This window comes from Eutrema salsugineum, unplaced genomic scaffold (genome assembly GCF_000478725.1).
Source record: "Eutrema salsugineum unplaced genomic scaffold, Eutsalg1_0 scaffold_3, whole genome shotgun sequence".
In the NCBI taxonomy this organism is placed as follows: Eukaryota; Viridiplantae; Streptophyta; class Magnoliopsida; order Brassicales; family Brassicaceae; genus Eutrema; species Eutrema salsugineum.
The window spans coordinates 2434664-2502786 of NW_006256756.1; the positions used below are offsets into that span (position 1 = coordinate 2434664).

The 68123-nt window shown below is 34.3% G+C and overlaps 13 protein-coding genes and 1 pseudogene across 17 annotated transcripts; 6 read left to right on the top strand and 8 right to left on the bottom strand.

Annotated features, from left to right (window-relative positions):
- Positions 1-7774: 7774 nt before the first annotated feature.
- LOC18014460 (putative cysteine-rich receptor-like protein kinase 39) lies at positions 7775-10271 on the bottom strand. Its single transcript, XM_024154427.1, is given in 7 exon segments — positions 7775-8071; positions 8156-8294; positions 8375-8612; positions 8691-8901; positions 8990-9181; positions 9183-9310; positions 9396-10271. Coding segments are annotated over 7 exon segments (1578 nt in total). The 5' UTR covers positions 9784-10271; the 3' UTR covers positions 7775-7789.
- A 1910-nt stretch (positions 10272-12181) lies between these two features.
- Positions 12182-14773, bottom strand: LOC18014461 (cysteine-rich receptor-like protein kinase 40). 3 transcript variants are annotated; one of them, XM_024154044.1, is made up of 8 exons: positions 13917-14773; positions 13717-13830; positions 13502-13635; positions 13349-13412; positions 13202-13264; positions 12886-13123; positions 12678-12816; positions 12182-12574 (listed from the first exon to the last, which is right to left on the bottom strand). In XM_024154044.1, the coding sequence occupies exons 1-8, from the start codon at positions 14755-14757 to the stop codon at positions 12293-12295; spliced, it is 1875 nt and encodes a 624-aa protein (XP_024009812.1). In that variant the 5' UTR covers positions 14758-14773; the 3' UTR covers positions 12182-12292. The 3 variants fall into 3 exon arrangements, with proteins under 3 accessions (XP_024009812.1, XP_006396687.1, XP_024009811.1); XM_006396624.2 differs by having other exon boundaries at positions 13202-13412; XM_024154043.1 differs by having other exon boundaries at positions 13202-13412; positions 13502-13830.
- A 3630-nt stretch (positions 14774-18403) lies between these two features.
- On the top strand, positions 18404-23260 carry LOC18014686 (cysteine-rich receptor-like protein kinase 36). 2 transcript variants are annotated; one of them, XM_024154045.1, is made up of 8 exons: positions 18404-18580; positions 20188-21373; positions 21461-21586; positions 21672-21793; positions 21876-22086; positions 22186-22423; positions 22583-22721; positions 22809-23260. In XM_024154045.1, exons 2-8 carry the CDS (start codon positions 20566-20568, stop codon positions 23130-23132), a joined length of 1968 nt encoding a protein of 655 aa, XP_024009813.1. In that variant the 5' UTR covers positions 18404-18580; positions 20188-20565; the 3' UTR covers positions 23133-23260. The 2 variants fall into 2 exon arrangements, with proteins under 2 accessions (XP_024009813.1, XP_006396688.1); XM_006396625.2 differs by lacking the exon at positions 18404-18580 and having other exon boundaries at positions 19604-20407; positions 20566-21373.
- Positions 23261-26033: 2773 nt separating this feature from the next.
- On the top strand, positions 26034-27473 carry LOC18014687 (annotated as a pseudogene).
- A 586-nt stretch (positions 27474-28059) lies between these two features.
- LOC18014609 (probable F-box protein At4g22030) lies at positions 28060-29309 on the bottom strand. The gene has a single exon (XM_006396627.2). It carries the CDS (start codon positions 29275-29277, stop codon positions 28060-28062), a length of 1218 nt encoding a protein of 405 aa, XP_006396690.1. The 5' UTR covers positions 29278-29309.
- A 440-nt stretch (positions 29310-29749) lies between these two features.
- On the top strand, positions 29750-31629 carry LOC18014610 (peroxisomal membrane protein PMP22). The gene is made up of 7 exons (XM_006396628.2): positions 29750-29887; positions 30251-30349; positions 30472-30573; positions 30664-30739; positions 30840-30910; positions 31024-31109; positions 31364-31629. Exons 1-7 carry the CDS (start codon positions 29813-29815, stop codon positions 31422-31424), a joined length of 570 nt encoding a protein of 189 aa, XP_006396691.1. The 5' UTR covers positions 29750-29812; the 3' UTR covers positions 31425-31629.
- Positions 31516-35019, bottom strand: LOC18014611 (aspartic proteinase A3). 2 transcript variants are annotated; one of them, XM_006396630.2, is made up of 13 exons: positions 34936-34988; positions 33849-34226; positions 33695-33755; positions 33450-33544; positions 33241-33353; positions 32930-33138; positions 32791-32855; positions 32582-32695; positions 32429-32493; positions 32200-32347; positions 32002-32121; positions 31816-31904; positions 31516-31738 (listed from the first exon to the last, which is right to left on the bottom strand). In XM_006396630.2, exons 2-13 carry the CDS (start codon positions 34221-34223, stop codon positions 31654-31656), a joined length of 1539 nt encoding a protein of 512 aa, XP_006396693.1. In that variant the 5' UTR covers positions 34224-34226; positions 34936-34988; the 3' UTR covers positions 31516-31653. The 2 variants fall into 2 exon arrangements, with proteins under 2 accessions (XP_006396693.1, XP_006396692.1); XM_006396629.2 differs by having other exon boundaries at positions 31654-31738; positions 33849-34216; positions 34936-35019.
- Positions 35020-37570: 2551 nt separating this feature from the next.
- Positions 37571-40643, bottom strand: LOC18014587 (WRKY transcription factor 42). The gene is made up of 6 exons (XM_006396631.2): positions 40153-40643; positions 39878-39976; positions 39154-39303; positions 38688-39056; positions 38468-38584; positions 37571-38360 (listed from the first exon to the last, which is right to left on the bottom strand). Exons 1-6 carry the CDS (start codon positions 40369-40371, stop codon positions 37776-37778), a joined length of 1539 nt encoding a protein of 512 aa, XP_006396694.1. The 5' UTR covers positions 40372-40643; the 3' UTR covers positions 37571-37775.
- Positions 40644-45291: 4648 nt separating this feature from the next.
- LOC18014606 (pentatricopeptide repeat-containing protein At4g04370) lies at positions 45292-47499 on the top strand. The gene has a single exon (XM_006396632.2). It carries the CDS (start codon positions 45319-45321, stop codon positions 47497-47499), a length of 2181 nt encoding a protein of 726 aa, XP_006396695.1. The 5' UTR covers positions 45292-45318.
- A 180-nt stretch (positions 47500-47679) lies between these two features.
- LOC112085112 lies at positions 47680-48520 on the top strand. Its single transcript, XM_024154062.1, has 3 exons — positions 47680-47936; positions 48025-48048; positions 48150-48520. Exons 1-3 carry the CDS (start codon positions 47750-47752, stop codon positions 48473-48475), a joined length of 537 nt encoding a protein of 178 aa, XP_024009830.1. The 5' UTR covers positions 47680-47749; the 3' UTR covers positions 48476-48520.
- Positions 48471-53488, bottom strand: LOC18014607 (leucine--tRNA ligase, chloroplastic/mitochondrial). The gene is made up of 20 exons (XM_006396633.2): positions 53069-53488; positions 52722-52866; positions 52574-52630; positions 52322-52441; positions 52125-52229; positions 51796-52019; positions 51639-51705; positions 51409-51563; positions 51069-51333; positions 50793-50987; positions 50630-50709; positions 50342-50404; positions 50163-50244; positions 50008-50085; positions 49821-49922; positions 49563-49735; positions 49304-49481; positions 49151-49228; positions 48927-49058; positions 48471-48839 (listed from the first exon to the last, which is right to left on the bottom strand). Exons 1-20 carry the CDS (start codon positions 53446-53448, stop codon positions 48597-48599), a joined length of 2922 nt encoding a protein of 973 aa, XP_006396696.1. The 5' UTR covers positions 53449-53488; the 3' UTR covers positions 48471-48596.
- Positions 53489-60272: 6784 nt separating this feature from the next.
- On the bottom strand, positions 60273-61400 carry LOC18014608 (protein RDM1). Its single transcript, XM_006396634.2, has 2 exons — positions 61390-61400; positions 60273-60732 (listed from the first exon to the last, which is right to left on the bottom strand). Exons 1-2 carry the CDS (start codon positions 61398-61400, stop codon positions 60273-60275), a joined length of 471 nt encoding a protein of 156 aa, XP_006396697.2.
- LOC18014632 lies at positions 61399-61984 on the top strand. Its single transcript, XM_024154186.1, has 2 exons — positions 61399-61668; positions 61814-61984. The coding sequence occupies exons 1-2, from the start codon at positions 61399-61401 to the stop codon at positions 61982-61984; spliced, it is 441 nt and encodes a 146-aa protein (XP_024009954.1).
- Positions 61985-62809: 825 nt separating this feature from the next.
- On the bottom strand, positions 62810-67515 carry LOC18014633 (protein OSCA1). The gene is made up of 12 exons (XM_006396638.2): positions 67204-67515; positions 66330-66675; positions 65848-66006; positions 65625-65760; positions 65447-65548; positions 65219-65341; positions 65055-65135; positions 64629-64969; positions 64291-64536; positions 63867-64191; positions 63392-63625; positions 62810-63274 (listed from the first exon to the last, which is right to left on the bottom strand). The coding sequence occupies exons 2-12, from the start codon at positions 66635-66637 to the stop codon at positions 63017-63019; spliced, it is 2313 nt and encodes a 770-aa protein (XP_006396701.1). The 5' UTR covers positions 66638-66675; positions 67204-67515; the 3' UTR covers positions 62810-63016.
- Positions 67516-68123: the final 608 nt, after the last annotated feature.

Here is a 68123-nt window from a genome sequence, read left to right on the forward strand (position 1 = left end):
GAACATCAAGTCAATGGACACTATGACCAATCTGAGTCACAATAGATCGTAAGCGTCAAATCTAATCAGCTTTGAGGAAAATACCCTGGCCAGGAGAACCCTTTAGAAAATAAACAACTCGAATCACAGCTTTTCAATGAGTTTGCTTAGGCTCTTGAATAAACTGAGACAAAGTGTGTACAGCATAACTTAACTCAAAACGAGTATAAGTAAGGTAAATCAAACGTCCGTCCAGTATCTGATATTGAGTCAGATCAGACAGAAGAGAACTCTCATGAGAGCCAGCTTGTGATTCTGTTCTAGAGGAGTAAGAGCTGGCTTAGAGCAAAGATTACCCGTGTCATCAATGATTTTTAAAGTGTACTTGCGCTGTGACAAGAAAATACCTTCCGATCCTTGACTGACTTCAATGCCGAGAAAATGTTTGAACTTGTCTAAGTCCTTCATCGAAAAACACTTACTCAAGTAATCTTTAAACTTGTGAAGCATGTAACCATCATTTCCACAAATAACAAGGTCATCAACATACACCAAAATACGCAAGAAAATACCTTTCGATCCTCGATTATTTCCCATGACAACTAGACGGGTCTTGTACCGCTCAATCATCCCGTCAGCTTTGTACTTTGTCTTAAAGACCCATTGACTGCCGAGTGCAACCTTGCCTGGTGGCAAATCAGTGATATCCCACATCTGATTACGTTCACAAGCAACAACTTCAGTGTTTATAGCATCGTTCCACACTTTGATTTGGACAGCCTCTTTGAAATGCTTAGGTTCATGAGATTCCGTAATCGCAGCTAAGAAAGCACGATGCCTTGGAGAAAAATTAGTATCGGAAATGTAATCTGTCAACGGGTAAAAGGCATTACTATTGCAAGTGACTGTGTTACACACAAAATCTTTGAGTAAAACGGATCGAGTCCATTGTCTGTGTCCACGACCGAGCTGCTCTTCGACTACAAGCGGCTCATTAACAACATCAGCAACAACAACAACATTTGTGTCCACTTTAGACTCAACATCCTCTGTGACAGGTGGTGCAGAGGAAAGAGAGGAGACAACAGCATCATCAACTGGTGGTGAATTATCTTCTACTCCAATATCGAAAGAAGTTGAGTCAGTACACCCCCTTGCTAAAGGATCCGAACAAACACGCCAATCCTCATTATAAGTAACAATTGGTGATGAAACAGAGTAAGAAACATGTGATTGAGCAGACAACATCTCGTGATACAATGAACTCGTTACGGTCAATGTCGAAGACCTTCTAGCCCTTCTTCCCAAAAAGATAACCAACAAATACACAAAGGCGGCTACGTTTGCCAGACTTGTCTTTGTCTCGAGTAGTACGGTGAGTATAGCACGCCGAACCAAAAACACGCATAGAGTGTAATCTGGTTTGACTCCATGAAGGATTTCATATGGAGAACGATTGTGATGAGTGGCAGTAGGTGTACGATTGATCAAGTGAAGCAGACTGCTTCACGCCAGAACTTAATTGGTAAACTAGCCTGAAACAATAAGGCTCTTGCCACATCAAGAATATGTCTGTGCTTACGTTCGACTCTACCATTCTGATGTGGAGTCCTGACGCAAGATGTCTGATGTATAATCCCATGCTCACGAAAAAATGAGGAGAGACATATGAAATCTGTTCCGTTATCACTGCGAACCACCTTGACAGACTTGCCAAATTGTTTTTCTGTGTATGCCAAAAAATTGTGTTAAGACTTGGTGCACTTCCGATTTCTCGAGTAGAAAATGTGTCCAAACAGCTCTCAAAAAATCGTCAACGATGGTTAAAAAATAAACTGCTCCACAAGAAGAAAGAGCTCGGTATGGACCCTAAACATCACAATGTATTAAAGAAAAACAATTGGTTATTTTACTAATACTGTCTGGAAAAACCTCTATAGTTTGTTTAGCTTGAAAACACACATCACAAAACTTTGGGCTAACAGAAGCAAATGAACTAGAAAACGAAGGTATAGCCGAAAGCACAGAAAAACTAGGATGCCCCAAACGCTGGTGCCATAAAGTCTGACAAAAAGCCACATCGACAGTGTGAATCTTCGCGGTAGCAACATCCGTCAAGTAATATACCCCATCTCGTTCTTCACCAGTTCCAATCAGAGTCCTCGAAAAATGGTCTTGCATGATACAAACAATATCAGTAAACATAGCAAAACAACTTGTGCCTTAATATCTTAGAGACTGAAATCAGTCTGTAATTCACCGAAGGCACATAAAGAACATTAGTCAACGAGACTTTTTTCGAAAGAGAAAACACTCCCATGCTCAACGCAAAGGTTTTACTTCCATCTGTGAAACCCACAGAATATAGTGGAATAAACACAAGATTGGTTAAGAGAGATAAATTCCCGGTCATATGGTGGGAGACTCCTATGTCAAGAATAACGTCGCCATATTTAGTTTAACTAGACAATTTATCAGAGGTACTGGTGCCTGATTTTTCTTTGATCATTTGAGAAAGCACCTGCCACTGCTCTGGAGTAAACTCTGGAAAAGGAGAAGCATGCAAACATGTAGAATGAGCAATTGTGACCTCCTCTACTCTTACCTGCACCATGGCCGCCACGATCGCCACCTTTCTCACTATGCTCTGTTAACACTCAGGAAACCCCATGATTTGCTAACAATCCTTTTTCTCATGCCCTGAATGACTACAATGAGAACAGAGCATCCAAGATTTCAAGACAAAAACCTCAGCGCTTGATCCCAAAGTTGTTTCCTGATTCATAAAGCCAGCAGCATCCTGCTGCTGTTCCCGAGCACGAACGCCACCCAAACACTGTTCTTCTCTCATGATTTTGGAGTAGACCTCTTCAATCGACATTAGTGGATCTTGTTGATAACACCATATTTTGACCACTTTTATCGATCGATTTTAAATGCTTTTCAAATGCTTTTTATTTATTTTAAGTTTTTTTTTCTATTATTTTCTAGTATTTGTAATTTCAAAACTCTTTTCAGGTAATTAAGGCAAAAGGTGTGCATTTTGGATAAATTCAGGCCGCCCGAAGTTTTACATCCGATGAAGACTTTATCACCGTCAGATCATCCCCAAAATGGGACTGATTATAACGGATACAACTAGCTTTCAAATGCAATTGGTTTGGAGGCAATCTAATGGTTAGATCTCCGGATATCCTTGATGAACTGAAGACATGTTCTGCAGTCTCGCGAAGGAAGCAAGCACAGAATGAAGATTCAACCTTAAAGACCAATCCCCGCGGGTCCAGGAGCCACGACCACGGGGAACACACTCTTGACCGCGGTTACGACTCTCTGGCCGCGGCCAAACCCCAATTCACCGCGGTCAGAAGCCTCGCGACCAGTGCCGACTAAAAAGCTGGCCCATGACCGTGTTTCAAGCCCAATTCATCTTCTCTTCATAGAAAACCCTAAGGACGACTGGAGAGAGTTGGAGACCTATAAATATGTATCTTTGGAGACCTATTTTCGTGTGCCTCATAAGAATCCCTTTTGGGAGCCACCAAATTTAGTTTTCTAGGGTTTTTATGCTTTTATGTTCTTAGTTCTTAGTTTAGGGAGATAGAGATTTCTCTTGAACCCTCTTTATGTTCTACCTTTATTTTAATTCGGTTTTTACTCTTATGCATTTTTCAATTTCGTTTTTATCTTCTTCATATTAGATTAGTTGTTTAAAGGATTTGAAGAGAAGTTCTTCTCTGAGCCCAGCTCTTAAAATCGAGATGCTTCTTCTTCTTCTCCTTGTCTGTTTTTCTTTACTTCTTTCTTCTTATTAATCTATGCACGTCTTTTCTATTTACTTTATGCACGTTTTGGAATGATGAGGTATGAGTTTAAAGGCTCGATCGAAGGGAATCGACTATGTTCGATAAGGATTCTTCGCGAGATAAACCAAAGCCGAATTCTAGAAAATTTTCTTCTAAACTATTACTTAAAGCATGGATCTAGCGTCGCGAACTAGAGACTGATCTAGGTCCTTGGTGTTGCGAAAGTATTCATCTGGGGCTGGATCTAGTTTGAGAAGAGCAGATCGACCATATGAGTGGAAACCTACCTATGGGAGAGTTGTGAATGTTGACGAGTCTTAAACATAATGCATCTTTTCCCTTCCAAGGCCAGAGTGGAAACCTACTGGTCAGGGTTGCGAGAGATAGTTGGTTATGATCACGACAGTGGCGTAGTCATACGTCCGTGACTCGAGTTCTAAGAATTTACTAGGGTCAATATTAAGAGCTTTGTTCATCCTTTAGATTTATTATCGATTTATTCACTTATGGTTTTCAAAAACCCTTTTTAAAACCCTTTTCAATCCGTTTTCAAATCCCTTTTTGAAATACATATATAGAAATCGCACAACCTATCCAAAACCCGTTTTTCGTCTTAGACTTCGTTTACTAATTCTGGTTCTAAGGTTTTGCAGGTAAAGCGTGGATTCTATGTGGATCGACACCCTAAGTACTACAACCCACTGCTGTGCACTTGCAGATATCTAGGGTTATAAATTTAAAACTTGAAGCCGCGAAGTCAACCCTAGCAGCATCACTTGTCCAATGAGTGAGGAGCACAGATATCCATACCGCGAGTCATCAAGGCCCATAAGGAACTGGTGAACTTTCTCGTTGTCTCTCTTTCTTTCACAATTGTCTTCGCTGCTCCATAAGTACACAATGACAAAGGTTGATAAACCATCAGCTCATCCCAAAGCGTGGTCAACTTGCCGTAATAATCGAACACCGACTGTCCCTGTTGATGACACCCTGCAAGCTGCGCTTTGAGCTGATGAACACGAACTTCGTTTTCCACCGAGAAATATGCTTCAAGTTTTCCCAAAGCTGACATGCTTCGGAAACAAAGATTACGGTAGTTTTCACCTTTGGTTCATTGATGCCTTTATCTAACCGACGATCATGGAATTTGCTGCAATCCACTTTCTGGTTTTTTCAAGGTTCTGTTAATGAAACCCATATTACGCTTGGCTTGAAGTGCATTAAGCATCTCGTTAGCCCACAGATTGTAATTCTCTCCTTCAACATGGCCGGAATGATCATCAAACCGGGATAATCCGATTCATACAACACATACAGAGAAGGAGACACTGTCTCCACAGTTGCAATCTCACCAGATCGTGCAGCTGCTTTCTCTCCATACATAATAACAAACTATTCGTTCAAACATTGAACAAACTGGCAAAATATTATTTTGCGGAAGATATAGACTATAAGCTCTGATACCATGTAGAATTTGGATACTGAACTAACTTGATTATATTGAATGACATTTACAAGGTATTTATACATCACATTCTCCACTCAAACTTTTTTTACAACTGATGTGGGACAAAATCCTTATTTACAAAATATAAAATAATCCTAATACTAAGGGATTCATATATATCCCAATATTTATCATTGCCAATATTGAAATATAAGCATCATCTGTTCTATACAATTATATTGTTCAATTTAATTGGTACATCGGAGTTAGTTGATTAGAATACGAGTATACAGATGATTTTAATAGTTTTTTTATTTTTTTTTGTCAGAATAGAGAATTTTGATAATGTAAGGTCGTTAATATAAGGTTTTTTTTCTTCAACATGCAATATAGTAACTAAGTTTGAAGTTGACGTGTTGTATATGTCCAAAGTTATGCATTTCAGAGGAAGCACCGTAATACTTTCATGGAAAACCAAGACCTTTCAGTTAACCAAAAAAATTATCAAAGTGTTTAATTTGGCTCATTGTGAAAAAAAAAAGTTTGGCTGAGGCTTTGAATGGTCGTAAATATTTAAGACCTTTCAGGACAACGAAGTGTTTGCCATGTCGTTTACGTCAAGCGAAATAGAGGGGGAAAATTTCCTTGCACCTTACTTACGTCAGCATAAAATGTTAGGGCTTTTTCACTGATAAACGATGTGATAATAGAAAATTCTTTTTTTTTTATATATATTATAGTATTTGTGAAGTGATTTACGATTTGGTTTAATGCAAAGATTATATTGTCGTTTTGATTAATGAAATTCTGATAATTTGATTGGTTACTAATTGTTATAATTTGATTAGTTAAATTAGCTAATTTTTAATCATTAAAATTGATATTAATTGTTTTAAAAATGGAAAACTTCTGTTATTGTTATTGAGATTAGAAAAGTCGTGAGCCATAACTTTTTCTCTCGAATAACTTGGCCCAAATCTAAATTCCAAAATCGATTAAGCTAATATATAAATTTTAATTTATTGTGTTCAATAAAAAAGGCGTGTTGGTTTGATGTTCCGTTTTGTCAATAAATGGTATATGAGTTCGAATCCCATCTTGTGACTGTGATTTTTTTTTTCTTTTTTTTTTATGAATGTGTTTTTTTTAAGAAAAAAAAGAAACTATGTAAATAAATATTGTTCTGATTTTGTTAACATCTTATAAGATAGTAATGAGATTTTAAAAATTATGTGTTCATTATTAGTTAGTAAAAATTCACGAGATGGACTTTTATTTTTCTATATATTTAAATAAACATAATAAATTATAGTAAAAATACTGAAAGATGCAGAATAGAGTTTTAAAATATATATATATATATATATGAATTAATTATTATCTAAAACAGATATTAGTTTTAATATTATAATAAATAATAAATTAAATAATAATCATCTCATAAATGAAAAACATATACTTTCTTTATTTGATTTAGGGGGTGTTATTCAATATGTATGTTGAAATCAACTCTACTAGATTAGAGTAGATCAGATTTTAAATTTTTTTAATTCATTTAGAATCTAATGTATATGAGTTGTTTAAAATTTTAAATGATTTAGCAGTGTATTTAGAAAATCACATGCTATCATTTAAAATCTAATAGAATAGAATTCTCAATAAACTTTGAAAGTAAAAAGTTCAAAGAAAAAGTTCAAAGAAAAGTTCAATCTAAAACCACATATGTATACCTAAAAAAAATCTCACTTGTTGTGAACTTTGATCTCTTAAAAGTGTGTTTCTTTTCTTTGATGACTTATGGAGAGAGAGAAGGGAGAGAAATATGTACTAGGGAAAAGAGAGAAATAGATAACTGACTGGGGGAAAAATAAGACGTGTGAGGAATAGAGAAATGGAGGGAAAAGAAAAAAAATGGAGGGATGAAAGAATATTATATTTGATTGATTAATATATAGAAGGAAGACAGAAAAAATCGAGGTGAATAATTATTTGTGTTAAATTTTATAATTATCAAAATCTGAGGGTAAAAGGTTGGATTTTGATTGCTACATTTAACACATAAAACTATGTTTAAATTCAATTAAAATCTTTCCCCTAAAATCAGTTGTAAAAATCTGTTAAACATGAATAACATAAGATTTTAATTGATTTATTCAACTTTTTAATTGAATAACAATGGATTTCAAACTCTATTAATGAAGAGATTCTAAATACATGAACCAATAACATTAAATTTTTATAGAGAAATTAAAATTAATTATTGAATAACAATGGATTGTGGATGGATTTAGACTCTATTAAAAACCATGATTGAATAACACTCCCTTAGTAATTTTAAAATATAATTATGTTTTTTCTTATTTCAGTTATCTTTTTATATTTGTAATAGCATACTATGTAATATTTTACCAAGATAATGTTCATTATTTTAAAATGCCTACTTAAATACTAGTATAGAGATTAGAATACTTTTTACTGCCTTAAAAAATGAAAACAAACATATTGATTAACAAAAATTTATAACTTAGCCTTTTCTCCAAAAAAAAAAATTTATAACTCAACGAGAACTCAACTCCGTGAAGACATTGCTCATTGACGTTGTACCATCTTCGGATTGGGATTGACTCCCAATGAAAGCAGGAGCCTTAGGTGAAGGAATGGTGATAGTCTCACTACCAAGCCAAAGTATGACAGAGCTCATGGTTGGTCTCTTTGTTGCATTTTCTTGAACACACAACAAACCAATCTGGATCAATTTAATGATCTCGTTACTCGGATCCTTTACCAAGAAAGGATCAATTATAATCTCAGGCCTTCCTTCAATCCATCTCTTCCATGCCTGAACCAAAAAAAAAAAAAATGTTCTTACTTTCCACAGAGGTTTGAAGATTCAAAAGGAAGAACCAAGAAGAAAGAAACTTACGAAAGCTGCAAGTCCTTCTCCTTTGAAACTATTGTTTCTTTCACCACTTATCATTTCTAGAAGCATAACACCGAAGCTATAAACGTCAGATTTAGCTGAGATTTGCCCGTGGTTCAGGTATTCAGGAGCCATATATCCACTGCATATATGAACCTAATAATGTTAATTGCTGGTGATAGCATATTTACTTGTCTTCAAAGTTGATTGATATATTCTTACCGGGTTCCAGCTATTCTTTTTGTTTCAGCTCGAGTCTCATCAGTGTCAAACAACCTTGCGGTCCCAAAGTCTGCAACTTTAGGGTTCATCTCTGCATCTAAAAGGATGTTGCTAGCCTTCAAGTCTCGGTGAATAATCTTCAGCTGAGAATCTTCATGGAGATAAACAAGACCTCGAGCAACGCCTTCTATAATTTTGAATCTCACCTCCCATGTAAGAAGCGAACTCTTCTCTTCATCTGCATAATTCAAATACACATTTTTACTGACAAGATTTTCTAAGACTATAAAAAAAAACAGGTCTTTCGAAGCCTCACCGAAGATAAAGTGATCAAGACTTGAGTTGGGGACAAACTCGTAGACAAGAACCTGTTCGTCTCCTTCATTACAGAACCCAAGAAGCTTAACAAGATTCCTATGTTGGAGTCTTGTCAATAGTGAAACTTCATTCTTAAACTCTGCATCTCCTTGTCCTGAACCTTTTGTTAATCTCTTCACCGCTATCTCTTGACCGGTTGGTAATGTCCCCTGAAACCGGTTCTCAATATCAAATATATTATTTATGATCAAGATTGATCAGGAACTCTTAATTAGGAAGAAAAAAGGTTATTACTACCTTATGAACCGTGCCAAATCCACCTTGGCCAAGCTTATTTTCAGTCGAGAAGTCATTGGTTGCCATCAAGATTATATCAAGATCAAACCGTAGGATAAATTGACCATCTGACTCAGAGTACTCTGCCCTACCAACTGAAAAAAGTACTATTTACACCATAAGGCTGACTGAAACAAGAAACAAGGCACATACACTTACCATTGATTCCGTTGTTTGATTTTCTCTTCCGAGCATAGAGTTTGATGAGACCAATAAACACCAAAAGATTAATGAAAGTAGGCACAGTTATCGCGATAATTCCACCATACCTAATGCTTCCTCCTGCAAATTATTAACACTTTTTGTTTCTGATCCCTCTATCATTCTACAAACTGTGATGATGCTCTTACTTATTTGTTTGTTATACCTTTCTTGTCTTTTATAGAACTTCCCGTTGCGGGTGGCTGAGCCTGAGCCTGGTTTCGAGGAGGCGCAGGGACTCTTGTTACATTTTCAAAAGCACCATCGAAAGAATATAGATCCCACCTGAAAACACAGCTCGGACGACTAACCTCGCCTCCTTGTCTTCCCCAAAACTGTTTTTGAAAATATGACACGCAGTTTTCCAAACATCTCTTGCACTCTAGGGAAGTTATGTCAGGCGTGCACTGCATCAGCATGTATACATTTGGAAATTCCGTGAACTCGGCTTCTACAACACCATAGTACTGAAGTAGCGAGGAAGTTTCAGCTTCCGTGGCAGCATGGACAGTCCGATTAACCGTTGCTTCCCACTGTTTACTGAAAAGGGCCATGTCCTTGGATGGTTCGATACTAAGTGGACTTGGGTGTATGACAACAGGTCGAAGCTCGAGGCTCTAGAAAGTTGAGTGGTTTGAGGAACGTACAAGACAAGAAACATGGTCTACATCGTCATTGTCCCACCTGAACGAATCCATGCGATTTGGACAACTCGTTTGTATCTCTTGAGTCGCGCTTTGGACGCAACTGATACAAGATTGTTGCTCGTAGCCTCTTGCGCAGAAGACAAGAGCGTGAACTCTGTTGGGAATTTCGCCGAGTGAAGCATTGTAGAATCCATTATTGGCGACGACTTTATCAGCAAGAGTAGAGAAGAGATTGTCGCGGTTCTGAACGTAGCTGCTGTTAGCGTTGAAGAAGTTTCCGGCACACCCCACGGCGTTAACGGCTTCAAGGTTTTGAAGGACAAGAAGAAGAGAAGAAGTGAGGAAGATCATCAAAGCTGGGCATTTCCCCATTTTTTTACATTAATGATAACAACTTTCTTCTTTTCTTGTACTACTTCGTTATTTTAGATCTTTGTCATATATATACTCATATTTATGTAGGTGAAATGAGACAACGAGTATTGCTTGACTTCGTTTATTGGTCCTTTTTTGTTGTTCTGGTCAAAGAAATGTGATCGTTGGTCGTTGGCTGCTTGGGTATGGATTTAATAAGTTTTGCCAGGGTCAGCTGCAATGAAATATGAATATGAATTGCAGTGTAGAATGTTACTAAAAAATAATTAATTTTAGAAAAACTTTCGTCAATAGAAGGAAAACTTTATAACATGTCCTTAATTAATTATCAGTTATGTGGTTCATAATTAGATCAAAATTTAATAAAAGTCTAGCACTCATTTTTACCACAAAAAGAAAAGTCTAGCACTCTTCGATCTGCAGTGGAATTTAAATTTCATGGAACGAAAGAAAGAGATAGAAAAATAAAACAAATCCTTATTCCTCATAATTCATCCATATTTACTACGAAAACAAACAGACACATCTTTTAGTGTAGGCTATTGTTCTTCTCTGTTAATGTGCGCGCAATCATGCAGCTCAGTTAAATAATTATAATTTGGAGGATAGTGGGAAGAAACTTTTCCCCATAATATTGTTTTTGGTAAGACATTTCAACTTAAATTTTTTTTCTACAACTGGACATTTCATTTTAGTATATGACGTGGGAAATGGGTACAAATTGGCTAAGAAAATAGTAATTTGATTTGTCATATAGTTAAATTAAAGTACTTTAATTTGCCTTTCAGTTAAAGAACACATTTTCTTAAGTTGTATGTGATTATACATCATTATCATTTACAAAAAAGTTATAATAATTATCAACTACCCAGATCTTAGTTGATTACTCATTCTCAAAAGTACCCCATATCCACTCCGTTCCAGGGCTAACTGTTATCAGTTCATATATAACATTATTTCAAAGGAAGCAGCAGATTTTAAAAGGATGTAAATATTTATGACCTTTCAGCCAGGACAACGAAGTGTTTGCCATGTCATTTACGTCAAGCGAAATAGAGGGAAGAAAAGTCTTTTCCTTGCTCATTACGTCATTATAAAAAGTGAGGGCTTTTACAATAAAACGATATGATACTAGGAAAGCCTCTTCTTTTCTATATTCTTGTTTGATTTCGAAATAATTTTTACAAATTAAAATCTTAAATATAAATGCTAAAACAAAGGTAAAAAATAATCATACGTTAATTGTTTATATAGATAGAAAAATCCAGACTTCACATTACTTTCCTCTCTGGCGATGAAAAATTCTCTCCAAAACACAACCTATGGCAAGAACCTCGAACCTCTCTTGCCTTCTCTTGCTTTAAACGTTATGAAAGAAGACGTTTCTACAACGCATTGTCAGGTAGAATTTACGCTCTTGCTCTTGTTGGAAACACTAACGAAGTTCAATCTTGTTTTCGCTGCATCGATAAAGTAAGTAGGAAGCTCTTAACAATGCCAATGCAAAACAAAATCATATCGTTTGCAATTCTTATCGTTCTTGCTTCGTATTTAGTTTGGATCAAAGGCCAAAGGCGTAAACCCGTTGCATCCAGGTTCAATTCTACTGTTTTTGTAAGCTATGCCTATGCGCGTAGACTATTTGGTCACCTCGTAAATGAATTGTGGACATGGCCGACCCTGAATATTTATCGATTACAAGCCGGAAACAAATTTGGGCCGAGTTTTTAATAGTGTCGCCCACATTTCATCGAGTGATCAATTAGCAAATTGTCTTACAAAGTCTCTCCAACGGTCACGGTTCAGCATCATGCGTACCAAGATTAGTCTACACTACGAGCGTCTATCTTGAGAGGGTGTATTAAGATTCATAGAGATTACCGTAATAAATTGTAAATAAAATATCTATCAATTATAGTTACTAGCAAATATTCTATGTAGAGGGTTTTAGAAATTATCTATTTATAGTTGTAATACTCTTTTAAAACAGATACTCTCTTAAATACTCTCTTCAATATATTGATTAACACAAATTTATAACTCAACGAGAACTCAACTCAGTGAAGATATTGCTCATTGACATTGTACCATCTTCAGATTGGGATTGATTCCATGTGAAAGCAGGAGCCGTAGGTAAAGGAATGGTGATAGTCTCACTGCCAAGCCAAACTATTACAGAGCTCATGGTTGGTCTCTTTGTTGCATTCTCTTGAACACACAACAAACCAATATGGATCAATTTATTGATCTCGTTGCTCGGATTCTCCACCAAGAAAGGATCAATTATAATCTCAGACCTTCCTTCTCTCCATCTCTTCCATGCCTAAGCCAAAAAAGGGATATGTTCTTACTTTCTAATTGTTACAAAAGGAAGGATCAGGAAGACTATATATATATATATATATATATGTGAAGAAGTAACTTACGAAAGCTGCAAGTCCTTCTCCTTCGAAGCTATTGTTTCTTTGTCCACTTATCATCTCTAGAAGCATAACACCGAAGCTATAAACGTCAGATTTAGCTGAGATTTGCCCGCGATTCAGGTATTCAGGAGCCATATATCCACTGCATGTATGCAACCAATAGATGGTGAGCATATTTATGTGTATGGTTAATTAAGTTATATATTCTTACCGGGTTCCAGCAATTCGTCTTGTTTCAGCTCGAGTCTCATCAGTGTCAAACAACCTTGCTGTCCCAAAGTCTGCAACTTTAGGGTTCATCTCAGCGTCTAAAAGGATGTTGCTAGCCTTCAAGTCTCGGTGAATAATCTTCAGCTGAGAATCTTCATGGAGATAAACAAGACCTCGAGCAACGCCTTCTATAATTTTAAACCTCACCTCCCATGTAAGAAGCGAACGCTTCTCTTCATCTGCGGATTTCAAAGAAACTTTTTATTGCTAAGAGTTTCTAAAACGATTCAAAATGCAGCGTTCTTTCGAGGTCTCACCAAAGATAAAGTGATCAAGACTTGAGTTGGGGACAAACTCGTAGACAAGAATCTCTTCATCGCCTTCATTACAGAAACCAAGCAGCTTAACCAGATTCTTATGTTGGAGTCTTGTCAAGAGTGAAACCTCATTCTTAAACTCCATACCTCCTTCTTCTGAACCTCTTGTTAATCTCTTCACCGCTATCTCTATCCCGTTTAGTAATATCCCCTGAAACCGGTTCTCAAGATCTGTTACCCATCCAAGACCAAGATTGATCAAGAACTCATAATTAAGAGAAAAACAAAAGTTATTATTACCTTATAGACCGTACCAAATCCACCTTGGCCAAGCTTATTTTCAGACGAGAAGTCATTGGTTGCCATTAAGATCATATCAAGATCAAACCGTAACATAAATTGACCATCAGGATCAGAGTACTCTGCACTTCCAACTATATAATAAAGAAAAAGTAAATAAGTCTTATTCTCTATATCATCAGGTTGATTGATGCAAGAAACAAAGGTACACTCACCATTGATTCTTTTGTTTAATTTTCTCCTCCGAGCATTGACTTTGAAGAAACCAATAAATACCAAAAGATTGATGAAAGTAAAAACCACAATTATCGTATACCATATGCTTCTTCCTGAAAATTATTAACCAGTTTTAGTCTGAGAACCTCTTTATCATATACTTACAAATATTGGCAATGCCATAACTCATTTGTCTTACCTTTCTTGTCAGTTATAGAGCTCCCCATTTCTGGTGCATGCGGTCGAGGAGGCGCAGGAACTCTTGTGACATTATCAAACGCACCATGGAAAGTATATAGATCCCACCTGAAAAAACAGCTCGGAAAACTAGCCATGCCTCCTTGTCTTCCCCGATACTGTCTTCTATAGAACGTCACGCAATCTCCCAAACATCTCTTGCATTCTTCGGAAGTTATGTCGGGTGTGCATTGCATCAGCATGTAAACATTGGGAAACTCCGTGAACCCGGCTTCTACTGCACTATAGTACTTATGTACCGAGGAAGTATCAGCTTTTGTGGCAGCCTCCAGGGTCCGATTAACCGTTGCTTCCCACTCTTGCATGAAAAGGGTCATGTTTCTAGATGGGTCGATGCGATTTTCATGTGGCGATGTAGCATGAGGTCTAAGCTCGAGGTTTCCGAAAGTTGAACGGTTTGAGGAACGTACAAGACAAGAAACACTGTCTTCATTGTTATTTCCCCAAATGAAGGAATCCGTGCGGTTTAGACAAGTACTTTGTGTGAGCTGAGCCAAAGTTTCGACACAACTCAAACAATCTTGTCGCTTGTAGCCTCTTGCGCAGAGGACAATGGCGTTAACTCTGTTTGGGTTTTGGCCGAGTGAAGCGTAGTAGAATCCGCCGTTACTAACGACTTTATTAGCAAGATTCGAGAAGAGTTTGCGGCGATTCTGAGCGTAGCTGCCGTTGCCGTTGAAGGAGCTCCCGAAACACAAGTCGGCGTTAACAACTTCGAGGGTTTGAAGGAAAAGAAGGAGAGAAGAAGCTAGGAAGATCATCATAACAGGGCATTTCCCCATTTTTCTTTATCTATGATAACTTTTTTTTTTCTTTTTCTTTTCTTGTACTATTTCGTTATTGATTTAGAGCTTTGTTATATTTATATAGGTGAGAAGAGAAAACGAGCATGCTTGACTTCCAAAGACTCAGAAAATGTGCATTATTAGTTGTTATTATATTCTAGATGTGCTTAAAACCATCTCATACGGCGGTGATATAGTAGAAAATCTATAAATTAATATTCGATAAATTAATATTCAATAAATTAATAAATATTATAAATTAAAAAAATTTCATAGTTTTGAGTTGAGACAGTTCAAAATATAACACAATTCGATAAGATAATAAAATAATAACTTTAACAAAACTTTTATGTAAATATATGGTCTCATTAATATCATAAATTATAATTATTATAAACAAAATCTGATTTAAACATATACATGAGATAATCTACTAAAACACAAGTATAGTGATGCTTTTTATTCATTTTAAATTAAATTTTTTATAAATTCATATTAAATTTTAGAAAGAACTTTTTAAAAATTATACAATCTATTTAAAAATTAATAAAAAATAAGAAATATTTTTTTTTGAAATCTATAAATTAATAGCTCTATAAATTAATAAAATATCAAAATCCCAACATTATTAATTTATAGAGTTTTTACTTTATATTTCATGGTAGGGTCGTTGTTGCTTGACTTCCAAGAATGAGAGAATGGATGGTTGATACTTGATATCCAAAGATGGAAACCCAAAATTTCCAGAAATTTGGAAAACAAAAATCTAATTTGTACATGCTTCAAATTTCGAGAAGAAAAAAGTAACGAGAAAAAATCTGGTTTAATTTGATGTATTAATAACTACTACAATTTAATTAACAGCGCCAATAAAATTGTATTAAAATATTTTAGACACAAGGTTTTAGTAAAAAACAAACTTGATGGCCCTAAAATATAAATATTATCACAATTTGTTAGCCCTGAAAATTTGTAAAACTTTTGGTCTAATGGTGTAAGACACAGTGGTTTGATTAAATAATAAACAGATGTTTTTGTATTTTATCCAGTATTTAACGTCTAAAATCTGAAAGGTTTTGTGTATCGTTTAAATATTTAAAAGTTAATAAAACGTTGATTTTAGTCAAATATTTTTATGCCAGACTACAAATAGTCAACGTAGTCTTCCCCCTTGATTGATGAATGTTCAAAAAAAAAGTGTTTGGATTTCTTTTGTATCCAACGTTAAAAAAATCAAACTGCTGGATTCTGATTTCTTGGTTGAACCGTACCAAGTAAACGAGATACGTACGTGTTGAACTTAAAACCTTGAGGTAGCATATTTTTTAGATTTCATATGATGGTTATAAAATAGAGAAATTTATAAATATTTGTAAATCAATTTTTTAATATTAATTTATTATTTTATGAAAAATTATGAACATCCACGCCCATCAGTTCTACATGCAATATGTTGAATTTTTTTTATAAATTTATCTTCATTAATCTGAATAAATAATAATAAATCATACTTTTTAGGATGCAAACCCCAAATCTCTTAGTATTGAAATATTATAATATCATTGATCAACCATTGGGTAAAGAAAGATTCCACGTTCGTAAACTAATTTATAAAAGTTAAAAATTCTACAAGAGATTATATAAATGATATTTTTTAAAAATAATTCCTTAATGGTATTTTAAAAGTGGTATCATAGTAAAAATTATATGTTTAATATTTTTCCAATAATGAACACGATATTCATAAACAACATATTACATTGAAATGGTTTTTTAATAAGAATGAATTTGTTATAATTATTAATTTATGGAATCAACAAAAAAAAATATATTTACAAAATAGGTATTCTTTTGTTGAAATGTTAAAACGATATTATACTTAAATTTATATAATATCCTAAATTTGGAATTAATTTATTTTATATATATTTATAAATTTTAAAACAAACTGGATTAACAATAGAACAGTTTCCAAACAGATTTTTTTTAAAGTATGAGTGTTTGTATGCAATGATTGAAATATTGTATGCAGAGTTTCATTATGTATTTCTTTTAATACATAATTAATTTAATTTATATATCTCTATTTCTTAAAACATATTGGATTAACAGTAAAACAGTTTTCAAACAATTTTTTTTTTAAGTTGGAGTGTTTAAATGCAATGATAAAAATATTTTCTGCAGAGTTCAAATGTGTATCTCTTTTAATAGCATAAACTAGATTTTATCCTATGCATTCCCACATAAATTTTTTAAAATCAAAATTTATAATGTAATATATGTTTTCTTTATAGATATAATTTTTCTAATAAGTGACAAAAATTTATTTTTGTGTTTAGATATAATTTTTTAAAATTTTTTTCTAGTATTATTATGACCATGATCATAAAAACATAATTCTAACTCAGTTATTCTATTAATCAGAAAAATATTTTGGTTATAAAAATAATTATAACCCGTTCGTTCATATTACTATTATATATAATATAATATATATATATGTATAATATATATATATATAATTTTGAAATAATTTTTATCTTAATATCTTGCATATTTTGATAACTTAACCTGTATAAGATCACAAATATAAAACAAAAACCAACATAACCCACCTCATCAAAATACCATATAATACTAATATTTATCAGTTTTCAATATATAAAATTTTAGTCTGATTAAATATGACTTAAAAAATATATTAAAGTATTCGTTAATCATTTGTTATTCTAAAAATATTATTTAAATTTAAATGTTAAATTAAATCTGATATATATTTAAGAAAGTCTAAAGTAGTTTTAGTTAATATTTATTTTTCAGAATTAAATTAGTTAAAAATATTTAAATTTTAAATTAAATATAACCTATATTTAAAAAAATCTTTAGTTATCTAAATTATTATATATTTCGAAATTAAATTTCTATATAAAAGAAAATATATTTTTTTAAATAATATTGTAATAAATTAAGATATTAATTTTTAAAAAATATATATATTTACTTTAGGAGTGTTTGGAAGGAAGCACTAAAAAGTGCTTCTGTTTTAATAGAATAGATGTATTGAAAATATAACTTAGAAATGTAGTTAATTTACTGAAATCAGCTTTTCAACATTGTATAATTTTATTACCAAAAATTAATCCAGTTCAATTCTTCTGTCTAACATTTTTTTTCTTTTTCTTTTAGACCAGTAATTTCCGTGCAGTTTCTATATGAAATATTTTAAAATCATTTTGAAACCCCTAATAGTCTTCTGGTTTTATTGATTTCTTGGTCGTGTGGTCCATGGAGAGTACATAAACTCCAGTTTTCTTTTACCTGATCCAACACGTTACAAAATAACTAAGTGAACAGTCGTTAATCAAATGAATTCATTTGATTTTCATTAGTAATAAATTAAATGAAAATTAAATGAATAATTTAATAAATCGTGAACGCATTTGACTTTCAATAGTAATTAGTTATTTCATCCGTCAAATTAAACTTGATTTTCAATCAGTTTTTTCTTGTTTTCTTCTTCAAAATTTGACGACTCTTCAGCTCTTCTTTCTTCATTTCTTCTTAGTTTTCCAAAACAAAAATCCCTCTTCTCTCTTCTTTCTATTTATTTTCCATCTTCATCTTAGATTTACGTTAATAAACCTGATTCAATTCCAATTTAAGTTCTATTAAAATCTAAGTTTTATTGATATGGTGGGTGCTTCAAACATTCACTCTCAGTAGAAACAACATGTAGAGGATGAAAATAGATGTGCGCCATAGCTGATCTTGATGTTCTTGACCGTCTAATTTACTGCGAGCCACTCGCTGTTCATATCAGGTAAATTTTAATATTTTTTGAATACTGTATATTGGTTATTCTTCAAGTAATTTGCTTTGTTGGATTAAACTGTGTATTGATAAGATGATGATTGAAATTTTTTATATTTTTCTTCTTTTAATTTGAAAGCTACAAGTTGAGAAATTTTTTTAAGATTTCATTTGTGTTTATTCTTTGTAATTTGAAAGCTGCAAGTTGAGAGATTTTTGTAAGATTTTATTTGTGTTATCTCGAGTAATTACATTCGATTATCCGTTTTTGTCATGTTCCTTATTTACGATGGCTAATGGCTAATTGCACATAAAAAATGGTTATGTTATATATGTGGGAAAAGACGATTTTGAATTGGTTGATACAAAACATAATGAAATTGTCTTTTCTTACAGGTATAAAATAATCATTTTTATATGCAATTAGCCATTGTAAAGGAGGAACATGATGAAAATGGATGGTGGAAAGTGAAAGTAATTACATGAGAATAAATACAAATAAAAATTTATAAAAATTTCTCAATATGCAGCTTTTAAATTACAAGAAAAAGAATATGAAAAAATTTCTCTGTAAATTTTAGTAGCTCTAAACTATCTTTAAGATCCAATTACCCAGCCACAATTTTAACACTGAATCCTTAACATCTATGAAGATCTCAAGTTTTTGTAACACAAATGACTACTAATTACATGATCATGGTTAATTTCATTCATCATCTTATCAATCCACAATTTAATCCAACAAAACGAATTACTCTAAGTATCAACAATATGCAATATTTAAAAAACAACAAAAAGTATCTAAAAGATAGGAATGGTGAGTGGTTTGCAGCAAATTGGATAGTCAAAAACATGCATCTAATTTCATCTTCTACATATTGTCTCTTTTGTGAGTGAATGTTTGAAGCATTCACTATATCGATAAAGTTTAGATATAATGAAACTTAAATTAAAATTGAATCAGGTTTATTAACGCAAATCTAAGATAAAGATAGAAAATAAATAAAGAGAAGAGAGAAGAGAGGTTTTGTTTTGGAAAACTAAGAAAAATAAAGAGGGAAGAGCGAAGAATCATCGAATTTGGAGAAGAAAACAAAGAAAAATTGGTTGAAAATCAAGTTTAATTTGACGGATTAAATAATTTATTACTAATGAAAATCAAATGCGTTCACTGACTTACAACGGACGATGGTTTATTTAATTATTTATGTAGTTTACATATAAGTTATTACTAATGAAAATCAAATGCATTCATTTGATTAACGACGGTTCATTTAGTTATTTATATGAGACGATGTCGTTGTTTCCAATGTTTGAGTCTTGTGCAGACATTGCATGCACTTACGGACTAAATACCAAACAATTCAGCTTACATTAGTTTTCATTTTTCTCAAAAAAATCTTAATGATAACTAAAGTTCTTTACAGACCTTTTAATTAGATCTATGTTTCCATTACCATTTATTTTTCAATTTGTCTGATTTGGTAGCACCGTAGACTTCCAATCTTACACGTAATTGCTATATGTATGAAAATTTTAATCAGTTTCGACGAAACCATCTCATGGTTTTTTCTTTTGATTTGACTTCCATGGTCTTGTGATTATTTGACTCTATAGATGAATGATGAATCACGTAGGCCTTGACTCCATTCATATTCATTTGTCGTCTTCAATGGTGTTTAAAATTGGAAACGACGTCGGTTTATCTAATGTTGAAGTCACATAGAGGTACCAGTGAAGTGCGATGACGTGTTTCGACGTGTGGTTTAAGTTGTGATAGAGAAAAGTCTCTTCCTTTCACCTCACGTCACTAATAAAAGTCAGGGTTTCTAAAAAGGTATTTCTCACTGGTGAAAACGATATGACAGTAGAAAAGTCTATTATCTTCTCTATTCTTGTTTGATTTTCAAAGAACTTTTACAAATCAACTCTTCCTTATATAAAGCCAAACTAAATGTTTTTAATAACTAGATGTCCAATTTTTGGAATTTATAGATGGAAAATTCTGTTCTCTTTCACTTCCCTTGTTTTCTTCTGTTCCTTCTCTTAACCATCAATGGCGTTAACACTAAGCTCCTGTGCGGCGACGAAACATTCTCTCAAAACACAACTTATGGCGAAAGCCTCGACACTCTCTTGCCTTCTCTTGCCTCAAACGTTATCGCACAACGCGGTTTTTATAACGCTTCGCTAGGTGGAGTTTATGCTCTTGCCCTTTGTCGTAAAGACTACTTGGTTCAAGATTGTCGTCGTTGCGTGGAAAGAACAAGCAGGAATCTTTTGATACAGTGCCAAGGCAAAACAGAAGCATATCACTGGGATTCCGAAGAAGATGCAAACGTTTCTTGTCTAGTACGGTACTCAAATCTCCCTACATTTGGCAAACTAAAGCTTGATCCACTCGAGAATACTCCTCACACGAGTCTTCCCTCTTCGAATCTGACCCGTTTCACCGAAGAGTTTAGTGCGATGGCTGATCGAACAATCGAGGTTGCATCCACGGCTGATGAGTCTTCAGCATTGAAGTACTATGGAGTCTCAAGTGCCGAGTTTACCGATTTTCAAGATATTTATATGTTGATGCAATGCACACCTGATTTATCTTCTAGTGACTGTAAATATTGTCTGAGAGAGAATGTTAGGTATAATCTAGAACAATACTGGGGAAGAACCGGAAGCACGATTGCGCGTCCTAGTTGCTATTTCCGGTGGGATTTATACCCTTTTGTAGGAGCATTCGATAATCTAATGAGAGTTTCTGCGCCTCCTCGACCTCCTCCTGTAGATGCTCATATCAAGAAAGGTGCTAAAATTGATAATATGTTTTGCTGAAGTGTTTAATCGACTTCATTTCCATAAATCTTGATTGACTTTTTGGGGGAGTTTTCAGGAAGAAATTTTCAACCGTGGAGCGTTGTGGTTATTGTCCTTCCTACGGTCATTAATATTTTCGTGTTTGTTGCTTTCGTACTTGCTTATCGCCAGATGCGGAGGAGGATTTATGCTAGACTCAACAGTGAGTGAAGTTTTAGGGTTTTTGAGTAACCGTTTGAAAAGTTTTTGAGTTTGTTTTGAAGTGAAAAGATTTCATATATGTGCAGAAAATTCTGATTCTGATGGTCAATCTATGTTAAGATTTGATCTTGGCATGATCTTAATCGCAACAGATGAGTTCTCACCGGAAAATAAACTTGGACAAGGTGGATTTGGATCTGTCTATAAGGTAACCACTTAAAAATAAAAACTTGTAAATATCTTATCAAAATCTTGATGTGGGCCGGTCAATGATCTTATACCGGTTTCAGGGGATTTTACCAAGCGGACAAGAGATAGCTGTAAAGAGATTAGCTGGAGGTTCAGGACAAGGAGATTTGGAGTTTAAGAATGAGGTCTTACTCTTGACAAGACTCCAGCATAGGAATCTAGTTAAGCTTCTTGGATTCTGTAATGAAGGAGATGAAGAGATTCTTGTTTACGAGCATGTCCCTAATTCAAGTCTTGATCACTTTATCTTCGGTAAGCCTTCGTAAAAGAACCGATATAATCTATATTCCGTTATAATACTATTATCAGATTCAGACTAGAGACAAAAACGTTCTTTGCGAAAATCTGTAGATGAAGACAAACGTTGGGTTCTTACGTGGGATTTGAGGTACAGAATCATAGAAGGAGTTGCAAGAGGACTTCTTTATCTACACGAAGATTCGCAACTGAGGATTATTCATAGAGACTTGAAGGCGAGTAATATTCTCTTAGATGCTGAGATGAACCCTAAAGTTGCAGACTTTGGGATGGCGAGGTTGTTTAATATGGATGAGACTCGAGGAGAGACAAGCAGAGTAGTTGGAACCTAGTAAGTATGCTCTGTTTCAGACATAAATGCTCTGTTCTAGACTTGGAAATGCTCAATTTTTAGACTTGGCTGCTCTGTTTTAGACATGGATGCTATTCTTTTTTGCTATTAAAAATGCTTTGATCAGCATTACCATTAATGTGCTTTTGGTTCTTGCAGCGGATATATGGCTCCGGAGTATGTGAGACATGGGCAATTCTCAGCTAAATCTGATGTTTACAGCTTCGGCGTTATGCTTTTGGAGATGATATGTGGTGAAAGAAACAAGAACTTTGAAGCAGAAGGACTTCCAGCTTTTGTAAGCTTCTTGATAATATTTTGATTTTTGTTTATCCTCTCAATTTTTGTAAACAAAAGTATAAAAACAAAAATTCTTTTTATTCAGGCATGGAAGAGATGGGTTGAAGGACAGCCTGAGAGTATAATCGATCCTTACTTAAGTGAACATCCAATAAATGAGATCATAAAGTTGATTCAGATTGGTTTGTTGTGTGTTCAAGAAAATGCAGCAAAGAGACCAACTATGAACTCTGTCTTAGTTTGGCTTGCAAGAGACGGTAGTTTGACAATACCTAAACCTACAGAAGCTGCTTTCGTCACTGTCCCTCTCTCGGTGAAACTTGCAACTAGATCCTCGAATAAGTCTAAAGACAAAGGTTCTGCGTTTTCAGTGGACGAGGTTTCTATCACTGTCTTGTATCCTCGGTAAATATTATAGGAGACAGCTTAACCTCATATGCATTCAGTAAAGAAACTTTAGTTTTGGATAGCGTGAGATGGAAGAAAGTTCTTGTGAACTGTTTGAGGTGGATATTGACAGAATTCGGTTTAGTTTTATTTCAGATCAGTTCGATTTTGTTTTTAATTTAGTAAATAATTATTTTTAATTCATTTAATATATCAATTATAGTTATCTTATGTATATCTTAATAGAAAATAATGTATTTAAAAATTGGATTACACTTTGACCAAAAAAAAAAAAATTGGATTACACGTACTGTATTTGGGTTAGTTTTTTTTGTGTGAAAATTTTAGTACCAATCGGTTTATATTAGATTCCAATTCTGTTATTTTAGTTCAGCAGTTTGATGATTCAATTCGTTAAAATTATTAAACCATCACTGATACAACAAGCCGATTGTAATGCACCAAGTCTAATCCTTGTGTTAGGGTTCCTAACCAATAGATTATTAGTATAAATATTCATGAGACTTTTGATTGTAACATTTGAAAGTGCCGCAAAGCAACTCAAGTATTTCATATCTGATATCTTATGAATTATGATAATGCTCTCAAATCGTTTAGCTCTTAGTGTTCCTGAATTAACATTCCTTTTTCCTTATGTTCTTGAACAATAAATCTCTTCATGAGCTATATCATTTTTTTATTTCTGTTATCCATCTCATTAAGCTCTTTTAGAGCAGTCCTTGCTTTGGATTATCTCACCTCCTTCAGCTTAACTTATGCTCAAAATTCTCGTTGAAGTTTCTATCAAAAGGTAAATATCTTTGTAATTACAAGTAAAATGAATTAGCTGGTACAAATAAATCAAAGAAAGAATGAATTTCCAACGTAATTTTCATGCTTGTATATTAAATGGTGCACGAAATATAAAAACAAGAGTGTTGTTGGAGTGTTGTTGGTTTGCCTAACCATGAAGCAGCAGTCACATCCATGGCGCCGTGAAGCGGCCACATCCTGTAGAAAACTTCAAAACTCGGAACTCTGCATTGATAGCCGAAAAATTCCATAAAAAACTTTGAAAGTTGCAACTAGAAACACTTTAAACCTCTTAGACTTTTATACTAGTATAAACCTTTAGCTTAAAACTTTTAACATTAAGTTCCCTCAGCTTAGATCCGAATAATATGCGCCGTATGAAATTGTTAATCTCGAAGAGAGTAAAACCGTTAAAAAATTCAAATTTATCTGTTATTTGCTTAAAATTCTGCACACATCTGCTAATCATTCACATTTCACAATGACCCGGTTAATAGCCTGGAACATTAGCTGGTCAGGGTTTCTATATAGACCAGCATGATTGTAAGCCAGAAACGAGAAAACCCAACCCTAACGTTTTCTCCCAAGGGTAATTTTTTTTAACCGGTCTTTGATAAACTTGTGTACTGAACGATGTCGTTAAGAAGTAGCATCTGAAATTGCCGCAGAAAAGGAAGTAGCATCCAAAATCCCAATTCCTGAGGGAGATTGGTTTCGGAGATACTTTAGACTTTGTTAATTAGTAAAGCAAATAAATAGGAAGCATAAAAATCGGACATGTTTTACAATTATTTTATGTTTAAAAATAAATTAGTGAACTTTTCACTGCCTGATTTATTTTTTTATTTGATTGTTTGAAAATCTAATAGTAGTTTGGATTCATTTGTTTTTTATTCTCTCTTGTTGAGTATATTTGTTTGTTAGATTTTTGTTTGTTAGATTTTCTTGCATTTTAAAAGTTTGAAGACATGATTGTGAAAACAGTGTGGAAGATAATAGATAAAAACATATAGTATCCAACTAATTTAGTTTAAATAGTTTTGAGATCTTTTGCGTACTGATCTATGTATTTTAGACATAATTTTTTGAAATACCGTACGAAATTATTCGATTTTGATCATTGTTTTATGTATTTTAGACATAGTTTTTTAACTACTGTACGAACTTATTCGAATAAAAAGTAGAGGTTAAACAATTTAAAAATGTGTGAGAGAATTAGAAGAAAGTACTATATATTTATACTAAAATATTTGAAGTCAAAAACCTTAATCTAGACATGCATCACAAATACCGTCATTCCATTCGACTATTTATTGATTTTTTTTTGTAAGATTTTTACTAAATTTTGGTTTTATAAAATTTTAGAAACGGTTTGATTGACAATGGAATGAAGCATTAAACCACAATAATTTAGAGCGGTTTGTTTTAAGTTATTTTAACACATCATCAGATAACAACCAATAAAAAATTTACATGTAATTAAAAATAAGGTTAAAAGGGGTTTTTACACCTGAAACTCATTCTGGAGATGACACGTAAACAAAACATTCTGAAACTCGCTGTGGAACCAACACCTAAGAAAATCACTATAAAAATAAGCTACATTCCATTAGTTAGAGATGATTTTTTTTTAACGATTTTTTTTTGTTAGATTATTTTTAAAATTTTGGTTTTCTAAAATTTTAAAAACAGTTTGATTTGACAATAAAATTAAACATTAAACCATAATAATTTAGACCGGTTTGTTTTAAGTTTTTTTACACGTCATCAGATAAGAACCAATTAAAAAATAATATGTAACTGAAAAATAGGGTTAAACGATCTTTTTGCAGCCGAAACTGATTCTGGAGTTGACACGTAAGCGAAAGACGGTGAAATAAGTATATAGATAAATTACTTATTTATAACATAATCCTAATCAAGTTACTAAATAAAATAAAAATAGAAAATTTAAATTTATCTTGATTTTTGTAAAGATTTAAAATTATCGTAAGAATAATTTTTTAAATAATTATGATATAATTTTCCATTTATATTTAGAAAATTAAACAATAGAATAGAAAAATATTAACATAACGTTGGTTTAGTTTCAGGTAGTAAAGATCAAAAGATGCTCGGACGGCTTTTGTTAATTTTCAGCTCAATGCAAGTTGCATATGCGATATCAATACTATTTACAACAAACGTCGCAACGATTTTTGAAGAAAAGAGCCAAAAGTTGTCTGAAAATTGAAGGTGAAGACAAGATTAGTGCGTTGCCTGATGATTTGCTCGTGCATATATTGTCGTTTGTCCCAACGAAACATGCAATGGCGACTATGATTTTGTCAAAACGATGGCGGTATATATGGACGATGTTGCCAAATCTCACGTATCTGGACAAATATACTCACATTGGCGGTTTATTTGTCAAAAGTGATCAACAAAAACAACCTATATGGCGGTATATCGATGAGTCATTACAACTACACAAGGCACCTGTGTTGGAAACATTGGTGATAGGAATCGGTCCTCAATGTCCATGTCCGGTTGATCTTGATGTTTATGTGGAAAGGTGGATTGCGACTGCGGTTGATCGTAAAGTGCGCCAGCTAGGGATCAAGCTCATGTGGTCTGCGGGGCCTGCTAGCGTGTGTAAGAGCCTTTACACATGTGATACGCTTGTCTTGCTATCTCTTTGCGACAAGATTCTCGTTGATGTTCCTTCCTCGGCTTGCCTCCCATCCCTCAAAACTCTGAACCTTATCTCTGTGGTGTATAAAGATGAAGATTCTCTTGTTAGGCTTTTATGGAGTTGTTCTAGCATATTTGACCGTGAAACGATATCACCATGACAACGTTACAAAGTTCCATATAAAAGTCCCATCTTTGGAGATCTTAATATATGAGAATAAGAAATTAGGAGTACACCACGAAGGTATTAAAGGATCTTTGGTTATAGATTGCCCGGCTTTAAAGATGATCTACTGGAAGGATTTTTCGAGAGATTCTTGCGTTTTTGAGAACAAGCTCCGTCTTGAGAAAGCAATGTTCTACGGTTTTTGTTACCTTGATTGATGAAAAGTTTAAGAGATCTCTTTCCTCAGTCATGTATCTCGAACTAGGCTTGAGCGTTGCAACGGTATGTATGTAGTGCTCTTTCAACCTCACTCTTTTTCTTGTTATTCGTTATGATTATATTTCTAGCGTCTACTTATGTGTTGTTGCGTTCATTATAGGTTACATGGTGTAACACTTTTAACTTCTCTCATCTTATGGAGTGTACGATTGGTCTTTTGTATGAGTTAGACTGGTTGGAATCACTAATGGGGTTCCTTCAGAATTCTCCTAATCTGAAGAATCTTTACATCGACCAGGTTTGTAGTTTCTCTCATGACAGTTTGATCGATGGATTAGATAAAAGCAGTGTGTTTATTGTACCCTTTTGTTGTTGCTACACAGAAATTCATTAGACTTGCGGAGGATTTCTCACTTTCATGGAACGAACCGGGTTCTGTTCCCGGATGTTTATCAACCCATCTTGAAATCTTTGAGTGGGAAGGATATATAGGAAGAAGGGAGGAAAAAGAAGCCATAAGATACATATTTGCCAACGCTAAGTGTTTAAAGAGAGCTGGAATTTCCGTGGAACCAGCCTGCAAGCTTAAAGATAAAGAGAAGATGATGAGAGAGTTAGAATCTATGTCCAGGGTTTCGACATCATCCCAACTACTCTTTACCACTCAAGTCAGATATCTGAGGAATCTGAGCATTGAAAATGATCGATATGAATGACTAATCCATATCTTTGATCATATGTGCCATTAGTCAAGCTATTATTTTATAACTATTTTCGTTGATTATTTGAATCCAAGATATATTAAATAAATTAGATTTTTGATTAACTACATTTTACTCTACTTTGACATAAATGTGTTTCTCTACTAGTTCATGTTAGAATATGCTTCTATTTTCCTGGTGGTGGTACACGTTCATGTTTGCATGGTCATCTTATGCTTGTGATGTCATATTATGCCTGTGATGTCATCTTAATTATATCATAAATCATCTTAATCCCTAGTAGTTGTGACAAATAAATCAAAGAATGAATGAATTTATCTATACAAATCAATGGAATTTATCTCTATATATAAAACCTAGAAAAGCTTGCTTGCGAATTCATTGGCCTTAACCTGAGAGAGTTTCGATTTCTTCGCGAGATCTCTCAGCTCGGACAAGCTTCTCCCTAGCTTCAACGCAACCCTTGTCTCAAACACTTGTCCGTTCTCTCTCTTCTCTGTCGAATTCATCGTTTCTTCTAACAAAGAGAAGAATCCAGCAGAGTTTCTGTACATCTCGAACACCATTCCCACTTGACCACCATGCTCTAAAGTGTTCACAATCGCAGCCAAAGACGCACAAGTCATCGCCACAATCCCAGCTAAACCGGAATCTTGACCGATAAAAACAGAACTCACTGCAGAAACTCCGGTTAAAACTGGTCCAGAGATGGCTAAGAACCGGTTTAACTTCAATGCCACGTTACCTAATTTCTCATACTCTTCTGCGTCTCTGCTCTTAACCACACGACCCACTTCTCTCATCTCCATCTCCAGCTCTTGACTCCACCCGTTTGTAAGACCGGATTTAGGGTTTCTCTGTTTGTTTTCAGGCCACCAAGTCGCTGGTTTAAACTCTTCCGGAAATTTCTCCAGCATTGTTCCGATTAGAGGGAGAGGGTAAGCTTTGTCTAGAGACAACACTCTCTGTATCGCTTCCTTCACATCTTCTTGGTTGATTTCCTCGTTTTCTCTTAGAAACTTCTCGATTTCGATTCTCAGCTTCTTGAACAGCCTCGTCGCGTTCCTCTGTTCTTCAGCGAGCTGCGACGGTTGAATCTTGCTCATCAAGGCAGCGATACCTGTGGCAGAAGTTAGCAAAACCGTTGAAGCTATCTTCACGGCCGTTACAGAATCTCCACCGTGACCGTTAACCGAAGCTATTCCGGCCATTAAAGCGGCGGTGAGAGTGATCATGTTGACGGAATTGAGCAATAGAGAGTTCCAATTGTTGCGTTGATCTCCGATGTTCTTGTGCATCTCAATCCTATCCATAACTTCTTCAAGAACCACATTGAGGCGTGCCCTTTGGATAGAATCAGAGTCTCTCCTCTGTTTCAGCGAAAGAGGTAGACTTTCTATGAACCCATCTAATTCAAAGCTCGGTTCTTTAACCGATAAAGTCTGTTTCTTTATCGGTATTTTCGGAACTGAGACGTTAAATTTCGGCAACTTCGGAATGGAGACTCCGGCTTTAGGTCTAGAGCAAGAAGAAGAAGACGAAAGAACTAATCTTGAAGCCTGCAACGAAGCCATTGATGTATACAAGAAAAGAAATAGTAATTTGATTTCTCCTTTGACTCGGTTTAAATCGGTTCTTTATTGGTTTGGTTACGTTGGTTTCTTAACCTCTCTATGAAGTTTTGTGATTGTGTTTGATGAAGTAGATGAAGATGATGAATGAAGAGAAATGCTGCTAGCTGTATTTATGGGTTTTTGATGATAGGCAGAAAAGCATAGAACAAGAATAGAAAATTAAAGGAATTGAATTGACCAAAGAGAGAATAAGAATTGAATTTTGACCAAAGACCAATAATTCTCAGGCTTTGATTGTTTCTCTTGTGGCGGTTTTGGTCTAAACCGAAAGCCTCCCAATTTTACCCGCCATCCTCGTAGAACGAGTCTTTAACCCTCTTAAACCGAACTCAACCAAATCGGTTTTAATTTTATTTTATTTGTTGGATCGAACCGGTTCGGTTTTGTTTGTAGGAAATGTGGTACAACGACCAAAAGCGATCAGAGAGACACAGACACTAGTGAGAAAATCAAAAAGAGAAGAAGAATCTGAGAAATGGGATCGCCACCGAAGAAGACGGCTCTGCAACGGTACTTGTCACAACTTCAGCAACATCCGTTAAGAACAAAGGTTTAATCTTTCTTTTTTCTTTTAATCTTCTGCTTCTTTGGGATTTAAAGATGAATAATTTTTCTCTGGGGAAGTCATTGATCGTTGAGTTGTAGTTTGGTGGTAGGTTCGTTTCTTTTGAAATTAGGGTTTTGTTTCATCGATTGAGAGACGAAAATGGTGTTTTCTGTTGAAAGGTTGTGTTTTTTTAACCAAACCCAGATTGATGATCTGATTAACTCAGCGAATCTCCTTGTGAAAGTAGCTCGTTGACTTTATTTTTTTAATGAATAGAAAAATTTCTGGGAAATGATTTTAGGATTCCTGGATTTTTTTTGTCTCTCACTGAAATGAGTTTGGTGTCAAAATGTGTGCGAATTGCAGGCAATTACTGCTGGAGTAATGTCCGGTGTTGGTGATGTTGTTTCACAGAAACTCTCTGGCATACAGAAGATTCAGCTGAGAAGGGTTCTTCTCAAAGTGGTAAAAAAGTTTGAATCTTTCTTTTCTCTAGGAACCTCAATCTTTAATGCCAATGATAACCTCAAGAGGGGTTTCTTGAAAAAACTGCATACCATTGAGTTCTATTCGCCTTTCTCCAACAGATATTTGCTGGTGGTTTTATTGCACCGGCGGGGCATTTCTTTCATACAACTCTAGATAAGTTTTTCCAAGGGAAAAAGGACACAAAGACTGTTGCTAAGAAGGTAACTTTCCAATACCTTTCGATGATTTGTATATTAAAGATCAATCGATGTTTATAAGTTGATCTGTTTGAAATGTAAAACGTTTGGTAGGTAGTCGTGGAACAGCTGACACTGTCACCATTGAACCATTTACTTTTCATGATATACTATGGAGTAGTCATCGAAAGTAAGTTCCTTTTATCTTCTCACTCTATTTGTAAACCCACGAAATGTCGTGAAAGGTATTAAGAGTTTTGATAACAGTTCTGCAATGTTGAATGAAACAGGAACTCCCTGGAATCTTGTTAGAGACAGGATCAAGAAAACTTACCCGACTGTCCAGCTTACAGCATGGACGGTAAGTGATAGATATCATCAATTTAGTTCATGTCTTTTGTTAGAAATAGTTTGATTCACAAGTGCCTTTACAGGTTTTATGTCTGCTCATTTGATTCAATGTATTGTGAACAGTTTTTCCCGATCGTGGGATGGATAAACTTCAAGTATGTGCCACTGCATTTCCGGGTCATCTTGCACAGCCTCGTCGCATTCTTTTGGTAAGACAATAATACGAAACCAACCAAACCATGATCAAAGCTGAAAATTCAAATATCTCGATTGTCTATACATCACAAAGTATTATCTGGATCTGAATGCATGAAAGTGATAGTTAACTTGGTTTTAGAATGTTTTCTTCTTTCCTGAAAACGTAAAGAATTTTCTCTATCAATGTTTCCATTCTTGTTGTTGTTACTCTATTTTAAACTTCTTCGTATTCTGAACATTCTTCTTCTTCTTTTGTTTTTTTCAGGGGAATTTTCCTGACCCTGCGAGCGAGGTCAATGACACTGGCTTTAGCGAAGGCTAAGTGATTAGGGAGACACATCGATCGAGAGAGAACTCAATCATTGAGACTCGTTATAATCTTAGTACTCTGTAAGTTAAATAAATTAAAGAGCTGCAACCAAATAAAAATCTGTATTATGATGATACCATTCTAGGATAGCAATGTTTTTAAATTATTACAACCATTTAAGATTTTATCTAAAACACATTCACAAACATCATATAAAAAAGGGTATTAAAGATGAGATCATTTTTTTAAGCAGCTTTGGCGAATCCAACTCTTGCTTTCCCGTAATCAAACACAGTGTGGTATGGTCCCATGAAGATATCACCCAAGATCCTGCATTTTACAAAAATTTCAGTAAACCCATTTGAGTTTTTGTGGTTAGTAGTTTAGCTTTTTGAGATGAGAGTTACCAGAGAGGTCCACGGGGTGGAGGGATATCCATGGCGGTGAAACCACTGGTGCACTGAGCTTGAACTCCATCCCCAATCTTGAATATATACTGACCCACAAAAAAAATTGGAAAAGACTTTAACTTAAACTCCTTGTGATGATATTGGTAAGCTGAACTTTTAGGAGATAGTGATGAGGGTAGTTACATCTTGAGGGGAGAGATCAAAGCTTTTGCCACCAATTGTGAATGTGACTATAGGCATCGACGAAACCTTTTCACAGTTCACTGCTGATTGTTGATTTGGGTTTGGTATATGGTCACAGAGCTAAAAGATTATAAAGAGATTAGAGTTTTAACATGTTTATGTCCATAACAAGGGCTTCAAGAATCTCTCAAAACTTACCTCAGCAGCATAAGAGAGTATGCGTTCTTGTGTTTGGTTCTGAGTCAATTCGCTCTGCATCCACACGGCTGCCATTTCACAGGCGTTGCACATGGCTTCGTTTAGAAGATCCGATGTTCCATTTTCTATGACTGACCTAATCCCCATACTACATGCAAACATGAATTAGTATAAAGTTTGCTTGTCTAATGATGACCAGAGATTTCCTTATTTTTCCTGGACTACTAACCTCACACTGTGTGCGCCATCATAACCGCAGAGCCCTATCTGCGAGCATACCTTCCTTGGATCCGTCTGTTAAGTCAAATGATGCAGAATCAAAAGATTGTATTGTTTATAAATAGATAAGTGTGTATGTTTTGGTATGAGAAGTAACTTCAACCTGAGATAGAAGGGAATTCAACATGGTTTTTCCGTATTGACCTACTACGGCTTTGCACTCCTGGCTTGCGACTCCTACTGCTCCAATGGCGTGATTGATCATTGTGATGACAGTCTAGATATACAAAAACCAAAACAAAACATTCAGCATGTTTCAAGTGCTAAATAGTGAACAATTGACCAAGTCTTTCAGCAAAATTTGTCTCTAACCGATGGACCGGTGAGCAGAGAAGTTCCGGAATCAGCAATGGCAGAACAACCTTGAGCACAGTATCCTGAACAAAATGGATATGCAAGTGTCAAATTATATCTAAAGACTCATCCATTTCTGACAAAAGCTTATACTTACCGGTTGGTTTGCCAGCAATGTTGAGATCACCCATGTCGAATTGCCAGTAACCTTTATGTGTTACTGGAACATAAGTATGCTCTCCAATGAAATGCTTAGGGTCGAGTCCTCCAAAAACAATCTCACCACCTGCTGGATCTTGCGGGTTACGGTTAAGCCAGAACGAAAAAATCGGTTCCTTAACCAGACCCTTGTCTACCATATTATACCTATATATCACATTATATAAATTAATCACTCAGAATTCAGATGGTACAACAACAAAGTTTTTTTATCAGATGAAGGATCAAATGATGCAAGTGTTTTCATACCAAACCGGAGTTGAATTTCCTACAGCAATCTCTTTGAAACCCAACCCAAGGATACCATCAAACTTTGCCACCAAGAATGTAATACCAGGCTCACTAGTAGCCTCTATGAATTCCTGTGGTGATATATAGACATAGCAGTATAAGATATGGCAAAAAGTAGAACTCTCAAGAAACTGAAATATGAAAGTGGCTGAACCGGGTTTAATTACCTGATCCTTGATAACAAGATCACCAACTTTAACATCATCATTGCTAAAGTAACCCGAAATAGCACCTGTTCCATAGCGGATCGACGCAGGTTTTCCTGTTATATCAATAGCTTTTAGTGTCAAAAACTATATGGAAACATATCAGGAGACCGGAGAGGCTAAAAAGTTAACCATTTCTTGAAGGGTTATCAAAGTACCAAAGCTCAAGAATCAAACAACAAGATGAATATATATAGAGAACAAACCGTTCTTTTTGTATGTTGATGACTGGCTAGCCTTGTACTTCGTATGAAAATAGCAAGCAACCTGAAAAGAAAAGAAAAAACGTTAACCAGAGATAATATGTTTTGTCCACATTTAGTTTGCATTCCAAAGAACAAATTAACCACTGATGCTTACCGATAAGTAACATTGACTAGATGGTATCCAGAGATTTGAGCTTCCTGTATCAAAGATGGCAGTGAACTTCTGAGGTGGAGTACCAATGGTAATGTCACCATAGTATTGAGCATCCAAATAGTTTTTCAGGGGAACAATATCCGAATTTCCATCGCTCAGGCGAAGATAATCTTTGAAAGACCAAGACGCTCCTCGGTTTTTCAAGAAAAGCTCAGAAGCTAGCCTATTGGCCCGGTCTAGCTTACTCTTCTTCAATGCAATTCTAAGCGTCCCGTCACCTTGTTTCTCATGCGAGGCGGCGGATATAAGGATTAAACATGAAAGCAAGAACAAGAGCAAGGAGTGGAACCGAGTTCCCATTTTTTTACCTGTCATCAACTAACAATTTCACATCAATGAGCAGCCACATAAAAACTTAGTTGTTACTGTTCTAATATGCAACAGTTAAATTAGAGATTTTGGGAATTGAAACATTCTTATATGCATTACTTCTTACAAATCAGATATTTAGGAGTCCTATTCAGATAACCTTAAATCATCTTCTAAAGCGATTCTTTAAATAAAAGATCCAAGATTCAAGATCCGTGAATCCACAAATCCTTGGACTTTTTAAAGTATACAAAATTAAGGTATAAACATTAAAAAAGGTTAATACACACTGATCAAAAAAAAAAGTGAAGAAGAAGTTAATACACTGAAACTGCTTTTGTTCATAACTCCAGCATGAACTTTACTACACCAATCAATAAAAGTTTACACTGAATTTCTGATTTACCAAATTTTGAACTAGTCTTATATATTACTTCTTTTCTCAAAACTATAGTGAAGACTTAGAACAAGCCAAAGTTTAATATTGTTGATTAAGTAATCCCTCAACTGTAAAAATAAAAAAGGTTAAGACTAAGTCCGACATGAATCCCACACCAGAATTAAACAAACATCAAATTAGTTCCATTCAAACAATTCTAAAAGTGAAGAATCAAAGGAAAGCCCCAAAGAAAAAAATCAGAAAGTGAGCTTTTACTATTCACAGACAGAAATTGAATGACTTGAGGGGGGAAATTTGGAGGAGTAAAAGAACACTCACCAAGAAAATGTCTGTACAGCAGAGATTCTTGAACTAGGAAAAAAAAAAGAAAAATCCAAGTTAAACGAGACGAAGAAGAATGTTGCAGGGATTTATATTTATACGTAAATAACTTAAAAGAGACACTTGAAGAAATTATAGAGACAAAAAATTTCGTCTCAATTAATTATTACGTGTTGCTTGCAAATGGAAATTTTTTTTAGGTATTAATTATTTTAATTGTGTATTAAATTCATAAGCAAGCGTCACGTTTATGTAACCTTGTTTGCGTAGGCCCGGACAGATTAGCAACTAAAACAGTTATTTCTTTTTTTTTAGATGGAAAAAGTGCTTGTGTTCATTTGCATCACTCTTCACCGCTGTAATATATTTCTAGTATACTATTTTAAAGTCAAATAACATTTTTGCACAAACTCGTGGATAGTTTTGATGGTGAGACTAGATAGTTATGACTTATTAATTATATCTTTTAGGTTAATATATTTTCTTTTTTAGTCGAAGGTTAAAATATTTATATGCAGTGTTTTCCTGATCATCAAGATCATTCAATTATATTCTAAGTGTGTAAGGAAGAACTTACAAAAACCTTTAACTGAAAACCCTTTAACCAAAAAAAAGAGAGGAAGAATCTTGTTGTATTTAATATCTTTTACTCAATTAGATTCTCTATATCTTAATTATTTCTACAAATATGAATATTTTCTTTAAAGCTAAAATATTGTGTGGGTAATAATTAATTAAAAGTAAATAAAAATAGAAAGATAAGTGAAATAACGGTAAAAATAAAAATTTAAAATGAATTTCAAAAGGAAATTATATATAAAAAGGGAAAAAATTGTCTTATGTCATAAATGGTTTTCCTATTTTAATTCTATAATATAAACATATCAAATTTAATACCAAAAAAAAATTGAAAAAAAAAATCAAATTTGTAAAAAAAAAACTAATATAAGAAAATCATTTTTTTAATATGATGTATAAATAGAAAAATATGACTACGAGAGTATACAGCATAGTAGTTTATGTTGGTGTTGATGTTTTTCTATTTATATAATATATTAGTGTTGATGATGTGTCACTCGATCTCCGGATTTTAATTCGTTAAAAAGGAAGAAAAAAAACATGTTGTTGAAAAAAAAATGCTGTTGTGAATAAAATATTTATTTATTTCTTATTTGGAATTACGAATGGGTGAGTTATCAAATATACATATGAATGGGTGATTAATGAGCTGACAACAAAAAGAATGGGTAATTGATGCTTGCAATATTCGCTGTCGCTGATGTATGTTTGTCTCGCATTAGGTAAGCTTCACGTTGATGAACCCATGCGTGAGTCCAGCTTAGCAATACCTTTTGTTCCAGTAACGACTCTTTAAATTAACTTCTTCGCCCTAATAATACTACAGATTCGACATTTCTATTTACGTACTCCATATAAACACATTATAGAAGAAATTCTTCAAAAGATTTTATATGTACATTAACCTCTGGAATTTTCATAGAGAAAAATGTTAGATGGTAAAAACAGAGTTTTAATATTTGCAAAAATAAATAAATAAATAAACAGATAAATAATAGATGGATTGTTTGATTGGTGTTTGCTGCAAATGGAAAATATAAGGTTGCTTTGATTTGTGTCACAAGCAAACGCCCTCACGTTGTTGACACTGTGTGGGACCTATAAACGCAAACAACGTTTCGTTAAAGCTTCACTTTTTCATATTTGCCCACTTAACCCCTATATGTTTCCGTAGTTTTCACTCTGACCCCTGTAGTGTACAATGTAATTCCCACGCTTTGAACCATCTATAAAAAGTCCATTGCCTTATAATTTATTAGCGAAATAAAAGCGATTGTAACAAATTCTAGTAAAATTAGTGTAAGCATATAAAGCTCATATAGGATGTCTGATACTGGCTACGAATGTTATTAAAAAATGTATGTCTTACTTTATAATAAAACTGAATACGTTATTATTAGATAATTGCAATTTCTCAATTGCATTTCAAACCAAAAGAGCTATAAAATTGGAATGCTATTTCTTTTTCTTTTTCATTTTTGTCGTCAGAATGCTATTAATATCAAATTGTGTGATTGCAAATATATCTCAGCAAAAACACGAAGGGTTTTTATTGAGCCTTAGAGGAGAACAAGCAAAAAGATTCGAATCAAATTACTTAGAGCATTTGATTTTGGGATGCTTAGCTATTAAATATTATTAAATTCAATAAGCATCGATGTTTATGGGTCTCAAATAAGCATGCTTCTTCATTTTAATTACTTTTTTCATTTTTTTTTAGCTAAGCATCGATGCAAAATGGGCTAAGTATCATCGTTGCTGATGCTCTTAAAGCTACCATCGTGCCATTTGATTTGGATTCAATTTAGGCTTAGGCTCATTTTTTTTACTTTCTAAGAAATCAGGATAATGACCGTCAAAATAAAATTTGAATAATAATACTATGACAATTGATAGTGTTAGCACAAATCACTAAATTATATGCAACTCCTCTATTTTTGGATGTTTTATATATATATATATATATATATATATATATATATATAACCTGATCAATTTTTACAGAACTGCTACAAAAATCCACTTGACTTTATAAGAAATTAATTACCTTGAAAAAGGCAGTTTATATTCCTGAACAATATTGTAGACCATACAGCAACGAGAAAAAAATTGCTCTCAAGACTCTTGTTGTTCGGGAAATAATAATAATAAAAAAAAACTATAAAGCCGTACGTAACTACGATCCAAAATGTAAAAAGAAGAAAAAGCAAAACAAAATCGACCGATTAAAAAGAAGCCCTAAAACATATAACAAAACGTTATTGCCTGTCAACATTGCTCGTCGTAACATTATTATTACTGCTGTTACTGTTCCCACTCTGGTGACCATTCGAACCGTTAATAATAGACGTGATAGCTGCGGCTAGAGCCGCTGCAAAGTTTGGATTGGCGGCGATAGCAGCAGTAGCGGCACTAACGCTCTCGCCAGCGTTCAGCGACTGAGACGGTAGCTGTAAACCCGAGAACTTGGACTGTTGTTGTTGGCTATAATACAAAGCCTGGCCCATCATGTGAGGCAAAACCGATTGGTTCATCAACGGATTGTTACTAGTGGGATTGTTAACGTTCGATGCTGATTCTGTGAGGTCTAATGTAATGGTTGGGAATGGTGCAGAGGCTGAGATGGTGGCCATGCTTGAGGAACAAGGCAACATGGTTCGAGCCAAGAGATTTGTTGGGTTCATTAAACGTTCTTGGCTCGACATTGTGGAGCCTGAGAGGAGCATGCTTGCTGCTGCGGTTGTGGTTGAAGCCATGCTCATAGCCGCAGGAGGTAATGGATGGTTATGGTTTCCTTCGTAGGTTGTTATGAGAATGGATCTGTCCTCTGCGCAACGTTGAACCTGTTGAGTCATTATATACTTAGTTACAAGAAATACGTATATATTTGTACATTTGGTTAAACCCTAAAAAAAGATTAGATGTTTTGAAAGCAGGTTAAAGAACGTACTTGCTTGCGAACGGGACATCTTCCAACGGCCATTGTGCAGCGATAATAAGCTCGAGGGCAAGGGTTTCCTTTTGCCATTTTCTGTCCGTATTTTCTCCATTGACATCCATCGTTTAGCTGTAAAACAATCTCACTGAAGTTAATATTAACCTCCTACAAATTTGAATAGATCATTAATCTTTAAACACTAGAGTAGCTTGGGAAGTAAGACTATTGTTACCATGGGAGCTTCGCATCGAGCACGGACCGATACACGGGCTTTACGCATGGTGGCTTCAGCAGCCGACTGATCAACAACATTGCCATTGACATTGCCGTTGCAATTGCTGGAGGACGCGTTGTGTTTGGAAACTTTGTTAGGGTTTCCCCAGCCGTTAGATTCTGTCTCTGGGCTTTCTTCTCTCTCAAGTATTCTCTTTCCGCGCTGACGTGAGCTAGAATTCTCCAGAAGCGGAGATCCTGACCTAACCGTCGTCCTCTCCTCGGACGATACATCAGCAGAAGGCAGTCCCAAATCGATGAACTGTCTTGGAACCATTTCAGGCCCTTCATGTCGTTTATTGGCCTTGTCTTTGCTCTCGGTCGTAGCCTGATCGATGAAAACAAGAGTTTAAAAAAAAAAAATATTTGTTACCTACAAAATGTTGGTTAAATCAAAGATTGAGATAGATGAAAATGTTAATTACCAGGTGATGGTTATGATCTTCTTGTTGCCTCATGACAGCAACAAGTTGCATCTGCAAGGAGTTGAAGTTGTTGGTTGTTTGACTTAGCATTTCCTTTAGTCTTTGTGTCTCTTCAGCCGCCTTCTTTAGCTCCTCTCGAAGTTGTGCATTCTTCATTTTATTAAACACAGCGATCAGACTAGTTAAATAAGCAAATAAATATAGAAAACATTTGGTCAGTTGTTCAAAATGTCATCCCATTTGGGAAGGCAAAAGAAGGAAATAAAAGAAGAAAGTTTTTTTTTTTTTTTAAAAAAAAAAAAATATATATATATATATATATATATAAAACATTAAACAATATAGTACCATAACTTTTAGTATAAAAAGTGATCTGGAGATTAATAAAAGAAGTGAGAAATAGTCGATTTCACAGATTAAATACGAGGAAAGTGAAAATGAACTGTCAAAAAATAAGAATAAAATTAGTCTCGTGAAGATTTAAGATAAATATATATACCATTTTCATGATTTTGACATTTTATTTGCTTGTATTGATTCTTGAAATATAGACGTTTTGATGTTTTCAGATGGAAAATTTGCATTTAATTTCAGTAATTGGAACCAAAAGAAGAAATTTTTTTGTTTTAGTAGTCTAATTGAGTTTACATAATTTTGGTTTCCGATTTTCATTACTTTTTTTTTAATTAGAAAAAAAAATTAGCCACCAATATAATAAGTGTACCTCACACTTTGTACGTTTCTCTTCCATATCCACAGACAATCCATCATCCACCATTGACCCGTCGCTTCCCGTATTCGCAGTGAGAAGATTAAGTCCAGTCTAATTTGCAATAAATACATAAATTTTAAGCAACAAATCTTCTCTTTTTTTTGCTAACAATTGGAGGAACATAGTTTTCATCTATATTGTTTAAATTACATTACTGAATCCTGGAAAAATAAATTATGCGATGGTAAGAAAAAACAAATAAGATTAATTAAAATTAAACTACTTACATTGATACCCGTTGAACGATCATCATCATCATCAACACGTGAATTCTCCCTTTTGACATGAACCCTATGAGTCTCGTCGGTGATAATATTCTGCTCATCTCTCTTCTCCGACTTAAAAAAGTCAACCTCATCCATCACCGCCCGATGATGCTCATCCGACGGCTGTGGCTGCTTTGTAATGTCATGCGGACCTCCAAGACTCACCGGAAAACGAAACATGTCTCTAAATATAGATATCTTAAGTTCTTGATAGATAAACTTAAGATTTTGTTTTAGTTTCAAGAATAAGTACGGGTGATCTTATGTTTGTTATCCAAATTCCGAAACCCTAGTGAACGTACAAGAGAGGATATGGTTTGTTACTTGAAGGACAAAAAAGGTACGTATCTAATCCGTACTCTGTGAGTGTGTGTGTGTGTGTGTGATTGTACTGTACGATATCTAATCCTCCATATATAGGGATGGTAAGAAGAAGATATCTTAGAAGAGAGATACTTTGTCGAGTATGTGGTTAGAGACGAGGATAGAGAAAGAGAGAGAGACCTTCTTACCGAACCAGATGCTTCGGCTATAAAAAGGGTATTGATGTGGACTCAGATATTGTCAATTTTTTCGACTAATATAGTATTAACTTTTTCGTCTTGTTTAATAATCAATATTATTATTTAAAGACAATATTTTTGTATTGACCTATAATGTGTTTTAATTTGGATTCTCGTGGAAGGATATTTGTGGAGATTTGTTTTGGTAAATTTTGCGTCATTGTTGACGTCATTTGTCTAACATCTAGCCATTGACCCACATCAAATAAGTAATAACAAATATATCAAACCCTCATTTCATGCGACCCAACCATTTTGTTTTATATTGCGGACTTGTTCTTGCTGTATCTTTTGGTTTGATAAAACAATTCGCAAAAACTAAAATTTACTGATGCTTACAGGAGATGCTATATATGGTTTACTAAAGTCGTTTTATAGATTTTTATTTTCTTACTTTTTATACTGGTTTCTGTTTTTCTGTCCTTCCTAAAAACTGCGTTGATTCGTCGAGTACGGAATTATTGTCATATAAGTGTGTTTACAACTCTTAGATACTAGGTTAGGATTGACAAAAGTTAGACATCTATTTTGGAAATGAGACAAAACATAAAATAATATGTAATTAATGTATACTAGTTCATTTATTTTTTTAATTAATTAGTTTTGAGTTTAAAAATAATGAAACTGACTATAGTATCACAATCCTAGTTTAATCTACGTAAATTGACCCAAATAGGGTATGTTGTTAATTTTTGAGTGATACTCCATTCTTTGTGAACGGAAAATTGTTATCTCGATAAAACTTCTTAAGAATCCATGTCTAACTACATAAAATGAAAGAAAAGTAAAAATAAGATTAAATGATAGAATGATCAGACAACTTTAATTTTTTATTGGAGATCTTGTATATTTTTAAATTGGTAAAATAACGAGCCTACTATTATTTTTGTATAAAGGGTTCAGTTATAGTGGATTATATTTTAAATATATATATATATATGTATCTATAATTTTGACCAATCTACTCTACTGAAAAATCTCACCTAGTATTTATTTTCTAAAAAAAGCACTTTGATCTACAAAATTTGTTCAAAGACTTTGTCCTAATTAGTAAAACTTTGAATCCTTGGTTGATCAAGTCAATATGTATATATATATATATATATATATATATGAGAGGAAAAAACTATTATTAGAGCGTAAGTTTCTTCGACGAATTGTTATTATGGACTAAATTAGTATATTTTCTTTAAATTTATTTTTCTTTTCCCCTTTTGAGTTTTTTTTTTCTAAAAGACATATGACTTTTGACTGGTTCATAGAATTTTAATAGATCAGAAAATAGAAATGAATATCACCGGTGGCAATTCAATAGGCGCTAGCCACGTGATTGAAATTATTAGACATTTTATGTCTATTTAATGCCGGTTAAATATTAAATCACATAAACTTAAACATGTACGAAATTTTGTTTAATTCCGTTGATAAATTCTGATATGAAATTATCAATTATTGTTAGTTGTTGACATATCAATATATTATTAATATAGAAACTGAACTTTAAAGAAATTATCCTAAATTATATACAATTCTAAAACTGTTAAAACAAATCTGGAAATAGTAAAAGATATATGTGATTTCAAACGCTTTTATAATTATTTTAGATTTAATATTATTATTTTTGTTCTGAATTATTTGATGTTTAAAATTTTTACACACATATTAAAAAATTAATAAAAAGAATAATTTATAAAATATAAAATGTCAAAAACAAGAAAAATCAGTTAATTTTTTATATTAAAAAAAATAAAAATATCAATTATTTAAAAATAAAAAAATTTCAAAACATCAAATAGTTCAGAACAGAAGATTAATACTAATTTACTACGCCTTTTAATATATCGTGACTTTCATTAATATTAGGTTGGCATATAGTTTCTTTTTCTACGTCATTTTAATATTTCAACACATCAAATTAAATAATACAAAATAGACAATGGTTGAGCTAAGTCAAGGAGATTAATGGGATAAGAGTGGGATATACCTCACAGACTCATAAATGTAGTTCTGACCGGTGACCGGTTGTAGGTCCCACTAGTTTTCTATAAATAAACTTATGTTTACCGGTAAACTTGTTGACTATCACACCATGGGACCCGGTCACTCTTTGACTTCTTAGCCTTAAGAAACGAAGATTTGTCTCTTTATAATTCTTAGAAAACAAAATGTCCTCTCGCCAAAAAAAAAAAAAAAAACCGTTCGTTTTCACATTTTGACTCGTTTTTCTTCAGTGAATCTCAATATCAGATTAAATTCCAAACCAGTTTACGAGTCGTATGGAAAGTTAGTTCTTTTTCCCCCACTTTATATGTTCTTTTGTGTAACTATAAAATTAACCAACATTTCACCAACTAAAAGAATATACTTATTTAATAATTTTTGACAATCATATTAATTCCAAACAATCATATTTGTTTTTTTACAATACTTAAAGATACATCTATATAAAGTATATATTTAGGATCATGCATACGTTTTTATAGGTTACAAACAAGCTAACATATGTGGGATTTATTAAGTAACCAACAATAACATGCTCAATGGCTTATGGTCTAATGGTTCCCTTGTGTTTGCCTTTGAGGGTTTTGGATTCGATTCGTTTCGGTAGACATCTTAATAAATAAAGAAAAATTAAGTGCATTTATAAACCCGATTTTTGGCCGATAATAAAATCACAACAGTCGTATGATTGCAGGCATCTAAACAATAATGTGTGTGCCGGCAAAAAAAAAAAAAAAAACCAATTGTGTGGTTACTAACGTTTATACTCGTTCGTCAAAGTGACTACAAGTCTCAAGTCTGAGTTAATAACTTAATATTGCGTTTAACAATTGAGATAGCTACAGCGAATTAAAAACTATGTAGCAGTTTTAATATTTTGTATGTGTACGTATTTGCAAAATAATTTCTAGATGTCTTGGAAGAATAGTTGTTAAGCATTATGAATAGTCAAAGAATACAGCTGCTAACGTTTTGATTAATACATTGGTCGCAAATAAATTATTATTTTTGCTCTAACAAATAAACTACTATCTTTATAAAGGCAACTCTTTTAAATATCATTTTTTTCAAAAACCAAATGAAAAGTTAGTACAAACCATGATATCATTTAACGAACAAGAAAATTTCATTTCATGTCCTCTTGTTATTCTTATATTCCTATACTATAGTATGAATGAAAAGACCATCTCACTGCTTATTGAAAATAAATGTGGTCGAAATATCATTGTCGATTACCCTGATCTAGTATTATTGATGCTAGAAAATAAAAATTTTGATCACTGATCTAGAAAATTCGGACCTCTTGATACAAAACTAAAATAAAAATTTTGAGAGGTTTGATCCAACTCTACCTATATCCAACTTAAATGCTCCACATTTTTTTTTTGGTATCAATCGTAAATTCGTCAATTTGGTGTTTGAAAATGTAATGGTAATTCGTAATTAATACTCAAATAAATTATATTTACGATATTCTTAGTATTTTAATATAAATCTGAAACCTAAATAAACCCTATAATGTAATAATTAAGCCAATGGAACCTCGATCAAGATTATCTATCAGCTCAATTCATAATGTGGTATTTGATACTTATATTATATTATGCTAGTAAAGTTAGTTTCTTAGCGTTCCCCGACAAATTCAGTTTTGTTATCAATATTCAATAGGCTGATTATTCTAAAAATTGTTTTGCACTGGTTGAACACTGAATCTAAGACCTAATGATTCCTAAGAAAAGTATATTGGACATAAAGTATTAAATATGACTATTTTATAAAAAAATAATATACATTGGAGATTTGATTGTTTGTTTCCATTTCTTTATGCCGCAAATTGAACGCCGAAGGAAGCATGTCAACGATTCATGACATGACTCATGAAAATTAGAAAATGATTTGGCAATAAAGTATTAACTTGGTCTACAATATCTTGTTTATTTTTTTTTTTGAATCTAAAGGTCTACAATATCGATAAGTAAAACTATTATAAACATATGAATAAAGGTAATCAGATGTACAACAAATTAAAAGCTAAGCCGAAAGACAGATGGAATTGCTTCTGCGTTGACCAATGACCAGTGACCAATTTAGTCTTAATGTGGCTGAATAAATTGACAAAAGCAACGAATTTGTGACATAAAATTCGAAGAGAAGAAGGTCTTGGTAGAGTTTAGCAGAGAAGAAGGTTTGCTCAATCAAATTCAATCGAATTTTATGTCACAAATTCACTTGAATTTGGCAACAGCAACGAATTTAGGACGGTTTGATTGGTCGCAATAAAAGTTATAACAAACTTATTGGTAACTTTTACACCATAACGCTAAGGGGGTTTATTACCAAAAGTTAATGGAATTTTTTCTTCTTTTTTGGGTACTGGTTTTCAATTACCCAAATTACCAATATTACTTATCTAATTCTAGTATTTTTTAATTTTTTGTTCAATCCGCTAAAAAACGTTTTTATTACCAGTTCGTTTACTTAAAAGTTATTCAAAAGTTTGTAAAGGTAAGATTGGAAATACAGTCGTTTTCATTGTTCCTGGTTCGATCATAACCATGGAGCTATGAGCAAACCTTCTTCTCTGCTAAACTCTACCAAGACCTTCAACTCTCTCATCAACCATTTCTCATCTCATGGCGATCACCTTCAAGTGCTCTCCACATTCTCTTCCATGCTCGCTAATAGATTCCAACCAGACGCATTTACTTTCCCTAGTCTTCTCAAAGCCTGTGCTTCTCTTCAGCTCCTATCTTTCGGTCTCTCGATTCACCAGCAAGTTCTCGTCAATGGGTTCTCTTCTGATTGCTACACCTCGTCTTCACTGGTCAATCTCTACGCGAAATTTGGGATCTTGGGTCATGCTCGGAAACTATTCGACGAAATGCGTGAGAGGGATGTGGTACACTGGACTACAATGATCGGTTGTTACTCACGCGCCGGGTTTGTTGGAGAGGTGTTTTCTTTGGTTAACGAGATGAGATATCAGGGGGTTAAACCGGGTCCGGTTACGTTGTTGGAAATGCTGAGTGGTGTTTCGGAGATTGTGCAATTACAGTGTCTTCATGCCTTTGCGGTGGTTTATGGGTTTAATTGTGATATAGCTGCGATGAACTCTTTGTTGAATTTGTACTGCAAGTTTGGTCGTGTCTTAGATGCTAAGGATTTATTTGATCAGATGGAGCAACGTGATATGGTTTCATGGAACACAATGGTTTCAGGATTTGCAATTGTTGGTAATATGACTGAAATTTTGAAGCTTTTGTACAGAATGAGAGATGATGGTTTAAGACCAGATCAGCAGACATTTGGAGCTTCACTTTCCGTCAGTGGAACAATGTGTGATCTTATCATGGGAAGAATGATACACTGCCAAATTGTAAATACTGGTTTCGATGCAGACATGCATCTCAGGACGGCATTGATGACTATGTACTTAAAGTGCGGAGAGGAGGAAGCTTCGTTTCGAGTATTCGAAACCATTCCCGATAAGGATGTTGTTTGCTGGACAGTCATGGTGTCAGGACTTGTGCGGCTAGGTAGAGCGGAAAAGGCTCTGATTGTTTTCTCAGAAATGTTAGATTCAGGATCAGACCTATCGAGTGAGGCAATAGCTAGTGTTGTAGCAGCTTGTGCTCAATTGTGTTCTTTTGATCTCGGCTCTTCGGTTCATGGTTATGTACTGAGGAAAGGACATACACTAGACACTCCTGCGTTGAATTCTCTGATCACAATGTATGCAAAGTGCGGGCATCTGGACAAAAGTTTAGCTCTTTTTGAACGGATGAATGAAAGAGACTTGGTTTCTTGGAATGCAATTATCTCCGGATATGCCCAGAACGGAGATTTGTGTAAGGCCTTGTTATTGTTTAAAGAAATGAAGTTTAAAACCTCGCAACGAGTTGATTCATTGACGGTTGTCTCCCTTTTACAAGCCTGTTCATCCACTGGAGCTCTCCCGGTAGGAAGACTGATGCACTGTATTGTAATCAGAAGCTTTATCAGTCCGTGTACATTGGTTGATACGGCTCTGGTTGATATGTATGCGAAGTGTGGCTACTTGGAAGCTGCACAGAGCTGTTTCGATTCGATCTCGCAGAAAGATTTTGTCTCATGGGGCACACTCATTGCAGGGTATGGTTTCCATGGTAAAGGGGACATTGCTTTGGAAATTTACTCAGAGTTTCTTCGCTCTGGAATGGAGCCAAACCACGTGTTTTTTCTAGCAGTTCTCTCATCTTGTAGCCATAACGGAATGGTTCAGCCCGGTTTGAGAATTTTCAGTTCAATGGTTAGAGATTTTGGTGTTGAACCGAATCACGAACACCTTGCTTGCGTGGTCGATCTTCTATGTCGAGCTAAAAGAGTAGAAGAGGCGTTTAAGTTCTACAAAGAGAGCTTTACAAAACCATCAATCGATGTCTTGGGTATAATACTTGATGCTTGTCGTGCAAATGGGAAAACAGAGCTCGAAGATATAATTTGTTTGGATATGATCGAGTTGAAGCCAGTAGACGCTGGACATTACGTTAGGCTTGCACATTCTTTTGCCTCGATGAAGAGATGGGACGACGTAAGTGAATCGTGGAATCAAATGAGGTCTCTCGGCTTGAAAAAGCTCCCGGGATGGAGCAAAGTCGAAGTGAACGGGAGAATCACAACGTTCTTCATGAATCATACTTCACAGTCAGATGAGACTGTGTCTGTGTTGAAACTTCTTAGCAAGGAAATGAAGCAAATCCAATAATGTAAAACATACATTACTCAATACCCATAGTTTATTATTCCATTGCATACATACATATTATGTAAATTATATAGTTAAATAATTTATATTTGCAGAGGATTGCTAAAAATAGGATCAAATTAAAACGAGAAGTTAGGAAGGATCCAATACTTGGGGGAGATTTCAAGGAGATCAGTTTCTGGAGAATCTTCTCAGATTCAAAGAAAAGTGAAGAAATATTTAATTTGCAGAGAGATAGAAACAGAGAGAGATGACAAGAAGGCAGAAGAAGACAGCGAAGGTGGTTACGGGGGTAATGGGACTGTGCATCGTTGCTTACATCGCAGGACCGTCTCTGTATTGGCATCTCAACGAGACCTTTGCAGACTCTCTCCACTCCTCTTGTCCTCCTTGTCTCTGTGACTGTTCTTCTCAGCCTCTCCTCTCCATCCCCGACGGTAATCATCATCATTCTTCTTTTCTTCTATTGAAGGTAATACAAAAAAAGCGATTATTGATGTGTTTGATTCATTGTTTCCTCTGCAGGATTGAGCAATCATAGCTTCTTGGGTGAGTGCTTTCTGGTAATACCTTTTCATATAGAGTTAGTATAAAAGCTAAAATGTTGCAGAATTCATGAGCATTATGTTGGTTCTTGTTTCATTATCAAGATTGTATGAGACACGAGGAAGCGGGTGAAGAAAACGAGAGCAGTTTCACGGAAATGGTGGCTGAAGAGCTGAAGCTAAGAGAAGCACAAGCTCAAGAAGACGAATGGCGAGCAGACAGGTTATTGCTAGATGCTAAGAAAGCGACATCTCAATATCAGAAAGAGGCTGATAAGTGCAGCATGGGGATGGAGACTTGTGAGCTAGCAAGAGAGAAAGCAGAGGCAACTCTAGACGAACAGAGAAGACTGTCTTACATGTGGGAGCTTCGAGCTCGGCAAAACGGATGGAAAGAAGAAACTCACGTTGTTTCCTCTGATGTTCTCTAAGAATCAGTAAAATCTTTTATTGTTTCAAATATATCTGAAACTCTTCAATAGAGATTTTGAGTTAGCACAAGGTGAAATGTTGTCCATTTGACAGGTTCAGAAAGTGTTTCTTTTCAAGCCCCTACTTAGTAGTGACCTTGACATTAGTCCGGTCTAGGATAACATTGAGGATCTTCCCGGGTACATAGATTCTCTTCTTGATAGATTGTCCGTCTAGATATTTCTCGAGTTTCTTGTCCTGTGACGCTAAAGCGAAAGCATCATCTTCAGAACATCCTTCTTTAACCTCTATGGTGCCTCTTGTCTTGCCGTTTATCTGAACCGGAAGAACAATAGTTGTGTCCTTCAAGTAATCCGGATTTGCCTGCATAAAGACCAAAACAGTCAATGTCATAAAAACAGTTTCCTCCGTTGTGTTTATATGATTATGTACAGTTTACTGGCTGTGTACCTTAGGGAAGCTTTCATAGGCCAGAGAATTTGGATGGCCTAACCGTGACCAAAGCTCTTCAGCCATGTGAGGCGCATAAGGTGAGAGCAAAAGAACAAAAGGCTCAATGATTCCTCTAGGTTGATTATTCCACTGTTAAACGTGAGAAGAAACAAGAGTAAAAATCAGTAGTGCTTGAAAACGGAAAAAACGAAGTTGATTAGTTAAAGAGTCTAAGATTAAACCTTATATGCTGCATTAACAAACTCCATCATCCCTGAAATCCCCGTGTTGAATCTTGTACTCTCGATTTCCTCTGTCACCTGCAAATTTTTCACATCTACCTTAAGTAGGAAGTAACCAAACCACAAATGGATCTCATTGGATGATGAAATGACCTTAGCTATGCATTTATGGAGAGAACGGATTTGTTCAAGTGTCGGTTCATCATCAGACACTACGGTTCCATCTTTGAAAGATCCGTCAGATTGAGGCGAACCGATGATTAGTCTCCATGTTCTTGCCAAAAAACGATGCACGCCTTCGATCCCACTTGTGTTCCAAGTTTTTGAATCCCTAGTAGAAGGAAAATGCAGCAAGATAAATGCAGAGAAAACGTTGAAACCTTAAAAGACAAATTTGGAATTAAAATTTTACCTGAACGGTCCCATGAACATCTCATACAAACGTAGAGAATCTGCACCATACTCTAACACAACATCATCAGGATTTACGACATTTCCTCTACTTTTGCTCATTTTATAAGCGCGTGGAATCAGACGAATGCAAGGATCTTCTTTCAGAACAAAATGATCTCCAGACTTCATAACCTATAACATTAAAGATCATAAGGTTATTATAACTCATAAGATTCATATCGCTATTAGCTAGTGAATGAGAAAAGAAGATTCATACTTTTTCTTCCGGGATTGTCACTTGCTGATGTTCATTTAACCGTTCTTCAGTATCTGCAGATACATAATTTCCTTCTTGGTCTTTCCAAGCTGTATACTGGACCTGCAACTTACAACTATCAGAAAAAAAAAGATTCAAACAGAATTTGTATATTTTTGTAAGAAGGGCGGGGAAAAGACAAACTTACCTCTCCAAGGATGATTCCTTGATTTATAACGCACTTGAAGGGTTCTTTTGTCGACACTACACCAATGTCATAAAGTACCTGCGATGATGCAGTAACAGGATTTGCGATTAGATCACGAGATATTTTAAGGATAGGGAGGTCTCAAAAGGACACACCTTGTGCCAAAACCTAGAGTACAGTAAGTGTAAAACAGCATGTTCAGCACCACCGACGTATACATCTACTGGGCTCCAGTATCTGCCACAAGAATAACACTTGAGAATCTTCCAAAAAAGCAACAATGTTTTACTTAATAGGAATGTGGAATTATTGCATTCTGTTTAAAGGCTCTCACTTTTCTTTTTCTTTGTCAACTAATGCTTCAGGGTTTTTCGGGTCCATGAATCTCAGATAGTACCTGGCGATAAAGAGATTATCATGAATCAACAATCGTATAAAATCAGATAATTTGGTTTAGTTTCTCAGTATGAAACTCAACAACGTTCTAGATCAACCAATTTCTGCTTACCCTATCCTAGAACCATCACTAGTAGAGAGCATCAAGGTTTTTCAAGTGGAGATACATTTTCTGTATTATATACAAGAATCAAGAAGTGTAAAGAGCTTATAAATAAACATTTACCAGCAAGACCCAGCCCATTGTGGCATAGTGCTTGTTTCTCTTTTGGCAGGTTTTCCTGTTGCAGGATCTACGGTGTTCACCTGCAAAGTCATCGACCATAACCCAAATGTCCATCGAGCATTTGCACTATCGAGAAGCTAATCATATTAACTGCAAAAGATACCCATGAAACTGCTTTTGACAATGGTGGTTCCCCTGTTCCAGTGGGAGTGAAATCATTTAACTCAGGCAAAGTGAGTGGCAGTTCAGATTCTGAAACTGCAATAGTTTCACCAGATTCATCCAAAATTAAGATCGGGATAGGTTCACCCCAGTAACGCTGCCGTGCAAACAGCCAATCCCTCAGCTTATAATTTACCTGCCCAAAAAAAAACCTTTTAAGTAAGAAACAAGAACAAAAGCTTTATGTAATCCAAATGACGATGACATGAAGATGAACCTTCTTCTTTCCATTTCCGGTTCTCTCGGCCCATTCAATAACTTTTAAAGCAGCTTCTTTGCTAGATAGTTGATTAATGTCAAGTCCTGTTTCTAAACTTGATGAATTTTCGATTCTGCCCAATCCAGGATAAACCTGCTTAGCATCATCACTTGAACTTGCCTCATTTGTCACTACCCACTTGATTGGAATATTATACTTCAACGCAAACTCATTATCCCGAGTATCATGAGCTGGGACCGCCATGATTGCTCCAGTTCCGTAACTGTCACGTATAACAAAGTTCTCTGTTTCACACAAATGCTACTCAAAGCAATGTAAAGCGTTAGGCCGAACTTACCTTGCTAGAACATAATCAGCTACCCATATGGGAATAGCATCCCCATTAGCTGGATTTTTTGCATAGCATCCCGTAAATACGCCTGTCTTTTCCTTCTGAAGTTCTGTTCTCTCAAGATCACTTTTCCTAGACGCAAAATCTTTGTATTCCTCAACCTGCAACCATATGGAAGGAGTCATGAAATCCATGAAAGACATATTGTATAATCAAAAGAGAAGAACAAGACTGACTTGTTGTTTATGTTCTTCGGTTACAAAGTAAGACAGCAAGTGATGCTCTGGTGCCACAACCATGTAACTGCAAAATGACGAAACTATTATATAACACAATCAAGATCAAGGATTTTGAAATTTGAATCATAAATTATAATTTAGTCTGTTGACATACGTTGCTCCAAAAAGGGTATCTGGTCTGGTGGTGTAAACTGTAATCTTTTTGTCAGTTTCTCGGCCTTCCCCATCAAGAATTGAAAAATTCAATTCAGCTCCTTCGGATCTTCCTATCCAGTTTCTTTGCATTTCTTTTATACTTTCAGGCCACTCAAGCTCGTCCAAATCTTCTAGAAGACGATCAGCGTACGCAGTAATCTTCAGCATCCATTGCCTCATCGGCTGCTTGGTAATAAACAATGTCACTGTAAAATCCATGCGAAGTTTCAAAACAGAGGAGCAAACAATGTCACTGTACTAATATTCCCAGATGGCAAATGATATTACCTTTCTTATCACCGGGTGGCCGCCACGCTCACTAACACCATCCACCACTTCCTCATTGGCCAAAACAGTACCAAGAGCCGGGCACCAATTCACAGGTACTTCAGCCTGAATTTACAACAAAGAGAGCTTTTTCAAAGAACTTTTCCACACACAAATGCACAGTTTAAAATTGTGAACTAGACTATGAAATTCTTTACCTGATATGCCAAACCTCTCTTATAAAGCTGAAGAAAGATCCATTGTGTCCATTTATAATAGTCTGGCTCTGTTGTTGAAAGTTCACGGTCCCAGTCGTATGAGAACCCCAGCGATTTGAGCTGCAACCAAAACAAAAGGAAAAAACAATCAGCAAAACAAAAGGACCAAAGCAAACAGTCTTGATCAATGCTTTTCTTTAACATCTAAAAACTATTAAAGACCTTTCTTCTAAGCTGAAAGCAATACAATACCTGCAAACGGAAGCGGTCGATGTTCTTCAATGTTGTAGTTTTCGGATGGGTTCCTGTCTGCATTGTAGATTAAGTAAGGACTTAAAAGGCTTATCAACAAAAGACAATCCAAAATGATTTGAAGAAGAATAGTAATCGAAAAATGGACCTCAATAGCATATTGTTCTGCAGGCAATCCAAAAGCATCCCATCCCATAGGATGCAAAACATTGTAACCTTGCATACGCCTAAGCCTCGCTAGAATATCAGTTGCTGTATAACCCAGTGGATGTCCCACATGTAATCCTGCTCCACTGAAGAAGAGACCACAACACACACAAAAATTTCATCTTTACCACAAAACTCCAAATCCCAAAATCTATCATCTATACAAAATCTCAACCAAGGATGCTAATTGTGCGTAAACCACAAAGCTCATAACTTTATGCTGAAACAGCCTCTCAATTAGCCAAATTTGTGAACTTGCTACACAATCAAGCTATAGAAAGAGGAGACCTTGGATATGGAAACATGTCCAGGACGTAAAATTTGGGTTTTGAAGTATCAACATCGTCTGGTGTCCGGAAAGTACGGTTTTCTTCCCAGTAACGTTGCCACTTGGGCTCAATTTCGTGAAATGGATAGACCCTTTTCGATTCAATCGCCGTTTCCGACACCGGAGATTTCTTTTCCAGGTTTACATTGCTACTCGGAGCCTCCGTCGCCGAACACCTGACTCCGGCGTGAAAAGTGCGGCGCCGCAAGAACCGGAGACCGGTAAGAGGCTGCTTTAGATGAGATTGGAGCGGGAGAGAGCCGGTGGGGCGTATATGGCGGCAACAGTGAGATAGCACAAATGGGTCCGCACGAAACTGGAGGATTTGATGAGAGCTCATTTTCTATGTCTCTGTGGGTTTTTTGGTTGCCGGAGACGAATGTTCCATTGGATAATAATTAGATAAAGTGTGCGCTATTTTGAACCTCTGAGATAAGTTGAGAGTTGAGACGATGGTTAGCTAAACGACGCCGTCCTTTTGAACAGACGTCTAATTTATTCCAGCACGGCTAAAATATTTTATGCCAGTAAATTCTATGAACAAAAATAAATCAAGAAAAAATAGTAGACTTTCAGAAATTCCTAGTCTTCATCATATCATATATCATATCATATATATTATAAGCAAAGTAAAATTTTGAGTTAAAGCTCTCTGATTCAATTTTAGGGTGGCTAATTACCTTTTACCCCTCCTTATGTTTTTAAAAATTAAATTTAATAAACAAAATTATTAAAAATTGTAAATTAATTAAAAATTTATTTAAAATCGTAAATTAAATTAAAATATTAAAAATCATATATTAATAAAAAAATTGTTAAAAATCGAAATTTAATAAAAAACATTTAAATTTAATAAAAATTATTAAAAATCGAAATTTAATCAAAACATATTTCAAATAGAAAATAACGAAAATTTAAAAATTAGAATTTAATCAAAAAAAACATTTAAAATCATATCATATATAATATATGTGAAGTAAATTTTTCGCTATAAGGTCTCTCATTCAATCTAAGTAACTAATTCCCCTTTATTCGTTAATAAAATCTTTTTTAAATATCTTTAATTAATTTATTTATTTTTGTAGTTTGTATAACAATTTTGCTGCCACTTTTAGTTATTTTGATAATATTAAGATAATTTCAATCGGATTATCTATTAAGCAAGATTATCTGGAAAAAAATATACATGTGATGTGGGAAATCTTAGCTTAAGTTGAGAGCTATATATAAATATATTACTTTTTTAAAAGTATCTTAAGCTCAATTGTGGTTTGGTTTCTACATTGGTCGGCTTTTCGTTGTATTGTTTACCATCTTTATTTTTTTTAAATCAATTTTTCAATTTTTTCTATTGTTTTTTCCGTTTTTCAGTACCAGTAGTAGTGTTCCTCGATTATATGTTGTTGTTTTGTGTTGTCAGTTATTCTTCCTTACTTAACGTGATTAAAACCATGTCAAGATATCATAAATCATCTTCATTGTCTAATGAACAGGTTTTAAGTCTTTTGTTTTTTTTTGTTTTTTTTAAGTATGACTTTCTGAATTCTGTTTATTTTTGGAATAGCAGGACGCAGAGGAAAAAATCGAAAAAGAAAACAGAAAAACAAAAAAAGGGAAAAACAAAGTAGAAAAAGAAGAGAAAAAAGATAAATTGAAACATATAGAAGAACATAGAGTTAACGAAAACGTAAAAAAATGAGGAAAAAATGAACAAAAAGTCCTAGACCATGAACGATAAGATCAAGATGGGTAACACAAAATAGTGAAGAAGAAAAATGATAAGGAGATGAAGAACTCAAAGTTGAAGAAGAAAACTGAAAGAAAAAGAAGAACAAAAATGGTAGATGAAGAAAATAAAGTATAAGAAGATGAAAATCCGACGATGAAAAAGAAAATAAAAAAGAAGAAAGTAAAGATGCGAAAAAGACAAACAAAAATTAGAAAGAAAAAATGTTTGGATAGGACAAAAATGATCAAGAAGAAGTAAAAAACAGAAGATAAAAATGGCTAATAAAACCAAAAGAAGAATAGTAGAAGATGTTGAAGAATAAGAATTTAGAGAATACAAGACAATAAAATAAAACAAAGAAGAAGGGGCAGACAAATAAAACAAAAAAATCAACAGAAAAAATGAAGAAAAAACCGAATGGAAAAAAATCAAGAAGTCAAAGAAGATGAATAAAATACATAAGAAGAAATAGTCAAAAACAATGAAAGATAAGAAGGAAAAAACAAAGAATAGAACAGCTAAAAAATAAAGAAAAAGGAGAAGAATAAGAAAACAACGATAATATGAACAAAAAATAATACAGTGAACAAGTAAGATAAAAAAAATAGTCGGATAGGTCGATGACGATGAACAAAAAAAATTAGATGACCAATTGGAGAAGAAAAAAGATAATCAGGAGAAGAAGTCATAAAAGAAAACCAGTAGATAGTAGAGGAAGTGAAAGAAAAAATAATAAAATAGAAGAAAACTAGAAGATGAACAAGACAAAGTTGAAAAAGGTAAATATGATGAAAAAACGAAGACAACTCAGATGAATAAGAAGTAAAAAAATGAAGACAATAAAGAAGAACAATATGAAAACAAATAACGATAAAAAAGAACTCAAAAATATAAGGAAAAAAACTAAAAAAAGAAAAATATAAACCATGAGAGGAGTAAAAAGACAGATAAGACAAAGATCTTTAAAATATGATGAAGAATTTGGAGAGAGGAAGAATAATTGGAAGAAGATGAATAAGAATTTGTTGAAGGAGAAAAATAAATAAATTAGAAGACAAAGTAGAAGAAGAAGATAGGGAAGAGAAAAAATTGGATGAAAACCTTAAAAGATGAGGAATTTGAGAAAGTAGAAGAATATGAAGATGAGGTAAAAGCCGAAAAACACCAAAAGAATAGCAAGTCGGTGATAATGAAGAAGACGATGACAATGAAAAAGGAAAAGAAAAAAAGAAGAAGAAATAGAATAATAAAACATTGAAGAAGAAGAAAAAAGGGAATAAAACCTGAAATAGAAGAAAATCAAAAGATGTATGAGAGGAAAAAAGAAAAGATGTGGAGAAGAAGAAGAAGACGTGAAAAAGAAAAACCAGCAGAATAAAAAGTAAAAAAAAAGACATAGAAAATAAAAAAAAACAAAAAACAAAAAAAGAAAGAAAGAAGAAAATGATAGAGAAAAAAAATTAAAAGATAAAAAGAGAAAAAGATGAATAATTTATATAATCTTATTTTAATTTATGTTTATTGATTTCATACACTTATTAGTATTGATTTTAAAGTTTTTAATGTTAGACAATGATTCCTTTCATAGGTTAGCTTTATTTTAATTTTGTATGTATCAAATTCTTGATCTAATTATTTTTGATTTATGACATAAAATTTTATTTTAGGTTTCAATGAAACTTTTCGGCCTGCGCAAGTCGCGGGCTAAACACCTAGTTTACACGGATCTATGTACAATTATGTAGAAGTTGTGTAAACAAGGCCTAATAGTCAAAGATTTAAAGCTATTATCAACCCAAACAAGCAAGTTTGGAAACCAAAGAAAAGAATCTTTGGGCAACTTGAGTCTTTGGACATCAAAGAGAAAGAGTTAGACCTCAACAAAGAAAAAGAGTTAGATAAATTTCTATTTTCATTAGTTAACGATTGTATAAGTACGTTTCATCTCAAGCTCCTAGAATTCCGGTTCTTTATCATAAGAACATAGAAAAATTGGTCATTTGTTGCATAATCTTAAAAATCAGTTATTAACTAATTTAGAGATGCTTTGTCTAGTTGGAAAACACAAAAATTATCTTTTTTTTTTTAATTTTGTTTAAGCATGCTCATATAGTTTATGTGTTGCAAATATCAATAACACTAGGCATAGGCATAGGCATAAAAACCAAATCCAAACAATTTAACCGAAGCCGATCCGAAAAGATTTTGAAATCCACAAATCTTCTACAAGCTCCTAGGCCTAGAGTATTGGGTGAAAAAGCCATTTTGCAAACGTTTGCAGAAACTAGGTGTTCTCTAGATCTATTTGACTGTAGAGGATTCACATGAACTTTTTTAGTGTGAGTATATGTGTAATATGATTATTCTATGTTTTAATTATTAAAAAGTTTTTTTTTGTTGTGCACTTGTGCTTGTGTGTGTATATAAACAGGGTATGGTGATTGATTAACCAAAATTTGGAATTTGGAAGCTCCAATAGATCTCATGGATATATGTGTAATAGTTTTGTATCTAACTCTTACACTTTTTCCGTTGTAATTTCTTTTTAGAAACCATAAAACTTGCACTAAATTTGCGCCAGAGTCTAGAGAATGAAAAATATGGGACAGCTTGGAGATGTTTTTACTTGAAAAATGTTGTACTTGTTGAGAGGTTGCCTATTAGCTTAGTAAATATCCTGAAAATCAAGGTAATAAGAGCAAGTGCAATGGGGTATTTAACCACCGTCTCTACTATTTTTCCCAAACTAAATAAATGAAAAACACAAAAAAAAAACTGAAAGACGTTTCTTAATTTAGAGATGGGAGAAACGTCTCTTGAGCTGCACATGTCCAAATTTCATTGGATAAAAGAGAAGAAAGAGAAAAAGTTTGTTTTGGATCCTCATTCTTTTTTTTTACTTGACAAAATTCAGATTTCTCCCATTAAACTTTTAAAAAATTTAAGTTTTTCCTATTAACTGTCTAATAGTAAAATAACACATTTTAATAATAAAAAAAAAGGTAAAGACCAATCAAATCTCTCTCATTGCACATGCTCTAAGATGTTAAACACTTTGATGGGATAGCTTGCGTTGACATGATGATGTTACAGAATCCATCCTTCATGCTCCCCATCTTTCTTATCAAAATCAAAAAAACTTTATTGAGCCTAAGGATCTAGCCTACTAGTAATCAAACTTAATTAGTGATAATAGTTTCATTGGAAAAGGTCCAAAATCAAAAGCTTTATCAAACCTACGGATCTAGCATGCAAACATGTTCTAACAAGTAATCAAACTCACTTGTGATAATAACTTCATGGAAAAATTCCAAATTTACCTGATCAGACAGTCCTTGTTCGTGATGGGACAGACTCATAATCTTCAATTCGGCTCGTGCTTATTTTGTAACGAGTCAATTAATCCTTTTTAAGTCCTATATCTTTGCTATGTTGTTAATGTTGTTATTGTTGTAAAATCAGTAGTTGCTATCTGATTTCTTATGTTTCTACATCAACGTGATTGAATCATATTGTACCTCTATTATTAAACATGTTCAATATTTCCTTATTCTCCTTAAATCTCCTAGTATATTTTAATTAATGTACTGCCAATTAGATCGTTTAAATTTTAATAAAGCTTTATACAAAACTTGTTTCCTCCGAATCCATTGTTTACTCTTAATAGATATCGAACTATGTCTTTAGTTGTAAAATCAGTTTTATTCATTAATATCGACACTGCCTAAAGATGCATAGAAAAATTCAAAATCTTCCTAAAGGCATCAGTTCTTGGCATGCAAGAATGACTTGAAGCTAGAAAGAAACTTAGGTTTATGGAAAAATAAAACTAATCTTGTTACATCAACGTGAGCAAAATGGTAAATTTCATTTTTTTTTTCATCCAACTAATATTCATATTCTATTTTAGGCTTCTGATCAGTCCAACAATGAATATGAATTGTCTTTAATTCGATATCAAAGAACAATAATTACTAACATGACTAAATCAACTCTAAGGCACAAACAAACAAACCTATATGAAGCCAGACAATGAGTCATCAAACTAATATTCAGATTCTAGTTTAGGCTTCTGATCAGTCCAACAATGAATACGAATTGTCTTTAATTCGATATCAAAGAACAATTATAACATGACTAAATCTTATATATAAAAGACAATCAACACATCAGCAATGGAAAGAATGACATCTGTCAATTTAAAATATTAATAAATAATTAATTAATTAAATTTAAAGTAAATACATTAAAGAACATATAAATAAACATTAATATATATATATATATTACAATGAATTCAAATTAATTTTCAATATACAAAATTTATAAATATTATATAATACAAAACTTTTTAAATGCACTATTCTATTTTTTTTTAAAGTGATTTAAACTTCATTTTCAAATTAAAAATATAATTAAAATTTTAATGCAAGTAAAAAAATAATAAAACTTAATAAGTTTAAAGTTTAAAATAATCTTTTATAAAACTCCAACTAATAAAATTAGAAAACACAAAGAATATTAAATAAATGATTAAAAAATTATTAAAAATAATAGTAAAAAGAAGGGCGTCTACATAAAAATATCATACATGCTTTTTAAATTAAAAAAAGTTGGAATCAATAATATATATAACCAAAAAAATCTATAAAATTAAGAAAGTTAACAAATATTATATTAGTAAGATTTACAAGAATAAAAATATGAGAATCGAATAACAAATAAATATTTATCTCTGATATTCAACGTATATTTTTAAGTGAACGATTACATTTTTATACAAAAATTAAAATAATAGTTTTTTATTCCTTATTATCTTGTAAGAAAAACTATACTATTTAGCACAATTAGGTGTAAAAGAGATTACAAATAATATATCATCAAGAAAAAAACGAAGAAAATATAATATTTTAAACACAAACATTGATTATAAACATAAAATTCAATACAAATTATTAAAATATATTATTTAAAATATAAATTAAAACAAGATCTGCGCGGGTTCTCTCCTAGTTAACTCTAAAGCACAAACAAATAAACCTATATGAAGCCAGACAATGAGTGAGCAATATACTACTATAATACTACTCCCAGTGCCAAACCAACTATAATTTAAGACTCCAAGGATTCAAACCAACTTACTATCATTGCACGTATGATTGCGATTAAGCAGTCCAAATATGCCACAACAAATGGTACAACACTGTTTCTCTCAATGTATACAATTTATGAGCCACATACGTACTATCTTCTCATATTTTTCGCCACTCTGCTACATTTATATTTCATCTCTATTTGGCAAATTATCACACTAATAGGCTAGCTTCTTCTTTTTTTTTTAAGTTAATTAACATAGAGACTTATATATAAACATCAATTTTTGAAAGGATGAATCTGAGAAAAACTAGATAGAGAAAAGGTGTTCAAGAACTTGTTCATGTTCGTGGTGGCTCAGGATTAATGATTGAGTCGATAAACGAGTGATACATAGGATCAGATCCCCAAAGACGAGCAATTTGAAAATGAGAAGAAGTGAGTCGAAGGATTTCTTCAACGAGCCAAATGGTAGCTTCAGCTCTCGAAGGATGAATGATAGAATCCAAACACTGGTCTTCAGAATCAGAGCCGAATCTTGAGTGGTCCCAACGTTGTAAGAGAACGTTCGTGAAGGTAATGTACAAAGGTTGACCATAAAGCTCTTTGATTGAGTTGATTAATCCAACCCAGCTCGTGAACGGAATCAACGAACCGCGATTTGTCGGGATAGGAAGTCTCCTCATGTAATCTTTATACATCTCTGCTCTCATCAGCAATGAATCTTCATCTTCGACGACACTGATCTCAGCTTTAGAGGAACCGGAATCATCTGATGGTCGCGGATTCATCGTCACTACACTTTGGTCCCGATTTGCCGTTAAATTCTTGAATTTCTTATAGTTTCAATATTGCAGTGTATAGTTCAACATAATAACTACTACAAATCTTTGAACAAACACATGCGAAGAGGTTGACCAAAAAAAACACGTAGGAAGAGATTTCTTTCTTTAGCCGTATGTATATGTGTTTTTATGGTATTTTATTATTTAATAAATTTTATAATAAGGTGTATAATACGATTAACAGTATAGAATAATTAGATTCGGAAAGATATGGAAATAAAGATCTTTATAAGCTAATTTCCGTTTTTTTTCCTGTTAAAATGAATTATAGTTCTGATCTATGGAAATAAGTTCAAATAACTATAGAAAGATTTAGAATGATCCAAGATGTATTATAAAGATACACTAAATATTTGTTAATATATAATATGTTTAGAAAGATCTAGAATGTTTTGACAAATGGGTTGTCGACCAAAAAAAAGAGCAAGATCTAGAATGTTCCTAAAATATAGTATAGAGGGAGAGATATACACACTACATATTTGTTCAGGGAAAGATCTCTACTATATATACGTATATGTAGTTACAATTAAGATGTGTATCTACACTTAAAACCCTAAAACTTTGCATCCTATTTTCTTTTTCCTTACTCCGCCGTTTCTCAGACTCTCACATCGACACCATGGCCGCCGGAGAAGGACAACAAGTGTTGGCTCTCATCAGCAAGCGTCTCCGTGCTCTCCGCAAGAAAAACAAGAGAATTGCTGAGATGGAAGAGTCGATTTCTCAGGGAAAAATCCTAAACAAAGATCAAGAAGAAATCCTCCGCTCGAAGCCAATCGTCACTGCGCTTATAGAAGAGCTCGAAAAGCTTCGTCTTCCTTCTCCTCCTCCTTCAGTGGCTGTTCCAGAAGAGATCAGCCTCCCTTCTCAGAAAAAACTAGAGCCAAAGGTATTCACTTATTTTCTCTAGGGTTAATTCTCTCTAGGGTTTTGAATCTTAACCTAATTTCTTCCCTTTCTAGGCACGTAACGAGGAAGACGTAACGTCCGAGAAGGACGTGGAGGAAGACGTAGCGTCCAAGAAGGACGTGGAGGAAGACGTAACGGCCAAGAAGGACGTGGAGGAAGAAGTAACGTCCATGAAGGACGTGGAGGATTCCACGATCTCTGATGGTGTCAATACGGGTGAGGTTTCCAAGGACGATTTTATTACTGTGCGAAGCAAAAAGTCACGACGTAGACAACAATCAAAAACGTACCACTGATCCCACTTCGACTTGATTGGCTTGCCAATAAGCGGTCTCCGACTTGTGTGCGTAGCGGAAGAAAAGTGAAGGAATTGCTTGGTTCCACTCCTTGGCAGGCTTCTTTGGTTTTGCGTTTGAGCTTTTCTTTTTCTACTATCTTTGGTTCGTTTAGATTCGCTATGTGGAATTTAATTTCTACAGAAATTTTGTCAAAATTTGGTGACCTTCACTTTTTTCATATTAATTTACTAAAAAATAAAATGCTATTATTCATTTCCTTGTTTACTTTACTTAATCCTTGTGATCAGAGTCGGCTAATTCCCTTTTGAACCTAAAGCCCAACTTCAAAATGATACCCATCAATTAAATTTTTTTCAAAAAACAGAAAAAAAAAAGTTTAGATGTGGAGTTCGAACTTGAACCTTTGGAAGCTAAATTACAGTACAAATCATCACAAGGAAAATGATGCTTTTGCTTCATAGACTTTAGGTCAGGACTTTAGTCGACTAGCCCTGCTCCTGATGGATCGTTAACAAAGCTCTTCAAAACTTTTTCCTCCGAACCAATAATATAATTTTAATAAATATTGAACTATATATGTATGTAGTTGCAGTTTCAATTTGAATCGTTACTATTGTACTTGTAATACTTCTTTCAAGTCACCAATTTTTGGCATGCAAGAAGGATCTCAAGCCACAAAAACTTTGAAAACAACTAACCAAAATGAAATTTCTTCGAATTTAATCATCAAACTATATCCTACTTGTGAAGATTGTGGAACGAGCCAAAGAAATCGATTAGTTGAAAAACGAAAATACACCACAGTAAAAAAGAAAAACGTTATTCTAGAAACCCCCCGAAATTGAATTATTGAACATTTAAATCCCATCATCATCAACACATCTCAGTAAACACAAACCTATGTTTAAGCAATCTCCAAACTTTCTCTATGAACATATAAAAAGTAGGCTTATTATATGTACTACATATTTGACATTTGCTCATACAATTTTCGTATGCATACGCTATTTATTTAATAAAAACCGTTAACTAAATGTCTTTACCGCTAATAACGGCCAAAGACGGAGAAGACTCGCCGCTGATTCTGCTCGGAGCCGGAGTGTTCCTCCGTGACTGGCGTTTCGTTGGCACTATAACCACTTCCTCCTCCAATTTCCCGAGCATGTCACTCTCATCATCATCGTCACCGCCTTTGAAAACCGGATGAATATAAGCATCTTGCAAGTAACCTTTCAGGTTCAAATTCGGCTCTTTTGCTCTTTCCAGCGTATCTTTCATCATAGCTTCCTGTTAAAACAAAAAGTTGTGAATCACAATAAACTTTATAGACTGATCCAAAACCTGAATCATAGAGAGATATATGTATATATAGAAAGATAAATCTATATATAGAAAGAAACTGACCTGCAAGGGGTAACGAACAAAGGCAGGCTCATAACGGCCTTTACAGAAGCGGTGGAAACCGATGGTAAGCACAGGAAGAACGATGAGAAACGGTGCAGCAGAAGCAGCGTGTTTAGTACCTAACAAACCCATCAGAAGCAACTGAGATATGATCAATGCAGAAATAACTCGTCCATGAACATCTGGCCAAAACGCAGCACCACTCTCATATTCTTGGTTATACACATTTATGATCTGATGACAAGAAAAAACAGAACACAAAGAATGGTTCAAGTTTGCAACACAAAAAGAATGTTTGAGCAATAAACGGTTTTTTTATGGTTATATGGTTCCGTCCCAAGAGTCACTTGAAGGACCCACTTGAACCAGCGACCTCTAGGCTTTGCCGAGATCTTTACCAGTTGAGATATTGACTCTTGGTATGGTTGAAATTTACAACACAAAAGAATGTTTGAGCAAGAAACAGTTTTTTTACCTGATGACGGTAGACAATGTAAGCAAGCCCGAAGAAGACTAAGATAAAAGGAAGAAGCATTGGAGTCACAGGAGCGTAGACAAGACCGAGAAGGAAGTAAAGCTGTATCTGAGGCTCTCCTGTGTTGAAACCGATGCTTCCAGGGTCCATTGCTGCCTCTCTGTCTTTCTCTGTTTTCACCAAGAAAGCGTTTTTGAGGTGGTATATAATGAGAGGTTTAAGCATGAGGATCTCTCCTGCAACTCCTGCCCAACCATCAACCATTATATATGTGATAAAGAAGGTTGCTTTCATCGGTATCGCCACGCCAATTGTCTTTGGAATTCTGCACCAGAACGTAAAACGAAGAGTCCATTTAGAAAACAACACAATTCAAAAAGAATGAGAGATTAACACAGAGAGAGAGAGAGAGAGAGCAATGTACTGATTTGGAGACTGATTGAGGAAAGAGTTGAGCTGCTCAAACGCAGCTCCAGCGATAACATTTGCAAGAAAGACGTTGACGAAGTTAAATATGTAATATCTAGACGCTGCTCGTCTTTCTAATGATGAAAGTGAAGTAAAGCCTTCAAATTTCGACATGGTCAACAGTATGGCTGGAAGAAAGATGAGGAAAAGCTTCAGCACAATACCAGCTAGTAAACCTTGTATCACCGATTTTATGAAATTACTGCAAAGTAATAAAAAAGATGACAAATCAATCCAACCATTCATTCAATGTCATCAAGAATGAGAAAACGTTGGAGAAAGCAGAGAACTTACTTTTCGACAATGACTTTCAAGAACGGTGCAACTTTCTCGATTCCCTCAATGGTAGCAAGAGATTGTACAAAAGCGATAGGGATGATGAAAAAGAAGGTGAGGAAGAAGAAGGCTACATTCATAGCCAATCTTCTTACAGTCAAAGAAACGTATGGCATTGCAAGGTTTGGCCAGAACACATCTCGTGGCTCTGGGGCCCATTCGGTTAGCCATTCGGTCGGGTTTCGTGTCTGTGTGGTCTGAGCGCAAACTGCAGCAGCCCAACGGGTCTTGAAGGAGACAAAAGATGCTGGCATGATTGACTTTTGATCATTCACCACATGCTCCCTTTCTTCAGCAATCTATAAAACAAAGATGATTTCAAAGGAACATCATTAGGTAATAAGATGGCATGGAAATGGAAACCAAACGGACCACAAAGCTTACCTCTTTTGATGTTTTATCAACTTCAGCAATGTAATGTTCGATTGCGTCAACTTTTTGTCCACACAAGCCAAGGCACCCAAGCTGGGTTTGTTAAAGAGAAGCGAGAAGACAGTTATTACTGTTAAAAAAGGGTAATAATTATAAATTATAACACTGTTAAGTACCTTCACCATAGGTCTGATCTGAGAATTATTTCTAGAGTATTTGAGCTGATAGTAATCAAGCCAATTCTGCAGCTTTTTCTTCTTGCTAACCATATCGGCGAGCTTGTTTGCATTGCATACAACCTAAGTATTGAATCCGGAAAATCAGAAAAAAAGAAATATAAAAATTGTTTTGTCCCTCCAAGAAATGCATATGAAAAGGTCAAGTTATCTTATGAGAGAATCTACCTGGTGTGTGAGGTAGTGCTCAGGGTGATTGACTAGGAAAAAATGCTCCACAAGCTCACTTACAGTTTCGTCTGTGTCCGGAGGTACATTCCTAACGAGGACCTAGTCAAAATGTGACATATTAGATCCGGTTTTACATACAAACTCATCGACTTTATTAGCTGTGTTCTGAGTTTACAGTGAACTGGTCAGGTCGGCGAGCTTCTGAGGCAACAAATTGAAGCCTCATGTTAGCAACTGTCTCATACTCCTTCATCAGCATATAACAAGTCCAGATTGTGAAAGCGTAAGCCATTATGATATGAGCCCAAAACCTGGAATAAAATCAATGCAATTTCACATGACCAACATTCAAAGCATAAAGAAACCATAAAAAGAATTTTGACATTGTTCTAACAAACCTATTTGAAGACTCTGGGATATTTGAGACTGAGAGTTTGTCAATATCACTTGACGTAACATTCTTTAACTGCTTAGCCAACTCCAACGTGTGGTTTGTCCAATTGACCGGTACAAGAACTGCCCAGGCAAGTATTGCTATTGGAGCAAAAATCTTAAGCCTGCAATATAAGGTAACAAGATTATTCACTATCAAATGATTCAAATCTTATGGACAGTCTCTCACTCTACTGATTGAGAGAATGCTTCTGCTTTCTAAACACTTAGTCAACTTAATTTCCTCTTCCTGATGACACAATGAGCCTAATGCTATACTATATAACCTTATGAGACTTATTCAACTTACTTTTCCTCTTCCTGATACTAAAATTAGTCTTACAAAAAAAAAAAAAAACAGAATGCCTCTATTGAGCTCATCAGTCAATTCCTGTTTTGACTCAATAAGACTTTGCAAAAAAAATGAAAAGTCTGAATCTTTCTTTACCCGAGCCAGTAGATCCGGAGATACACAACAGAGTCTAAACCAGCATGATCAATGAGCTCACGCTCAGGCATCTTAAGAGCTTCAGGCATCCAATTCAAGAACCTAAGGTATGATCTCAAGTCCAAATTCAAAAACCGCGTGCCGCCTCCACTTGCAGGGCTGCTTCTTAACCCCCTCAGGTACCATTTCGAGAAGTAAACTCTGTCGTTGAATGGCTGAAGCCTTAGAAAAGCAAAGATTATGAAGAAAATGAATGCAGTGAGGATGTTTATCCCTGCTGATACACCAATATCTTCAAGTGTTGCCATGGTTTGTTATTTGGCTGCTCCAATTCTCAGAATTTTACCTGAAAAATACAAAGGAAGAGTCACAGTTTGTTACTACTAAGTCAAAAAAAAAAAATTGGAAGCTTTGACGATACGAACAAGGAACACATAAAAAAAGGAACCTTTAGAGACTGCATCAAACTAGAATCAACATAAAATCCCCGAATTGAAGTAAAAGTACAGATTTTTTAGATCTTTGAGAACAAATCCTGTTCTGATTACTAATGAAATGATTGAAATTCACACGAGCTTCGGATATGTGATACTTGCGGACTTTTAATTAAACAAAAAATGGGAGAATTGGAGAAAAAAAACAGGAGGTGTCGAGCATAACAACATACGCTTTTGCATTAAATCAAGTAAAAAACAAATGAAGTTAAAAACGCAGAATGAAACAAATCAGGGCATAAAAAATATCGTTTTTTGTAATTGCTTGAAACCCAAATAAATTTCAAAGCTTTACCCAAATGTACTCCACAAAGAGAATGAAATCCAGAGATTTGATGAATTAAAAAAAAATGGAAAGAAAGAGAGATAGAGAGAGAAACCCTAGAGGTGGGGAGTGAGAAAACCCAGTGAGAGGATTGCCTCGAGATTCATATGAAGGTAAAGCACTGATGAAGTAACACGCAAGCCACGCGGGAAATCCACAAGTGGGATAGAGAGAAACAGAGAAGAAAAACAGATTATTATATAGAATTGATATAAATCTTTCTAATTATTGTTGTTTTTTGGATTCGAGATATTTTTGTTTCTTTGATGTCAGTGGTAATGGAGGATTTCGAGTAGGGGGTTTGATAGATATTGAACAAACTGTAGTAAAGTATTTGTCGGCTTTCGAAACTGTAACGAGCAAGAAGACGAGAAGGATTTTTTTTTTTTTTTGAAAACGTATTTTAGCTTTTTCTGTTTCGGTTTTATTTACAGATAAAGATAGGGAGACAAAGCAATTTTTATTTTAGTTTTTAGTTTATCCAAAGGTTTTTATATTTCAGGACCGTTTGATTTTTGGAAGTTACGTCTCATTACAACTGTTCCGGAGGAAAAAAAAATGTTAATGGAAGTTTTGTCTGTTTCTTTCTCCTCAGATCTTAACACTGAAAAAAAGGGATAATATTTTTGGAAGTTTTGAGGGTAATGCATACGGCATACCGACATGAATTTTCTGTAAACGTGGTCTTAGATTAAAATAAAATGATTGAAAAGGAACAACCTCTTTTCTTTTGTCGTGGATATATAAAGTTAAAAGCATCTAGTGGTTTTATACATTTTTAATTATAAAGTAAAGCACTAATAAAACTACAGTTGAAAGTCGAAACTGGAGTGTGAGTGTCCACAAGTTAACTATAATAACAGTAATGTAATAATGTTTTTTTTAATATTAAACAAATTAATTATTAATTATGAAAACTATTACACATCCATTTCACGAAAAATTTCTGATTATAATGAACGGTTCCATTTGGAT

Coding starts and splice junctions, on each gene's coding strand:
- LOC18014461 (XM_024154043.1), bottom strand. CDS start 14,757: ATGGGGAAATGCCCTGTTATGATGATCTTCCTAGCTTCTTCTCTCCTT. Junction 13,831..13,916: donor CTCTATAACTGACAAGAAAG/GTAAGACAAATG, acceptor AATAATTTTCAG/GAAGAAGCATATGGTATACG. Junction 13,413..13,501: donor GATTTGGTACGGTCTATAAG/GTAATAATAACT, acceptor AACCGGTTTCAG/GGGATATTACTAAACGGGAT.
- LOC18014686 (XM_024154045.1), top strand. CDS start 20,566: ATGGAAAATTCTGTTCTCTTTCACTTCCCTTGTTTTCTTCTGTTCCTT. Junction 22,424..22,582: donor AGCAGAGTAGTTGGAACCTA/GTAAGTATGCTC, acceptor TGGTTCTTGCAG/CGGATATATGGCTCCGGAGT. Junction 22,722..22,808: donor CAGAAGGACTTCCAGCTTTT/GTAAGCTTCTTG, acceptor CTTTTTATTCAG/GCATGGAAGAGATGGGTTGA.
- LOC18014609 (XM_006396627.2), bottom strand. CDS start 29,277: ATGGCTTCGTTGCAGGCTTCAAGATTAGTTCTTTCGTCTTCTTCTTCT.
- LOC18014610 (XM_006396628.2), top strand. CDS start 29,813: ATGGGATCGCCACCGAAGAAGACGGCTCTGCAACGGTACTTGTCACAA. Junction 30,740..30,839: donor CTATGGAGTAGTCATCGAAA/GTAAGTTCCTTT, acceptor TGAATGAAACAG/GAACTCCCTGGAATCTTGTT. Junction 31,110..31,363: donor AGCCTCGTCGCATTCTTTTG/GTAAGACAATAA, acceptor TGTTTTTTTCAG/GGGAATTTTCCTGACCCTGC.
- LOC18014611 (XM_006396630.2), bottom strand. CDS start 34,223: ATGACAGGTAAAAAAATGGGAACTCGGTTCCACTCCTTGCTCTTGTTC. Junction 33,545..33,694: donor ATCAACATACAAAAAGAACG/GTTTGTTCTCTA, acceptor TTGATATAACAG/GAAAACCTGCGTCGATCCGC. Junction 32,856..32,929: donor CATTGCTGGCAAACCAACCG/GTAAGTATAAGC, acceptor CATTTTGTTCAG/GATACTGTGCTCAAGGTTGT.
- LOC18014587 (XM_006396631.2), bottom strand. CDS start 40,371: ATGTTTCGTTTTCCGGTGAGTCTTGGAGGTCCGCATGACATTACAAAG. Junction 39,304..39,877: donor AGAAACGTACAAAGTGTGAG/GTACACTTATTA, acceptor AATAAAATGAAG/AATGCACAACTTCGAGAGGA. Junction 39,057..39,153: donor AAGATCATAACCATCACCTG/GTAATTAACATT, acceptor TTCATCGATCAG/GCTACGACCGAGAGCAAAGA.
- LOC18014606 (XM_006396632.2), top strand. CDS start 45,319: ATGAGCAAACCTTCTTCTCTGCTAAACTCTACCAAGACCTTCAACTCT.
- LOC112085112 (XM_024154062.1), top strand. CDS start 47,750: ATGACAAGAAGGCAGAAGAAGACAGCGAAGGTGGTTACGGGGGTAATG. Junction 47,937..48,024: donor TCTCCTCTCCATCCCCGACG/GTAATCATCATC, acceptor TTTCCTCTGCAG/GATTGAGCAATCATAGCTTC. Junction 48,049..48,149: donor GAGCAATCATAGCTTCTTGG/GTGAGTGCTTTC, acceptor TTCATTATCAAG/ATTGTATGAGACACGAGGAA.
- LOC18014607 (XM_006396633.2), bottom strand. CDS start 53,448: ATGAGCTCTCATCAAATCCTCCAGTTTCGTGCGGACCCATTTGTGCTA. Junction 50,086..50,162: donor ACTCTAGGTTTTGGCACAAG/GTGTGTCCTTTT, acceptor GCATCATCGCAG/GTACTTTATGACATTGGTGT. Junction 49,923..50,007: donor AAGGAATCATCCTTGGAGAG/GTAAGTTTGTCT, acceptor TGTAAGTTGCAG/GTCCAGTATACAGCTTGGAA.
- LOC18014632 (XM_024154186.1), top strand. CDS start 61,399: ATGGCCGCCGGAGAAGGACAACAAGTGTTGGCTCTCATCAGCAAGCGT. Junction 61,669..61,813: donor AGAAAAAACTAGAGCCAAAG/GTATTCACTTAT, acceptor AAGGACGTGGAG/GAAGACGTAACGGCCAAGAA.
- LOC18014633 (XM_006396638.2), bottom strand. CDS start 66,637: ATGGCAACACTTGAAGATATTGGTGTATCAGCAGGGATAAACATCCTC. Junction 65,342..65,446: donor AGCACTACCTCACACACCAG/GTAGATTCTCTC, acceptor TTCAATACTTAG/GTTGTATGCAATGCAAACAA. Junction 65,136..65,218: donor AGATCAGACCTATGGTGAAG/GTACTTAACAGT, acceptor TAACAAACCCAG/CTTGGGTGCCTTGGCTTGTG.